The sequence below is a fragment of the Triticum aestivum genome, chromosome 3B (assembly GCF_018294505.1).
Source record: "Triticum aestivum cultivar Chinese Spring chromosome 3B, IWGSC CS RefSeq v2.1, whole genome shotgun sequence".
Classification (NCBI taxonomy): Eukaryota; Viridiplantae; Streptophyta; class Magnoliopsida; order Poales; family Poaceae; genus Triticum; species Triticum aestivum.
The window spans coordinates 738323546-738394780 of NC_057801.1; the positions used below are offsets into that span (position 1 = coordinate 738323546).

Consider the following 71235-nt stretch of genomic DNA (forward strand, 5'->3'; position numbering starts at 1 on the left):
ATTTGAGCCTTTATAATTAATGTAACCAACTATGGAAAAAGCTGTAAATGTGAAACTTGCAATTTAACTATTTGAAGACTAAATAAAATAGTTTAGAGAACCAACCATTGTTTGATAGGTTAGTAGAGCGGTTTCGAACCAAGTTGTGAATGTCTCTGAGTAGTTGACAAATTGTCTATATGGTTGTATTCTAAACACATGTTGGTTTTTCCCCATGATATGTAAATATAAAATCTATATTTTCGTTAATGACATGCTTACTTGTTATACATAGTGTACAAATTGAATATTTGTATGATCAGCCCGGTTGAGATATCTATATTGGTATCATATTCGTACTTTTAGCATGCTGCGTTGACTTGAGAAGTAATATAACTCGACACATTTTCTAAAATAGCACTATGTGTATGTAAATTTTAATATTATTGGAGAAGCAAATGTAGGTGACCAGTGGAATATTAGTTTGTGACCTGATCATTAAGATTCAAATAGTAGGTGATTTTCAAGCAATATTTTTCCAAATTGTTGTTGATCTAGACAATTTATTAATGGATTATTGTTGGTAATAAAACTTCTTCGTCGTTTTTGGGATTGGGACATGCATCGACAATGTTGGTCGCCCTACCGTCATGCATATCCAAGAGTTTCAATACTAAATTTATAGTACTAATTTCCAAAGAAACGTGTTTTTAAGTAGAAAATAATTGAATAGGAAAAGGAGGGTTTGTTGCATTCTAGGAGTAGGGTTTTTTGGTGACAGGGCTCCATGGTGGCCGAAACTTTTGAAAACAAATCAAATTTCATACTTGACTGTTTAAAAACAATACTGAAAAAACATGCATGTATATAAGGATGAAATGTATGTGTGTGTAAAAATTTATTAAGAAATACCTTGAATTGCATCCTGTACAAAAAAAATGAACTTTGGGGGTGAATAGTATCATGTGCTGAAAAACCACATATTTGTTTTTTCTTTTGCATAGCCCTTCTTTCAACGTATTTCATTATGAAATTGTACACAGATGTGCATTATGCCTCCATGTATACCTGTATTTTTTCAGAAATTTTTGAAACATAAAAATATGTATTTTGAATATAAAAAAGGCTTCCATGGAGCTCGGCCTCCAAAAGCAATTTTTTGCTATTCTAGTACATATAAAGTATATAGATACATGAATGCAGAGACACTACAGGCTTACTATATAATAAGCGTAAAATATGCGATACTAAAGAATATCGATGTTCCTGATAGTATCACAATGATTATCAATCCGTAACTTTTATCCAATATAGAAATTATAAGATACCATAAGCTTATCAAACCGCATACTAAAGTGAGCAAATGTGTCTAATTTTTACTGTTTACATTAAATTTCCGTACAATAGTATAGTGGACCATACTCATCCTGCTATATAGTTCATATGAATCTTGTTAGTATGTACTCCCTCCGTCCCAAAATTCTTGTCTTAGATTCGTCTAGATACGGATATATCTAATACTAAAACGTGACTTGATACATCTGTATTTAGACAAATTTAAGACAAGAATTTTGGGACGGAGGGAGTATTAGTTTGTAGTCTTAATTTGAAGACATTCTTCTGAACAAACAAAGTTTCCATGTATGTATGCTTATCTAAAAGGCCAGAAACTTTATCTTCTGAAACATAATACAAAACGTGTTCAGTTGTGTTTCTACCTGAAGAAAATTTCTTTATAGACTACTGCCTTGGCCACATCCTCATTTTTTCTATCTTTGTCGTTTATCTTTACCCACAGTCTATCCCTTTTTGTGACTCTTCAGAGTACTACGAAAACTTTTCATATGTGAAAAAAACTGTTTTTGTGGACATAGCCCGACCTTGTTCAGATATTATCCCTGCCTTACACTGAGATAGGATACTGTCTCCCATTCAGAAGGATTATCCACATATATTCAGTTAGTGACACTGATTCTTGGAATATATACCCATTCTCCAACATCTAGCCCTGCGACCCCTTTACTGTTTCCTAACCCGGCACTTTGGATGATATCAGGTAGGAGCATCATGGCTAGGCTTTCTTTCTGTTTTAGCTTGGCTCTGCTCTCATTGTTGAGGCAAAACATACACATTATATTTGTTTTCATCATGTGAAAATATTGAAACGATACCAATAGTCGAACAACACCCATCATGAGTGTTTAAAAAACAACTACTTTATAGAGATTGTGGTATAGTAATTATTACATCTACGAAGATAATTTTTAAGACAGATTAAGCAATATACTAATAGAAGAATGTAAGTTTGTTGGATGAGCAGGTAATGAAAAGGAAAACACACTATGTACATGCGGGAGATAACGCCATTGGCTGCCGATTTCTTGCCGGCAGAAAACGTGGCTCTTCACCTAATAAGCTAGTAAAGCATGCAGATTGATTGATATCTTTGGGAAGCTAGTACATACCAAGAAGTTAGCTGATCAATTCCTCCACCGGCAGAAACGCATGCAGGAAATGCAGATTCGTCTTGATTTCTTGGGGAGGCTAGTACGTACGGAGAAGCCTGCTAATCAATTCTTTTGCTGGTCGGAAACATGGAGAAAAAGCAGATCGACGCACATATATAGGAAGCCACAGACGCACACTTCAGAACGCACGCAGGAAACACATATCCATCTTGATTTCTTGGGGCAGCTAGTACGTATGGAGAAGCCCCCTAATCAATTCTTCTGCTGGTCGGAACACGCGCAATATAACACAGATCGCCACACATAAAGACGCGGATACAAGCCTCAGATTGGTAATGAACATGACTCTTGTTTTAGATTGACAATGAAAGGGTAGCACTGTAGGTGATTTTAAGGATGGGATTGGTGGGTAATTCTACAACTCTAAAGTAGATCTAACGGTTGTGTTTTTTAGATGTACCAAATTAAAGGTTAGATGTCTCTATTTTTTGTGGTGATTTTAGCATATTTTTCTTTTTTTGGTTAACCCTTGAAGCACTTTTTATATATAATATATTAATTTTTGTTTTCTGAATAATAGTGAATATTCTTACCATTAGTTGCTTAAAGAACAATGTACTGCCGTAGGTTCAGTCTAATTACAGAGAGTTACACTCTCTGCAAGTTTGGTTACTGTACATATCAATAGTATTAAGAAGCATGAATACACTGAAGGTTAACCTTCTGGCTACATTGATTATTCCAATAGCTACTATTTTAGGACGTATATAGATAAGTCAGTTATATTCCATAAAACTGATGCTTCGTACAGTATGATATATCTTTCTTACATGTTGCCATATACACACATCCATGATATGTACCCACCGCTTCTTTTATATAGTGGATGTTGATAAATTTTTGTAGAGAATTCATGTTATATTTTACATGAATAAATAAAGCAGTATAATAGACATACCTGGCATGTGTGTATCTGTACCTAGCTTCTAACTATGTGCATGAGGCATGTTTTACGATCAATTCTTGCACCTATATGTGCATCATAACTGGCATCGTTGCAACAACTCGTTCAAGTATTCACATGTCTTGAGCCGCGCATGTACGAAGCAATTGATTCCAGCAGCCGGTCATGCAGCCAGGGGCGGAGCTATGTAGGGGCAGACCTGGGCCATGGCCCGCCCAGGAATTTGACAAAAAAATATTTTACTACTAATCGTCTTAGCCCAGCCCACTAAGCCCAGCACGCACAGGCTATCCCCCATCGGCCGTCGTCTCCTCGACTCACGCACGCTGCACGCACAGGCTCACGCATGGCTTCCCCAATTGCTCATGCCCTCAGTCTCATACTCATGTAGCCACGCCGCCGTCGTGGACAGGGAACACGGTCCACCGGAGCGCGCCGCCCTCCGTCTCTCGGAGCAACCTCCGCGGCGACGCCCGCCTGGATCTCGCCTCGCCCCTGCCCTGCTCCCTTCCGCCGCCCATGATCCGCCGGAATCCAGCGTGCCGTGCGTGCTGCCGGCGATCCATTCCTGCAGTTGTTCTCCTCCATCTCCAAGTCTCCAAGTCTGGGGCATGACCTGGGCCAGCCCCTTCTCTTTCTATATTCTATCGCTAGCGCCCCCATGATTTGGCCCCTTGCCACACGTACACTTCACAGGTAAAAAAGTTCCCCCAAATTCTAAATTTGATAAGCAATGGCCTTATTTTTCTCATTTGTGTACACCCAGTGATTAGTCCTGCTAGTGATAAATAATAGCCTAATGATTTGATCTTATGCAAATTTCAACATAGGTAGTCATGGGGAAGGAAAATCAGACTTAAAAAGAATTGATTTAGTTCTTAAAAGAAAAGGAGATTACATAACTGAAGTTGAGGATCATTAAGACAAGATTGTGCAATAAGATGGAAGATGAGAACCTGGCTAATAACTTGTTAGTTCACATAGAGGGTGGAATTTTAGAGAACTACAGCCCACGAAGATGTCATTGCAGATTTTATTGCAAGAATGATTGGAGAGTTGATTTCTATATGAGCAAGTCCATGTCTAATGTCTCGGCACTTTTGTATTAGCTAATTCAATAGTGACTCATGGTTGAACTGTACTTTGGTACATATATATTATATATGTACATATCTGCTAGCTTAATCTTATGACATGGGTCTTTGTAATATGTCCTTATGAGTCAGAATTTGGAAAAAAATGTGCTCTTCTTAAGTTTGGCCCGCCCAACTTTTTCATTCAAGCTCCGCCACTGCATGCAGCGATGGCCAAACCTCCGTACTGGAACTTCCAGTCCGTTCTTCTCTCGCTTTTGACTGCCGTCAGCGACAAGAGACATGGCACAAGTGTGGGCGGCCGAGCTCGTCCATGTGCATGCTTCCAACCTGTCCAACGTGCGCATCTACGCTAGGCCATATATGCATTGCGTCCTGATAATTTCATTATATTTTTGTTTTCATACCTAGTTCCATGACGGGAAGATGCATGCACATGTACGCTCGCCCATATCTTCCGATCTCACAATTGGCTTCATCATGGATGGATGTGCATGCGTGAAGTACGTATGAAACAGGATGCCCCTGTGCATGTGCGTCGCTGCGCCCGGCCGGTCTTCCGAGGCAGCCGAGGTGAAGCGGCTGATGCGGTGATCGGGAGATAGGAGTTCAACAGCGAGGGCCATGTACAACAGGTAGTACCCATGCTGCCCGCCTTCAACTTGTGGGAGTCCGACCTCCTCATCTTTTTTCTTAACCTAGTTTGATTATAATAATTGTTGGACAAAAATATCTATTGATGAGAGCAAGGAATTTTATTGATGGCATTGGTGGGTAAAAAGTGATAGATGTTGAAAAGTTATCTTTATGTAATGGCAATGGTGGGTAATTTTTACTGTTTTATGTTGTAAAAAATATTGTCTCCATCCATCGGTTATGTTTTCTTTTTATACAAATTAAGCGGCCAAATCTTTCTAATTATTGTGGGATTTTTTAAAATATTCTCTTTTTTCCAGTGATCCCATCAAATACTTTTTATATATAATAGATTTGTTTGTATGCACCTTGAATAATAAACATCCAGCTTTAATCTTTTTGGGGTACATAGCGTGTTCAATCTACATAGCATCCAGATGACAAAACAATTTTGGCAAGGTCCAACTCAAACTGCTGCTGCCTGGATCAAGACAGAGGAAAAGAAGAGAGAATAACTTTGCTTCTCGGATGTCTGCTTGATGGAGTGCATCTAGGAGAGGAATGACTTAAAGGCTTGATGAGGAAAAGTAGACACTAGAAACATACAAAGGAATCATTGAATTTAAGATCCGAACCAGTATGTGTTATGGCGCTGCTAGAAGAAGGGCGTGAGAGGGCCGGCCGGGGGCCTTTTGCCCACGACCGGGCAAGAGGGAAGGAATTTCCTTCTTAATTCTTGCTTGCTTAGATTGATACATCTCCTCTTTTTATATAGAGAGGTTTACTTGACTCCCAAGCAAGGCTTACTTGACCCCTAAGCAAATGACCTTTATCTCTAATTAACCCTAAGACTAACGGGCCCATTAGGCTCATTATGTACTCTAACACTACACCCCACCTGGACATGCAGCTTGTCCTCGAGCTGCAGCCTAACCAACTTATAACCATGACTCGACGCAACACAAACCTAACACCTAAAAACAAGCCTTTTACATCTCGGCTTGTTTTATTATTCCCAACCTGAAATGGACTGGGACGCTTTATTTTGAACCCCTTAACAAAAGGTGGACACCATCCGCACGTCGGACGTGCACGTGTACAGCCACCTGGATCCCATGGACACCACCTGGACAAAAGGAGTGCATGTGTATGGCCACCTGGAAGTGATCACAAGAGTGACCAGCAGAGGCGCCCTCGCGGTGGCCGGTGGTGGAATGCAGTGGCGCTACGCGGTGCGCTCCTGTCGGTGACATCATGCCTTCTCCCTGTCGGACGGCTGTTGGTCTGCACCGCACAGGGAAGAGTCGAGGGCTTGCGATGGAGAATGGCGAGGAGGGATGCGCCCCCCCCCCCCCCCCCCCGCCAACCGCCGATGTCGCAGACTTTGAGGTCACTGCCCACGGGGAAAACAGCATGCCCGCCGCCTGTGAGGGAAACTGCATGCCCAAAATCCCCGACGCAGTGGACGAGATCGAGGTCCTTTGCGCAGCGAAGGGCAACTTGGAGGAGCGGCAGCTGCAGACCACGCATCTCCCCCACATGTCGACGCGCTAGGAGGCCGCGTGCAGCAGCCTGCAGCCTCACCGCCGCCGACACGTGGCGGGTAACGATCCAAGACAGAAGCGGTGACGACGACGGCGGGGACTTGATCTGTTGGATGTGGACGCCCTGGGATGGCGGCGGCGCTAATGGGAACAAGGTCGTCGTAGTCACGTCGTAGGGCATCCCATACTGGGCGGCGGAGCTAACCGGCGGTGGCTGCTGCGGTGGAGCGCCGGGCGTGGCGGAGGCCGCCAGGAGCGGCGGCTGCCACTGCAGCCAGGGCTGGGCGGTGGTGGCGATGGATGGCAGATGCAGCGGCCCAGCAAGCGCCGCGAAGGCCACCTGGTGCGGCGGTTGCCACGGCAGCCACGGCGACGCGGGGGTGGCGATGGGCGGCGCAACCGAGTGCGGCCCGTAGGACCCAGCCAAGAATAGGTGGATCTCCTGGATCGCCTGGGTTAGGTCCCGCAGCACCCCGGACACCTCCTCCGGGGTGAGGATGGCGGGGGCGGGCGCGACGGAGGATCCCGGCGCGGGCAGGAGCGGGACGACGGTTGTGGTGGTCGCCGAAGGCGACGAGGTGACCGGCAGCGGAAGAGACGGGCTTGGCGACGATGAAGACATGATCGAACCGAAGCTAGCTGATACCAAATTGTTATAGCGCTGCTAGAAGGAGGGCGCGAGAGGGCCGGCCGGGGGCCTTTTGCCCACGACCGGGCAAGAGGGTAGGGATTTCCTTCTTAATTCTTGCTTGATTAGATTGATAGCAAGGTTTACTTGACCCCTAAGCAAACGACCCTTATCTCTAATTAACCCTAAGACTAATGGACCCATTAGGCCCATTACGTACTCTAACAGTATGCTATTTCAATGGTTCTTCTTCCCCGTACAGCATGTGGATGTGTTGCGGCTGTGTGAAGAGCTGCTCCTGTACGGGATCAAAATCCAACAGATCTGGATAGAGATTCGAACCTGTATGCTTTTTCAATGATTCTTCTACCCCATACAACATGTGGATGTGCCGCGGCTGTGTGAAGACCTGCTCCTTTACGGGATCAAAATCCAACAGACGAGGATAGAAATCGAGATCAAGATCAAGAGAGAGCCTGTAGATACGGGAAGGCGGCCTCGTCCATCCGTCATCACACTTGAGGAAGACGGCCAGCGGGAAGCCATAGCGGCGGAGGAACACCTCGTTGTGGCTGGTTGAAGTAGACGTCGAATTGTGTGGCGCCGCCTGGTGGGGAAGGGAAACGACGGGTTCCCAAGGAAGGTCGTGCCCCTCGGTTACAAACTGTTGCAGCTCTTCACTGCTGAAACGAAAAGCATGGGAACTGGAGTGATTTTCTCCAAAATACTAACGTTTTCCTAAGCGAGCAAGAAACTATCCTTTTATTACGAAGAGAGGTTGAGCTTTGATCGGCCATTACGTTTGGATACAGACCTGCTGGGAATTAGATGTAACTACATGGAAAACAAAGGAAGTGATGCGTTGATAAAAAACCTTCGAGGGGAAGAAAAAAATACCGAAGAAATGAAGTGACGTGGCTGGAATTTGCTGAGGTGGCTAGACGATGATATGGACGGGCTGCATGTTACGAGAATAGGTAGTAGTGGGAACAACTTATTAAGAATGTAAGATTAGATCTGGATCTCGATCTGAAGCCTACTAACAACATCAAGACACACTAGATTCATGCAACCTCTAAGTAAGGGCTAAATCTCGCTGATGGCATCAACCAAGGTATTGGACGAAGCTGGTCTCAATGAATTGAACCTAGCTAATCGTATCAACAAATGTATTAGATGAAGTTGATCTCAATGAATTGAACCTAGGCAGAGTAATTTCTCAACATCTGAAGAATCAATCTAATATGAGGGATCTTTTTTTTGGGCTGTGTGCATCCATAATGTCTTTACAACATTTCGTTGTTATAGAGGCTGGGTGTAATTGATATCTCCGTGATATTAATATATTTCATTCATCAAAAAAGCCTTCCTTTAGCTTGGTGGAACATCATCACGCTTAAACTTGGGCATTGACCAGCCCGGGCCGGGTATTACGCTAGGCATTGCATAGCCGATCCCAAAATCCCAAGCCCGCGCCTTAGCAGACCCAGCTTATGACTCAAACATTATCTACTTATCGTATTAAAAAATAATAAAGAAATATACTTTTAGGATTATATAATGTTATAATAAACCTATTTAAAAAATATGCCTAAAAGCATGGTTCCCGGTCCTTTTCCAGGTTTTGGGCTAGGTTGCTGGCCAGAAACCAGGCTGTCGGGCCGAGCCACCCATTCCCATGTTTAATCCCACCACACGTCAATGCACACGATCGCCCCTCGAGAGCTCCTCCTTAGCACTCAATGCGCCACATAGCGAAGCAGTGCTCACGCGCATGCTCGCGTAGGCCGGCCCGACAGCGCGAGGTCGCTCGTTCGGTTGCCCCTCGCTTGCTCAGTAGTTCGTCCTGATCGAGTGACAACTAATTGCTCACTAGTGGAAGATGTTGACTTCTCTAAAAAAAACTGGAGAGGTTGATTGATGGACCAATTGATAGCTCAACCTTTCGTAAACAGGTTCATGAATTCATAAAAAAGAAAAAAAGGAAGGTCAAAAAATTCCAAAAGCCCACAAGATTTTTTTACTAATTTAAAAGAATTTCATGAATTCGTTAAAAATTCAAGAATTTGATACATGTTCGCGAAAGCGAGAAATTATCACGAATTCAAAAAATGTTCATGAAATTCAGGAAAAAAAAAAGATCATGAAAAAATTGATTTTATTTTGCAAACTCGAGTTTGAAAAAGGTTTACCAATTTGAAAAGTTAGCAGTTGAAAAATAGTTCTCAGATTTGAAAGAAATACATAAATTTTAAAAAGTTCAACAATTTTAGAAAAATCATGGATTTTAAGAACGTTTGTGCTTTGAAAATAGTTCATGGATTTGAAAATTTTCATAAATTTGAAAAAAATGCGGTTTCAGAAATGAATGTGAATTTAAAATGTTCGCAGATTTCAAAAGGTTCGCAGATTTTTATAAAACCATGGATTTGAAAATGTTCACATTTTGAAAAAAAAGGTTCATGAGTTTGAAAAAAAAATACGGCCCAAAAAACATTCATGAATTTGAAAAGTTCCAGTTTGAAAATTTTCATTAATTTGGGAAAATGTTCACGGACTTATAAAACTTTCACGACTCTTTTTTTAAAATTGCATCTTGGGAAAGTTCATGAATTTGAAAAAAAAAATTAGAAAAAGGAATTTGAAATAATCAATTTTGAAAAAAAATCCATGAATTTGGAAAAAGCTCACAAATATGGAAAAGTTTAGGAACTCTATAGTTTTCCATGAATATTAAAAATTCTCAAGCATTGATATAAACTTTATGGATTTGAAAAATGTTCAAGGTTTCAAAACAAGTTCAGGGATTTATAAAAAAGAAAATAAAAATAAAAATAAAGAGAAAAACAAACAATAATACCAAAGAAAACCGGCCAAACAAAGCCAAAAAAACATATAGGGAAGGTGCCTATTTTTTTAGAGTTACATTTGCACAACAAGTGGAAATATAACTAAGTAGGCATATGAGGTAATCTGTCCCGGTGGTTGAACTATTGGAACTGAACCACGGGTTCTGACTTAGAATATGGGGGGGGGGGGGGGGGGGGTGCGCCGGTTTATAGAAATGCCCTAAAGGCGCCAATATGTTGGGTCACCCCTAATTATAACATGAACACAATGCTCCCAACAAATGTAAACATGACCCATGGCCCAACTATCTATGCCTATATCTTGCCTCCTCCAAGCTAGGCGCTCACCCAAGCCCCATGGGATTGGTTGGCCCACTATATATAGATAGTTTTGTCATTTGGAGTAGTCTACGTTTGTTTTTCCTATATAATCAAATACAAAAATAAAAAATATTTTACTAACTTTATGAAATGATTATCATGTATTAAAAGAAGCTCAAATTATATTTCAAAAACACAGTTTTGTTAAAAAACTGAAATTTATTTGGCGTGTATTTGAAAAATCATTCGTTTGTATTTCAATGATAGCAATTCAAAAAAAAACTTCCTCTGTTAAAAATGGTTCATTATCTATTTAAAAGATATTCACAGTGTAGTTAAAAAAGTTCACCCCGTGTTTAAAATTGTTGATCCTCTGTTTGGGAAATGTTCATACTATAGTGTAAAATAATTGTTCATCAGATGTTTAAATTGTAATCATCTATTTGAAAAGGTTCATAGTGTACGTCAAAGAAAATAGTCGTTGTCTATTTAAATTATGCATAGTGTTTAAAAAATACATACATTGTCTTTTAGAAAATGTTCATTGCACTTTGAAAAAACATTCACTGTGAATTAAAGAATTATCCATTGTGTATTCAGAAAATGATAACACTTTATAGTTGAAAAATCTTTAATGTGTATTAAAAATCATTCACCGCATTTCATGTATTTGTAAAATAAAATTGATGCAATTTTTTAAAAACATGTACAATTGTTTTAATAATGGGTTCAGTCATTTTAAATAAGTTCATACAGTATTTAGTAAACAAACCTAAAAAGAAAAGGAAGAAAGGGAAAAGGAATCCACAAAAACAAAAACAAAAACAAAAAAGGAAGAGATCAGGAATATTCTATTCAGTACTTAAAGCGCTGAATACTTGTGTTTAGTACGCATCGCTCACAAGCTTTTCAACATGTGTGTTTCGTGGGTGGTCCATTTAAGCTTCCAACCAGTCCCGATGTTGGAAGGCTTTTTGATGCTTCCGGTACAATTGTTTTGGTGTTTTCTGCTGGGGTCTTCGCTTTTTGTTACTTGTTTTTGAATTTTTGGTACATTCAAAAACATCATTTTTCCTGTTTCCTTTTAAAAAACCAGAATCTTTAAAATAATTATTGGAAATTCATGCATATTTCAAATTAGTGTACATTTTTCAAATTTGTGAACTTTACATATGTGTGAATAAGTTTTTTTAAAAATTCTTCAATTTTTCTAGTCCATGATTTTTAAAAATATGGTATATATTTAAATTCATGGGTGTCAATAGATGTCATAAATTTTTTTGGTTCGTGAGCTTTTTTTAATTCGTTAAAATTTTGAATGGAGGATTTTCCTTTTCACTAGTGAGCTAGAAAAGGAAACACACAGCGGAAAACTAAGTGTGATCACTATTGGGCCCCTGCCCATTTCGTATGTGTACTATTCGACGCCTGAAGCACCAAATAGGCTCCCCACAAAACCAAAGTTTAACACCAATGGACTGGCAGACCCTATTCTGCGTGTGAAACTCAGAATAATAGGTAATGAAGCACCCGCCCGAGCGCTGCACTGTTATAGGGCTGACACATTTTGCGGTATGCTTTCCAGTGGTTATTTCTTTTGTTAAGTACTTGGTTTTGCTATCTTTTTCTAAATTTTATTTCTTTGTTTATTGTTTTATTTTCCTTTTTTATTCATTTTTTCAAATTCGTGAACTTTTTTTTAATTCACCAGCATTTTTTGAATGCCATAGAGCTAGTTCTTCAAACACATTTCAAATGCTTCCTACAGAATAGTAATTTTCTTATAACAATGCCCCACAGTATGTGCAAGAAAGCCTTTGTAGACTAATTAGCTACCCTACAGAACATGCAATAAATCATGACATGGTTTAGCTAATCAATGTTTTCCTTGCAAAGAAGGCTAAGGATTTATATTAAAAACTTCCAATGATACAAGCATCGAAAAAAAGGAAATTTCAACCAAGTTATCACAAAGCCAAACAAACTCAATCTTCACCATGAGTCGAAGGCGTACCGGTACCGCCATTGCCGCTCAATTATCGGAGTCGGCCCAACATTGTATCTCGGCGTCGAGAAGTCGTCGCCCTAAGGTCCAGCTAGACCAACACCCTAGAGAAGAAGTCGCCATCAAAGAAGACTTGCATAAATTGAAGATCGGAACCAAACCATCTCATGAACAAAACTTCCCTCGGCATCACAACGATAGAGAGAGAACCGCTATGACGGAGTGTGAGAACAAACCATCGGAGAGTGATTTCTCGCATTATAAGGACACACATGGGATAAAAAGAGGGCACACCCTCGTCTCTTTCACAAAACCGGTCAGGGAACATCACCCCGATCTCCAAGGGTCGGTCGTCCGCTATCGTGGTCGTTACCTCAACACCAACAAGACACATGAAGGTCCCTCCCAGACCTAAAGGACGCGAGACGATGTAGAAACCTCCTCCTAGATCCATCACTGATAGTTGAGAGAACCACTGCTTCAGTGAGGGATCCGAGGGAAACTTATTCGATGTCGTTATCGCCATGGATGGAGCCAGAGTCATGGATAGTGAAGGACCTAACAAAGACACCTGACTACCGAAGACACGAAAACAAAGTAGCGGTGTTCCCCTCCCACTGCCACTAGACCAGTCGATGGAGGTGAGGGGACCCTAGTAACACGTAGTTTGGGGCGCATGTTCCTTGTTGTGGCGGCTAGGCCATGACCTAGGAGAAATAATAATTCAGTTTGTTGACGAACTTCATTAGTTAATCAATAGTTATTGGTTTAAAATTTTGTAGTGGGTTATCTGACTTTGTAGATTACTTACTGTCCTCAAGAAAACCCTAGGTCTAGCCTTCGGTGGTTGTACCTGGCAATGGTTGCTCCCTAGTCGTTTTTCTTGTTGAAGACATTGTTTGAGAGCTTCTCACGGGTGAAAAATTAGGATCTGACCATGCTGGTTAGACCGGACGACAACGCTGTTTGTGCACTGTTACCTTTATGAAGGCGTCGTTTTGGAGAACCTTCTTTGAAGTCTAGGCGTCATCCCCACTAGTCATGCTCTTGCTGCTGTGAATCTCTATTTTCTTTGGTTGTGTGCATCCTTGATGTTTAGACCTGGGTGTATTTGGTACTAAAAAAATCTAAGCAGTGTTGTTGCACAACCTGGGTGTATTTTTTTTAGAAATGGAGAAGGACCCCCGGCCTCTGTATCTGTACGATGCATGCGACCACTTTATTAATTATTCTCACAAGACCTTACAAAGTCATACAACAGTAAGACTAAAGCCACCGTCTAGGCAACATCTGTCGCTACTCCTATCCAGTTGATGAAATGATGTTGATAGTCTGGGCCTAATACCAAACAGACCTCGCAGCCAAATCTAAACATCTAAGACCTGAGGTCCCAACCAGGACGCCTGCCGGGTATGGGGAACCTATCAGTCCGGCGCATTCCTCAACCAGGACGCCTGCCGGGTATGAGGCCGCCACAACCACCTGCCACCAATCCATCTTCAGAGCTGTACTGTTGCATCTACCGTGCCAGGTCTCTCTGCCATCGACGCCACCACGACGCCAGACAACGTCGTCCTCCTGCGCAAGTTCATCCTCGCACATCGAACGCCGAATCTGCACCGCGCCACGCCGTTAAGATCCGTCGCCATCAATGTGTAGGATGAAGCACCACTCCACGAAAGAAGCCGCCCGCTGGTCCCGCGAGAATGAGTGCACCTCCAAGAATGCCGCCCCCAAAGGGGTAATGACACATGATTGCCGCCAACATCCGATCAGCTGATCTAGGGTTTCCCCCGGAGGTATTGAGTGGAGCTGGGAGCTTCACCTCGATGATGCCTTCATGAAGGAAAAGATGATAAGGGCATCGTCATCACCGGCTCCAGCCATCGATCGAAGACCAGGTTTTCACCCGTTTCCGTCCCAAGTAGTCCACCTGACAACCTGTGCATCGTCTCGACCGCCTTCAAAGCCCCAGATCTAGCTGCCTAGATCCGGCGACCAACCGGAATAGCAGTGCCACCGTAGGAGCCCTGGCGCACCGGCCACTGCCTGAGTGTGCCACCATTGAAGCCTAGGAGGAGGGCTCCCACCCTGCCTCGCCAAGCCGCGAGAGCCGCTGAGATGGATCCCGCGTGCTCATCACCGTCTCTGATCCGAACCAATCCGTAGATCAGATCACCGTCATGCCGCCGAGAGCCGCCTTGGACAGGGACTGCACCACGCCATGCCATGGCGGGAAGCCCTAGTTTCACCGGCCGCCACCATCCAGGGCCGCCGCCCCGGGATCCAGACCAACTCCGACGAAGAAGAAGGCCACCACCACCAAGCCTAGGGCCGGCGCCCCAGACATCATCGTGTTGCAGATCAAGTCTAGGAGCAGTGCACCGCTGACGGTGATTGAGATCGGTATCACAGCTAATTAGCCCGACTGAGTCAAGGCCAGATCCGCCGTTGCTGGTGCCGTCCTCCACCGCCGCCGCCGCACCACATCCATGTCGCCGCCGATCTGCGCCACCGTCGCCGATCTGACCGGAAAGGAGCGCCGCCTCCCAACTAGATCAAGATCCGAGGAGAAAACCGCCGCCGCCGCCACGCCACAAGGGCTTTGCCCTGTGACGCCTCGGGCGACGACGGCGGAGGGGAGCGGAGGTGAGGCGCTGCTGTAGGAGGAGGGCGGGGGCTCCCCGGTGCGGGGCGGCGCCGCCGCACGGGGGAGGAGGAGGGGGCGGCGGAGGGGGGCGGAGGTGAGGCCTAACGGCGGAGGGGAGCGGAGCACCTGAGTGTATTTGGTATCATCTGATATTAATATATTAATTTTATCAAAAAGAAAAGAATAACAGGAGTGCAGATCGGGTTATCCCAGCCAAGCTAGGGGGAGTCATTCATGGAGATGCAAAAAAAGTGGGGTCGATCGACTTTGCGTCGCCCCTTCAAGTTGGTTGTAATGGGAAGTATCATATACTAGTATCATGCATATGATACTAGTCTATGATACTACACATGTAATGCATAGTATCATATGTTGGTATCATAGAGGACTATATTTATTGTCATGCATGACACAAAGTAGCACATCATTTAATATGATACGGTATCATGATATGATACTCAAGCCTCTCTTTTCTCATTTAATTCTATGTCACCTCATCAAAACTGCTTAGTTGGCATGCATGATACTATCTATGATACTCCCATTACGGGCAGCCTCATGGTAACCATTACCGAGGCAATTGAACAGTATCTAATTTTTATTTAAAAATATATATACACTGTCTTTGTTGGTCGTATATTCTTGAGGAAGTCTTGGCGCCAAATATTATGGGCAGGGAAAGTCCTGGCCCAAAAAATTGGGTAGACATTTGATGGAGAAAACTTTGGGTCCAGAATAAACACACCCCACACCAGAGCTATCGCGATTGCTGAGTGCTGACTAATGGAAGAGAAAAAACGCAAGAAAACAAATTAAGCCCACGAGAGGACAAGCCGGAGAAACGAAGATTCCCTGCACTGCACACCTCTCGCTCCCAATATCCCACCACGGGTCTCCCTCCGATAACATCTAGTCAAGCTCGTGCACACCACTACTATTCGCCTCCTTCCCTATCCCACTCCGCTACTATTTGAGTTGAGATCTTTCTCCCCTCCGGCCTCCAAGCGGTGCTCACTCACCTTGCCAGTAGGTCGCATCCCAGCCCGCCTCTCGTTGAAGAGGGAGATCGATGGCGAGCAGCGTGGGAGGAGGAGGGGACGCAGGGGAAGGGGAGTGGCTCAAGGTGGCCGAGCTCAAGGCCATGGCGGAAGCCCAGGACCCGCATGTCAAGGTACACACGCAGCCGGTAGCTCTTTGACAGATGAATCGTCGGTTAACTGTTAATTCTTCTTCTTTGTTGCTCTGCTTTACGAGAGGATTTCTCTGCTTTCTTAGTTTACTGGCGATGATGTGCAATTAACCGTAGTTGCTAAAAAAAATGTGCAATTGATCTAGTGGTTTGCTTTCCCCGCCCGGCCTCGTCGATCTGTTCCTAGTGACCGGTCAGTTTCATGTTTCCTCTGTCTAGGGTACAGCTACAGTGCTACATACAGAAGTAGTATTAATTAGTTAGTTTAGAGCGGCAACTTGCCCCCCTTCTACAGCAACATATACCGCTGATATGAAGGGACATCTATTAATACTAATACGATACCAAGTACACTTGGACTTTACCTATGAGACATGCACTGCTAATATGTTGGTGTGCCTAGTACTCAATTTTTAAATATAAGTCTTAATAAAGATTTTAATGTGGATTACATACGAATCAAAATGAGTGAATCTACACTCTAAAATAAGTCTATATACATCCGTATATAATCTTTATTGAAATCTCTAAAAAAACTTATATTTAAAAATGAAGAAATTAACATTTTTTTAAGAATAGTAAAGAGATCTCAACCACCCCCGTTGAGGTCTCTGGGATCATGGGATGGATCCGATAACTGCCACATGTGTGGTGTATCGGGTAGTTATGCCACACGTCTCGTGTGGCATGGACAGCAATCAGCCCATACACCTACGTGTGGGCAAAACAACTAATGCCCACACACCTCTTTTTTTCCCTCCCGAACCCTCTCACACGCGTGCGTGTGGGCGAAGTTGATAACGCCCACACGCCCGTATGTCAGGCCTCGTACCATCTTGGTCCCGCACGCCACGCGTGACGCCCACCGCGCGTCCGCAGTTGCCATGGTCCAGACCCTCGTCCATGTTCGTTTAACTGCAGTTGCCATGTCGCTGAACTACAGTTGCCATGTCGGACAACTGCAGTTGCCATGGTTGCTCAACTGCAGTTGCCATGTATGGTCTGATCTAATGTAGTTGCCATGATTTCATAACTTTAGGAGTTGCCACATACTAACACTAGGCAGTTGAGAGAGTTGACATGCTAGGGCAGTTGCCATGTAAAAAGGAAGAGTTGCCATCTGCTTACGTGCACGTTAGGGCAGTTGCCATGTACGTGCACGTTGGGGCAGTTGCCATGTACCATGCAAAAACACATGGCAACTCGGTAAAATAGAGTTGCCATCTGCTTACGTGCACACTAGGCAGTTGTCTTGTACCCTGCAAAAACACATGGCAACTCGGGTAAAAAAAAAGAGTTGTCACCTGCTTATAAAGCACACTAGGGGCAGTTGCCATGTGCGTGGCAAAAACACATGGCAACTAGCAGCTTGGGTGTGGAAGAGAAGACGGGCGTATGGGCAAAATGGCAAACGCCCACACACCAGCCCTTGTGCGTGCGTGAAAACTGATGTGTGGGTGAACTGCTAAACGCCCACACATCGGCCCCTCCGTATGGTAAATCGGATGTGTGGCGAACTATGTCACACACCACACACACGCTTTGTCCTACGTGGCGTAGAAAAACGATCGAATTGTGCCAAGATTCATGCATAAAATACCTAACGGTCATCGTTGCGTGTGGTTAGCTGATGGGCTTCATCTTAACAAACTGATCAATATCGTTGACTAATCATATACTACTGGTAAAATAAAAGATATGAGCATGCTGTGTACCACTTCACATCTACCAGGCCACGTGAAGCATGGCCCTTGTGGTTTTCTATCACAAAGGAATATGCTCGATCACGAAAAAAAGGTAAACAAGCCTTTATCGATCGGACCAAGTGACCACGGTTGATTTAGCTAAAATAAACCATGATACATTAGCGGGGCTGAGCTGAGATGCTTCAAGGATTTGTGCATTAGGTCTTGTACAATGCTAAATGCTTAGTGGATGCTTAAAAAAAAAATCGGATTTTTCTGAAGCACCAGTATCTATTTCTATAGAAAAGGCGCCTAGTTAAGCGTACCCAGTACAAATAAACACCGGTGCTAAAAAAAGTCCGGTTTGTTTCTCTAAACACCTCTCTTAAGCATCTTGTATTGTACAAGGCCTTAATCACTCGATGCAGAGGTCGAAAGTGTCCCACGCGCAACACTGTTAATTAAATATCTTACAGTATCATGAAAGGCCGACCTGAGATTTATGAGGACCAGTACTTGCGGCACTGAAACTTCTCGGTTGACTGGGAATTTTTTTTTTCCACGTCAATGATTTTAACCTTCTGAATCTATATCCAACATCAGTCTCGAGCAAAATTACCACATTTTCCAAATTACATGCATTTTCAGTTGAGAGGAATCCATACTACAACACCTGACTCTTTCATTTGTCCAAGATTCAACCCTAAACTATCAAATTGGCTGGGAATCAACCCTCCCCTCTACTCAATCTGGTTTTCATTGAGTAGGAATTGTTTTGACCGTTGACCGGCCACTTCCCTTTAAATTAAATTTTGTTAAAAAAAGAGAATGTGTCCAGATTTTTATTAAACAAAATCTGTAAAAATCAGCACAAATATTGTGATCATTCTAGGAAGTTTTCATATTTTTTCAAACATATATAAAAATATAATTAAATTACATTTTCAGAATTTTTTTGGTCACATTTTCACCAAAAAATAAAAAGTGTCCAGCAAAAATTAAATCTTTTTTCTAAAATCAACGCTAATATGGTGATCATTTTGGAATTTTCACATATTTTTTCCAAACAAAATTTATAATACACTTAAATTATATTTTCAGCCCCTTTTCGGTCAGATTTTGACCACAAAAAGTGTCCAAAAAGAATTGAAAAACTCCCGCGGAATCACCATCATATAGTGATCATTCTGGAAAAAATTCACACTTCTCTTATATATCTACACTTCTTTAAAAGTACACTTAAATTACATTTTAAGCCCCCTTTTGGTAAATGTTTGACTAAAAAATGAAAGTCTCAATACAAAATTGAAAAAATATTATAAAATCAACACAAATATAGTGATCATTCTGGAAACTTTCAAACATTTTTGGTGAACAGAATTAAGAATTCCCGTAAAATTTGACCAAAAAGAAACTGAAAATGTAATGTAAGTGTTTTCTCAAAACTGTTTGGCAAAAATGTACTAGTGCTATATTTAAAAAAAAAGATACTGTAAACCCAACACTAATATATTGATCATTCTGAGAAGTTTTTTGAACATTTTTTCCTAACAGAATTAAGAATGCCCTCAAAATTTGAACAAAAAAGGGAGCGAAAATGTATTTTCAAATCTGATTGGAAAAATGTGTGAAACTTCCCCAGAATGATCATAAAATTAGTATTGATTTTACAGGATTTTTTTTTAAAAAAAATGGACTATTTCAATTTTTTGGTCTAAAAAAATGGGCCGAAAATATAAATTTAGTGGTTTTGCTTATGTGGCTGCTGACTGGGATGCCGACTGGTCGGTCGATCTGCCCAAAACCAGGGCTACTTAGAGAAAATCAGTTTGAGGAAAGGTGGGGTGGGGGGGGGGGGGGGGGGGGGAGGGATTTATAGCTTCTTTTGACAGTTCAGGGTTGAATCTTAGATGAATGGAAGAGTTAAAGATTGCAATATAAACTTCTCTTCTTTAGATTCAGAAAACGGTCTGCTAATGTAGGCCTGACAGCTGCTTTAGAATGGCAAACCCGTGGAAGTAAGTAATTTTGGTTCTGAACTGTAGGAGGTGGACAAGGCGCTCATGGTCTGATGGCTGCTTTAGAATAGTTCATTCAAGGCTGTAATATGAACTTCTCATTTTTAGTTTCAGAAACGTGCAGCTAATGTAGGTCTGATCTCTGATGGCTGCTTTAGAACGGCAAACCCGTGGAAGCAAGTAATTTTGGTGCTCAACTGCAGGAGGTGGACAACATGACGCTGCGGAGGTTCCTGCGCGCGCGCGACCACGACGTAGGCAAGGCCTCGGCGATGCTGCTCAAGTACGTGGCGTGGAGGCGGGAGGCCGTGCCGGGCGGCGTCGGCGGCGTGATGCCGACCGATCTGGTGCGGACGGAGCTGTCGCAGGACAAGGCCCGCATGGGCGGCGTCGACCGCGCCGGCCGCCCCGTCCTGCTCGTCTTCCCCGCCAGGCACTTCTCCGCTGACCGCGACATGGCGGAGCACAAGCGTGCGTGCATGCACATGCTCCAGATGATCCCAATTCCCAAGTACTATCTGCTAATGTAATGAAACTTGATCACCATGCATTGTCGTCTCTTCTTTGCAGGACTTGTCGTGTACCTGCTGGACAGGATCAGCGCCAGGATCCCGCGGGGGCAGGACAAGTTCATGTGCATCGTGGACCTCAAGGGGTGGGGGTACGCCAACTCCGACGTGCGCGCGTACATCGCGGCCATCGAGATCATGCAGAGCTACTACCCGGAGCGTCTGGGCAAAGCGCTCATGGTCCACGTGCCCTACATCTTCATGAAGGCCTGGAAGATGGTGTACCCCTTCATCGACACCAACACCCGGGACAAGGTGCGTGCGTTATCTCTACAACTGAGAACCGATTGTTCAAAATGAAGATGTCAGTGTTGCTCTGCTTGGTTAACTGTTTGCGCGCGCATGCAGTTCGTGTTCGTGGACGACAATAACTTGGAGGAGACTCTGCAGCGGGAGATGGACGAGAGCCAGGTGCCGGAGATGTACGGCGGGAAGCTGCCCACTGTCCCCCTCACCGACGACTAGCTAGCTACTCCCTCCGTTCCGAATTACTTGTCTTGGATTTGTCTAGATACGGAGGTATCTAGACTCATTTTAGTGCTAGATACCTCCGTATCTAGACAAATCCAAGACAAGTAATTCGGAACGAAGGGAGTACAACGTACGATCGATCCATGTACCTAGTACCGAGACAAACAAGGGCTCCTGTGGATGTAATTGGGGGAGAGATGCGCTGCTAGCTCGCACCGTCACTGTCTGTTTTGTAGGATAATTTATGATCAAATTCGGTATTTTAGAATGAAGGCTCGAGACGAAGCGCTTTCGAATTAACGAAGTCATTGACCGTTCGAACAGGCTCTCGCCCCGTTTTTTATGTAAAGCAAAAACACTACGGATACATGACCGAACGATACAATGCAGTGAGGAAGTCCTCTGAGAGAGCAGGTCCCTAGATAATAACAGGCCAACATAAACGCATGCGACTTTGCCGCCGACACACTAGCACAGGACTACCCAATTACAAAGCCATGATACGACCTAGGACACCTAGCCTCCACGAGAACGCCCTCAAGAGGGGAACGCGAGCACCGCCACTGCCAAGCCCGAGGTGGACAAAGTCATTGACCGTCCATGGAGTAAATTATAGAAAACTACCACATTTATGGACCCTAAATCAAAAACCACCGGATAATGTCTTTCTTTCCAGAAACCCGCCAGTATTGTGCTGACAATTTGCCAAAAACACTTAACGCTTGATTAGCACCTATTGACGCCAAATCTGATCGGTGGGTCCCGTCGATGGTGCCATGTAGGCAACATTTGGTTCCATGAATTGTGAGGCTAAGGAACCTAGATGAAATTGACCAAACAAATCGAAAATATGACAAAACACTACGTCATGGATGTGGCCTACTTCCATGACGGTCGGACATTCATCAAGGATGGTGCTGAAATTGTCATAGAAGTGCCCACACATGGCCCACTTAACTTATATGACAGAGTTGGTTGCAGTTCTATGTCGGTTTTTCTGGTTCCGTCATAGATTGTGTCAATCTCTCCTAGAAGTGCACATATACATGCCTGGGTTTTTTCCTCGTCAAGTCATTTTGTCATAGATATCACCATATGTTGTAGTGATGATTGATGAAATTCATTCAAAAGCAATTGGTCTCTCTCTAAATCAAAAATAAAAATATGCCGTGCACCTCATTGATAACAACGAGACAATATTACTACTTAGAACAAAATAAAAATCATGTAAGAAGTTCAAAACACACAAGGACGCTATTAAAGAGTTATTTGTGGTTTGTCCTTGCTCCTTTGATAATACTTAAAAATTTATACAAGTTTCGCGACAGTTATGTTATGTTCAAATTACTACACTACATAAAATAGCAGATTACTACACTACACAAATAGCTAGTTAATGCATAATAGTATTGTTAGTGTGAACATCTCAACATGGGCTTGAGTGAACTCAAACAAAGAAACCATATGCAAACAAGAAATATGCTTGTCTTTTATTTCCAATTAAAACTAGTACATGTCAGGTTCGCACACGGTAGTGCATGACACTTTATTTGTCGTCGCTACATCAATCGAACCATCGACTAAGCAACGGCAAACAATCGATCTATCTAGAATTATAGCTCTTGTTCAGTTACCAAAGAAGCCGCCAAATGAGCCGGTGGTGGTGGAGCAGTATTGTGAGACATACGCACCGCACGCCGTTGGTAGTGTTTGCAAGACAAACGTCCTTATTGCCTAAAATGGAGGTTGGATGGAGCCCTGGCCCGATGGGTATTGTTGTTGAGGTAGCTTGAACGTGCCCACGCCCCATGAGTATTGTTGTTGTTGCTGATGTTGCTGTTGCTCATGCAAAATAATGGCATGCGCGACACTATTGATGGCCAGGCATCGTGATTGCTCAGGGACCTGCCTGAACTGCTCACAACACTCTTTCCGCATCACCGCACAAACATTTTCCTGCAATATTTGTGACTTGAAGGACGGTACCAGTATGTTGCACTGCATCAACAGGACATCCCTGCATGAGATCAATTGTTGTTCAAAAAAGGACTGAACGGTTTTCTGTTGTGGTTGCTGTGGAAATGATTGTTGTGGTTGATCACTACGTAGAATATCGGAGTTGGCGGGTTCAATGGTCGCCACAACGACAAGGAGGGCAAGGACGAGGAAGGTCTTCATGGTGGATTTGTGTTGGCTACTGCTCGATTGGCTTTGTTGGTGTGCTCTTGCTATGTGAAGGATGAATGATGGTCATCTTGAGGCATGCCTATTTATAGATGCCATGGAATGTTCTCTTTCACTCTTTGCATTTGCTTTTATTAAAAGTGTTTGGATGCTTCCCGAACTGATAGTTTCGTATTGTTTGTGTTTGGTGGCACTACTTATTACATGTGTATTCTTGGATGTTCATTAATCGACTATTAGGAAAGCTTGATAACCAACATGCCTCATCTTAATCACTTTACATGTCAAACACTCATCTAGATTGTATAACTTTCTGAAATTAGTTTGTAATGTTCTGCAGGTTGTTACGCGTAAACCAGATAGGCATGGCTTGCACCGAACTAACTTTGTAATTTTGTGTGGCATGTTAAGATAGATGGGACTAGTAATGTAACTTGCTTTGGTAGAGCATGACTCATAAAATTGCTTTTACACATCAAGGATTGTAATGTTGTGCATGTTATGATATATAGAGCTGGTATGATGGCCTATTACCAAATCCAATCCTTTTTTCATGACTTTCCATGTCATATCACGATAACATAGGGTAGCCACGACAAAGGTGGAGAAGGTACTAGAAGCCACGTAACTCGAAAACGAAGATATACAAAAGGAGGGTACAATCGCCATACGATTCCATGAGAATTATTGATCCGCCGCTTCATCTCATCGTTTGGGAGTCGAGGCAGCGGGGTGATCTCTCTATTGTGACAGTTGACGGGTATTTGCTCAATGATGTGGTGACAAAGAGCTAGGTCCCGATGCTATCTGAGCTAACTACCTACTTTTTGTCGCCAGTGTAGCTCGAGATCATCTCTGCTAAGAAAGAGATGCATCGGAAGTCAATGAGGGGAGTGCATGATGAGGCGTTTATGTTTGCGTCACACCAGATGTCATGGATGTTAGAGAGATGACAGGCAATTCAGCTCGACGAAGAACGAAAAACAAGCAGGAGACACGAAATTTAACGTGGAAAACCCCTCCGGCACAAAGGGGAAAAAACCACGGGCGCCGGCCAGCCAAACTTCACTATATCGGGGAAGGTTACAAACGCCGGGGGTTTACAACTGATCAACATATCCCGTGCGGCGGCTTACAAGTGGTATATATAACATGTGACCTTGGTCAATATTGAATTTGGAGCATATAACATAACAATGGAAGCCGGCGTAGTCGGTGATATTGTACATACGTTTACGTCCGTGTCACACCGCTAATATGCTTGAAGATGTTTCACAAAGTTTAGTGAGTATATGTTGTCTATCTCGTGTTATGTACAGTACATCTACGATCTACGAAACGTATTACTGCTTATATGTGTGTAACTAAATATCGAATACTCGGTCTCGGTACACAACGTGAGGTAATGAAGTATGCGGTATGCCCGGGCTTCGACGAAGTGCTACCTTCGCCACTAGTTATGTGAGGTAAATAATTTTAAAATTTTGAATTTAGCAAGTATTTCCTCCGTAAACTAATATAAAAATGTTTAGGATATTAAAGTAGTAATCTAAACGCTCTTATATTAGTTTACAGAGGGAGATGAAAGTTCTCCGGCCGGAGACAAGACCAATGGCAGCCGGCTTACGAGAAGTCAAACTTGCATCCGTGCTAGTACAAAGATTTCCCGGAGAATGGAACACGGGGAAACAAGCAGAGGAACGGAGAATCACTGCACACTCTCCTCTCGCTTATATTCAACCGGTCTCGCAGCGTGGCCTAATAAGTCAAACACGTGTGCATACTAGTAGTGCCACCAAACACAAACTATACAAAACTATCGATTTTCCCTTTCTATCCTGCATTCCTCCTCCTCTGCAGCCAGAGACCAGACAGGCACAGACTCCCCGCTCTACAAGTGCTCACCGTACCAGCAGTAAGGACAGGAGCGGGGAGGAGAGGAGATCAATGGCGAGCAGCGTGGTGGGAGATGCTGGGGAAGGGGAGTGGCTCAAGGTCGCCGAGCTGAGGGCCATGGCGGGAGCCCAGGACCCGCATGTCAAGGTACGTTCCTTCGTTCATCTTCGTCGCTGTCGTACGTCTTCCTTTTGAGAGATGAACTGTGGGTGCGTATGCACGCTCGACGGTTCTGCTATTATCACTTTGTCACCGGCGGTCGATATGCAACTAACCAGAAATCCTCGGCCGCGTTCTTTGTTTCGTTTGCATGCTTAGTTTTAGCAGATTGCAAGCAGAACGCAATTGTGTCAAAAACGCCGATACGTGTCAAAAACGCTACATGCAGGACTAACTGATTTTCTTTTTTTATACCGGGAAACGTATCAGTAGAATATATGAGTACGTTATACGGCCGGTAACCTGTCACTTTAATTGGTCAATAAGGCATACAGGGCATCTCGGTAGCAGTTAGTTGTATGGACACGGGGGATTCCTCTTAACAAATTGATCCTCGACTGAACAACCAGATGCTCCAGGACAAGTGATGGGAACAGGCGTATCGTACTCGTAGCTCACCTCTAGCTAGCAGAACCATGTGGCCACGTGAAGCATGGGCGCCGCGCCGGCCCAACTATTTTTCGAGTAAATATCCAAAAACTATCACAGTTGAGACAACCTTTTTCTGAGAACTACCACTTCACTTTTCTTTTGCCAAAACTTACTAATTTTGTGCTATTTTTTTCTAAAAACTATCGAATTTTGTTGATGACCGATTGACCTAAAACTAAGGGTGGTTATGACAACCCGCAAAAAAAGTGGTTATGACATATATGGCCCATCCGTCAGGGCCGACGTGTTACAAAGTCAACCCCATTAAGCTGCATTGCTATGTTGACCGTTATGACATGTGGGACCCACACGTCATTTCCAGTAAAAACGGCTCGCACACACGCATTGGGCGAAGCACTTTCCTGTTCGTGCGTTCGGTCAAATCAGCCGCTCACAAGTGCAGGAGGCGAGGCTAGGTTTAGCGTCGCCGCCGGCCGCCTCTAGCCCCGGACACGTGGCGTGCGCTCTGCTTCGCCCAGTGGCCGTCCCTCGCAGGCCAGCACGGACTCGTCTCCGCAGTGCCACCGCGCCGGCTCTTCGCGGACGCTTCCCCTTTCCTGGGCCAGAAGTCGGGGAGCTCGGCGCCAACGACATCCCTGTGAAGATCGTCTCCGCGGTGGACGTGTATTACAGGGGCACCCTCGTGTTGTCCCGTGTAATGGAGATGCCCGTGTCGCCACCATGGTTCCTTAGCTCACAGGCCCGCGTCGAGGTCTTGGATTACAAGAAGTCAGCGCCGGTGGCGGCGGCGTTCTCACTGATGGAGCTTGAGCTGAGCTAGTTGGTCGTCAACCCCGCCCACGGCCGAGCGATGAAGGTGTCTAGCAGGCGAGCGGCCGCCTTGGGCCGACACTGGTACACCGGCGAGATCCTGGTACGGTTCACGATGGTGTTGGGCGGGTGCAACTTCGAGATCACCATGACCTGATCCGATGAGTCCAGACACGTCAGGGATGTCAGCCTGGTAGTGGAGAACGCCCATGGCGCAGTCGTCTACAAGCTGCTCGAGGAAATATCCCCATAGATACTTAAAGAGAGAAAATGGTTGATGCCGACGTGTGGGTCCCACCTATAGTATTGGCAACATGACGTTCAAAGTTAATGGAGTTGATATTTTATGACACGTTAGCCCTAGCAGGTGGGGCCACCATGTTATAAATGATTTTAAAACGCCCAAACCGATACCTAACTCGAATGGGTATTTTTTTTAGCCAAAAGTTAGCGCAAAATTGGCAGGCTTTGACAAAGAATTGTAAAGTGATAGTTCTAGAAATTGCCCCAATCATGATAGTTTTTGGCTATTTACTCCTATTTTTTTAAGGAGTACCTAGAACTCATCTAGACGAGATATAGTTTGGTCTCATTCACATTAAAAACAAGAACAGATACAACCCACATCACCACACACGTATCTTATAGCATCACATCCAATGGCTATAAAAGGTGAATGAGACCACTAGCAAAACTGATTTTTCTATCATCACAATAACTATTCAAGCAAGCATACAATGGACCGAATAAGCTCGACTCACCGAGACACATGGCACTGGCACAGAGTAATACTACATCTATAAAAGTTTACTTAAAAAAGTTACATCTAAACTGATGTGGATGATTGTGATTGGTAATAGAGGGATGAGGGGGTCAACGCCACTTAAATTCAATTCAAGGGGAGAGATAATTAGTTTGGAAGCTTAAGTAAACCTTTGTAGATTCTTTGGGGCTCTACGCATGCAGCTAGAAGAATTGAGTACACTGTTAATTTAGTTAATTCCATTCAGTATACTGACGCGTACGTGCAGGAGGTGGACAACCTGACGCTCCGGAGGTTCCTGCGCGCGCGGGGCCACGACGTGGGCAAGGCCTCGGCGATGCTGCTCAAGTTCGTGGCGTGGAGGCGGGAGTCCGTGCCAGGGGGCGTCGGCGCCGTCATGCCGGCGGAGCTGGTGCGGGCGGAGCCGTCGCGCGAGTTGGCTTCCATGGGCGGCGTCGACCGCGCAGGCCACCCCGTCCTGCTCGCCTTCCCGGCCAAGCACTTCTCCGCCAACCGGGACATGGCCGGCTTCAAGCGTACGCATATCGACCCCACCTTCACCCCCACGGCCTCTGATCTTCGCTTGCTAATGATCGACGATGGAGTTCGATGATCTTGGTTACCTTCACCCGGTGCAGGGCTTGTTGTGTACCTGCTGGACAGGGTCTGCGCGAGGATCCCACGGGGGCAGGACAAGTTCATCGTCGTGGTGGATCTCAAGGGGTGGGGGTATGCCAACTGCGACGTGCGCGCGTACGTGGCGGCCATCGAGATCATGCAGAGCTACTACCCGGAGCGGCTGGGCAAGGCGCTCATGGTCCATGTGCCCTACCTGTTTATGAAGGCGTGGAAGGTGGTGTACCCCTTCATCGACGCCAACACTAGGGACAAGTTCGTGTTCGTGGACAACAAGAGCCTGGAGGGGGCGCTGCGGCGGGAGATGGATGAGACCCAGCTGCCGGAGATGTACGGCGGGAAGCTGCCCATTGCCCCACTCACCGACGACTAGGTAGCTACGACGTACGATCGGTCGATGTATGTAGCACCGAAACAAAGAGGACAGGGTCTCTTGTATGTAGATGTAATTGGGGGAGAGAGCTCGCATTGCACTGTCACCGTCTGTATGTAGGGTATTTTCTTTTTTTCGATAAAGGACATTTCATTGAATAGATATATCAAGGTGATACAATCGCATCGAAAGAAAGCCCGACCTCTACATAGCTAGATGCACACAGCCAAAAAAGTCCAGAGTACCCTAAAAGCAAAAAATATTTCGATACAATGCCAATCAAAAAAACATGTCCAGCCTAAGGAGTGGCAGATCCTATCCGTAGGTCACACCGCCATCCATGGGGTAGAAAACCTCCCTGACCGTACGCTCCAGCCGTGTAGACGCCATCATAAAAAGGTCTCTGTTCTCCGGCCTCTGCAGGATAGACCAAGTATGGAGCCATTGTGTACACACATGAATAACCTGTATAGGAGATGAGACACATTTGTTATTAAAAATCACATCATTCCTGGTAAGCCACAGTGCCCAGCATAAGGCCGCCGCTCCCACAAGAATATGTGCAGAAAATTGTTTATCAATACCCCGCAACCAGTTGCCGAACATGTTCCGTGCACTACGTGGTGGGTATAGATTCGAAGCTACTTGAACTATGGCCCAAACTGCCCGAGCGAACTTGCACTCAAAAAATAAGTGTTTAATAGACTCGTCATGTTGGCAAAAGACACATGTCTTGGAACCATGCCAGTTTCATCGTGCCAGATTGTCTCTAGTTAGGATGACTCCTCTGTTAAGAAACCAGAGGAAAATCTTCACTCTTAGAGGGATTTTGAGCTTCCACAATTTCCTGTTATCAACTGGAACATCACAATGAACCATTGCATCATACATGGATTTGACTGAAAATTTGCCATTCTGATGCAAGTTCCATCGAAAAATGTCCGGCTCACCTGACAGTTGAATGTCCTCCAGGCGAGTGAGTAATTCATTCCATGCTGCCAGGCGAGGGCCAAAAAGGTCCCTACGGAAAGAAATATCAGGGTTTTCTTGTCCTAAAACTTGTTTGATTGTGACGAATTTATGTCTAACAATCCTGTACAAGCTCGGATATTGCACCATTAGTGGGTTATTCCCTAGCCAGATATCTTCCCAGAATCGAACCTGAGAACCGTCCCTAACTGAGAAGGTCCCAAATTGGAAAAAGAATTCCTTGGCCTTCATCACACCACTCCAGAAATGCGAATCCCCAGGTTTCCAATGAACTTGAGAAATGGCATTGGATCCCACATACTTGTTGTGAATGATTTCCTACCATACTCCATTCTCAGTGAGTAGTTTGTAAACCCACTTGCTGAGAAGAGCAATGTTTTTAATCTCAAGGTCTTGGATTCCCAGCCCCCCTTGACTTTTAGGTCTGCATAATACGCTCCACCTAGCCAGTCGATATTTCTTGGATTCGTTATCGCATTGCCAAAAAAACTGGATCTAAAGTAGTCTAGTCGCTGGAGAACCCCTTTCGGTAGGTGGAAGAATGACAACATATATAAAACCATGTTGCTTAGAACTGAATTGGTCAAGATCAATCGTCCCCCGTAAGACAAGAGCTTGGCCTTCCAACTGGCTAAGCGTTTCTCAAGTCTCTCTTCCGCATGCTTCCACTCAGTGATAGTTAAGCGCCGATAGTGTATGGGAATACCCAGATATCGAATCGGAAACTGCCCGAGCTGGCATCCAAAAATCTCAGCGTACTCAGGTGCTGATTCTGCAGCATCGCCAAAGCAAAAAAGTTCGCTCTTATGAAAATTAATTTTGAGACCAGAAAGTTCCTCAAAAGCACATAAGAGCAACTTGAGATTTCTTGCCTTATCTAGATCATGATCCATGAATAGAATAGTGTCATCCGCATATTGTAGAATAGATAGGCCATCTTCTACCAAGTGTGGAATGACACCACTAATTTGACCGTCCAGTTTAGCCCGCTCAACAAGGGTAGCTAGCATGTCGGCCACAATGTTAAACAAAATAGGAGAAGCGGGGTCCCCTTGGCGAAGCCCCTTCCTTGTCTGAAAATAGTTGCCAACGTCATCATTAACTTTTATGGTCACACTGCCTCCAAAGACAAAGCTCTCTACCCAACGACATCATTTTTGTGAAAACCCCTTCATGCTCAAAGTTTGCAACAGAAAGGGCCACTTAACCTTATCGTAGGCTTTTTCAAAATCTATTTTAAGAATGACACCATTCAACTTTTTTCGGTGAAGCTCATGTACAGTTTCGTGCAAGACGACCACTCCATCTAATATGTTGCGGCCTTGCATAAATGCTGTTTGAGTGGGTTTTACGACATGGTCAGCCACCCCGTTCAACCGATTAGTTGCGACCTTCATAAAGATTTTAAAACTTACATTCAGAAGGCAAATCGGACAATATTGTTGAATACGACTAGCCTCCTTCATCTTAGGCAATAGGATAATTTCCCCAAAGTTTAAACGAGAAATGTCAAGGTCTTCAGCATGCAGTTGGTTAAACAACTGAACCAAGTCTGCCTTAATGACGTCCCAAAAACATTGATAGAACTCTGCGGGAAAGCCATCCGGACCCGGAGCCTTGTTGTGTTCCATTTGAAACACCGCGGTTCGAATTTCCTCCTCAGAGAACGGGGAGGTTAGGAATTCATTTTCTGCTTCCGTAACTTGAGGAATGTCATGAGTAATGGATTCATCCAGCTGAAAATTTGATTCAGCTGAAGGTCCAAAAAGCTCTTTGTAATACTTAGTAATAAAAGTTCTAAGTGGTACGTCCCCCTCAATTCGGCCTTCCTCCTGGTCAAGGGCGAATATGCGTTTCTTTCTATGTCTGCCATTGGCAAGCATTTGAAAGTATTTCGTATTATCATCACCTTGCACAAGTGAATCCGCCTTGCAACGTTGGTACCATTTAATCTCTTCCTCGTGTAGTAGGCGGGCTATCTGCTCATTTAGATTGCTTTTTTGCTCAATCTCAACTGCAGACAGAGGCCTCACCTCCGCTATTTTATCAAGGGAATCAATTAAGGTAGATAGTCCCAGTTTTTATTTTTTGTAGATGCCAACAGTATGCTTGGCCCATCCACGAAGCAATCGACGCAATGCGCGAATTCAATTATTCCATCGTTGAATGGGTGTGTTACCGCGAGGCTGGCGTGCCCACACTTTCTTAACCAGGTCATGAAATCCCTCTCTAGTGAGCCATCCCAATTCAAATTTAAATTGGTGACGGTCAGAGCTTGGGATTGGTTGTCCAAAATCGGTGAGCAATGGAGCGTGATCCGATAAGGCCTCAATTCTTTCTAATGCCCGAACCGAGGCTAGGGGATATTTATATTCCCAGTCGGTGGTAACTAGCACCCGATCAAGTTTTTCAAAGGTTGGCACCGATCGGTTATTGGCCCAGGTATACTGGCGACCAAACATCGTGATCTCCCTCAGATCCAGACTGTCGATAACAGCATTAAAGAGGAAAGGCCACCTTGTATCAAACCGGTCATTGTTTTTTTCCTGCTGATATCGAAGGATATTAAAATCCCCCCCGATTAACATGGGGTGGGGATTGTCTCGACAGGTATTAACAAGTTCTTTTAGAAATGCAGACTTAAACTCCTCTTGAGCGGCGCCATATACAGCTACCAGGCTCCAAAGGAAATTGTCAGACTTGTTTCGAAGGTGGAATTTGATATGATACTCCCCCTTTGACATGGACAATAGTTGCAAGTACGTAGAGTTAATACCTAGCAATATTCCACCAGACCTCCCGGTCGGCGGTAAGACGTGCCATTCGTAGTCCAAACCACATGAGAAGTGGTCCAGATCACGTGTTGGAAAGTCACGTTTGCCCGCCTCAGTGATAGCCACGAAGTCCAACGCATGATCCTTTACACAATCGGCAATGTGTTTGTGTTTAGCCAAGTCACCTAGACCTCTGCTATTCCAAAACATGCCTCTCATGCTGAACCAATTTTTTGTTTAGAGACCTTTGCCTTCTTAGAAGAGCGCCCTCTTTTCTTTCCTGAGTTAGACTTATTTTTATGCACCAACGCGACAAGCTCACAAAGCGTAGTGTCGCGTACAGTATCGTCAAGGTCTACTTCAGTCGTGTCTTTAACCAAATGAGAGAGAAGCTTGCCTTCATGATTGGCATCAGCATCCTCATCCTCCTCATCTGACACGAGAGGGTCAACAAAGCTCGACAACTTAGGAGCAACCATAAGCCGGTCGAACTCCACTTGTTTAAGGGCCCTAACCGAAAAGTCTATCTCTTTCTTATTACGTCCTAGTGACACTCCAAGTCTAGTGATATTTGAAGATACTTTGGATTTATCAAAAGACATAAAAGATTTGCGAGAGGGTGTACCTTCGAAGTCGAGGTTGCGCGCAGCCGTCCTACGCATGGCCTTCACCATAGAGTCCTCGTCAGTGGCTGCTGAACTGTCAGTCCCGACGTAATGACGCCCGCTGCGCCTCAATGGCGACGGAGTAATATCGGCCGCTGAGCCTGTCCCGACGACTCCGAGAGGCGGAGTAGACTGTTGTGGTGGTGAAGAAGAAGATCGCAGGGGCTGCTCCTCAGCCTCCTCGGGACCGGAAGCCGACGCCCCCCTGGTGACGGAGGTGTAGATGATAACACGCGGAGCTCCGCCCTGGCAGACTCCTGGCAAGCACGAATGGACGGGGAGAAGATTACTCCCCGTCGAGTCAGAGAGACAGGTGTAGGCGATGGTGGTGGCGATGGAGCGCTCGCATTCACCACAGTGGTTGCCATCCCCTCCGGTATGGGACGCATGTGACCCCCATCGTCGAGGTGCGGCCGCGCCAACCAGTGAGTCGGTGAAGGCGGCGTCGAGGATCGGGGCGCCAGCGTCGTCGGAGAAGCAATGTTAGAGGAAGTAGCCGGCACCGGCGAAGAAGACCCCATGAGTGACGAAGAAGCAGCTGTGGCAGGTAAGCCTCGATGAGGGTTCGACGGTGTGACGGCAATGGCCATCTGCATGGGTACCACTCCGCCCGAGGTAGGAGGGGCCGAGGTGTTGTTGGATGATGAAGAAGTGGGTTTGGGCCTTTTACTGGTATCATTGCCCCCCACTGTGTCATCCCTCTCATGTCCCTTATCGCCTCCTGAATCATCCCCATGCTCCCATACTCGAGGCACAAAATCAGCATCAACACGAAAGTCCTCTTTTTCCAGGCTGTACCGGAACTCATAACCCTTCCTCTGAATGACCACGTCAGAAGAAAGAGAATCAATTGTGCTTCTCTTGAAAGCATCAAGGTTCAGCACCGCTACCTGAATACGAACAATTCCTCTGCGACGCAAACATAGAAGATCGACATCCAGAGTAGCTCCAATAACCGAGCCGACCGCCCAAAGACCCAAGAAATGACGAAGAGCGTGAGGCACACCGTGCACATGTACCCAAATAGAAATAAGCTCGAAACGATGTGGTATCGCCTCTGACTTCCAAGGCTTGAACTCGATGGTGACATTGTGAGACTTGAGGAAAACTGCAAAACCGGTCACCCTCTGCAAAACCTCCTCACTAGGAAACGACATCAGAAATGCATCCTCACCATGTGGCACCGTCTCCCAATTCCACTCATGCTGAACCCGAGCAATCTTAGCCACCTCCAACTCCACAATATTGGCAGAAAGTGAACCACCAGAAATCGAAACCAAAGCTATCCGTGAGTCTTGTTGTGAGAGATCCTCCCTACAAACATTATCAGGCATCTGAAAAAACGCCATGGTTTCAGTTCCATAACCACATAGCATCGCCGCCGGCTTTGGTAGCTTTAAGGCAGGGCACCGTCTCATGGTCATAGGGTGATTGGTCTTGTTATAGATGAAGCAATATTGCTGCGTCTCGCAGTCGTCCGCCTTGTGTCCAGCAGATTGGCATTTGAAACACCAAAGCTTTTTGGGTACTGATGCCTCTTGGACAGCACCTGTAGACTGAATATGCTGGGCGTCCAAAGGTAAAGTTGCAAACTGCATCTGCGTTGCTGTCACAGCGGGCAAACTGGGCATCTGAGCCAAGGATTGCACCGGTTGGGCAGAAGCAAAAATAGGAGCAGCGGTGACCACTTGCGGGAGAGCAGGATGTTGAGTAGCCGCACCTTGACGGGGCTTGATGCGGCCGCCCTTACCACCCTTCTGCTTGCGCGGCCGGGCTGCAGCAGGAACCCCGGCGACTGCATTGCCGTAGACAGGCGGACCGGCGGCGAGGTGTTGAAACTGCTGTTGCGTCACATCAGGCAATGCATGGTACCGTGGAGGAGCCGACATGTGTTTTTGTTGCTGCACATACCCGCCTCCAGCATGAAGGAGGAACTGCGGTTGTTGAGGATGGTAACCAGCAAACTGATGTGGCTGCGTGGCCTGGACGACCTGCGACGACGGCAGCTGCACCGGTGCGGGATGCGACGGCGTAAGCACGGCCTGAGGCGCGGCCGTTTGGACAGCCTGAATTGGCTGGTACACGCCTGGTGCGAGACCGGGAGCCCCACCCGAGGGAGAGCGGGCGATCGGCGGCGGCGCAGAGCTCGGAGGTTGGCGGCCGGCGGCGGCCCCCGACAGCGCGGAGGAGGCGTCCCGACGCGACATCACAGGAGAGCGAACAACGGCCGCGAACGAACGAGTGGGATTAGGGTTTTCTTCTGGCTGCACCCGTTTCCACATGTGGCCTAGCCAACGCCCGAGATTGGCCATCCGTAATGGACGTCCAAGATGCATCGGGCCGCGAGCCAGACTTGGAGCTGCCGAAGAAGTCGGATCGAAGGTTTGAACCGCGGTCGGCTCGGCGGGCTGCACGGCCAAGCCCGACGTGAGCGGCGCAGCTGTAGACTGCGACGAGGACGCCCCAACAGCGAGCCACTCCGGCGGCAGAAGATGGCCCAGTGTCCTCGTTGGCGACATCCGAGGAGGCGGGATGGGTCCGACCCACGGCTTGACGAGAGGCCTAGTCAAGCTAGCCACCCTGTGGACGCCGCGAGTTGCCGGAGTATGAGACCTTAGACTATTCACCTCGCCGAGCGCCGTCTTGTCTGCATCCGGGACGGGAAGCACGACGCCCTCTGCCTCCTCCGGCGATGAGACTGCAACCGCGTCCGACCTACACACAGAGAGCACCTCACCTGTATGTCGAGAATGCGGTTTCTCCCACACCCTAGACGCGGGCGTTGGGTATCCTATATCCACCCAAAACTCTTTAGCCAGCTCGTCGTCAGTCTTCCTCCGACGAGCCACGCCAGACTGCATGGGATGGACGTCGGTGGACATGTCCTCGGCCAACGGTGCAGCCTCCTCCGCTCCCGCTTCAGCCAGGCAGGAAAAACGAGATCCCAAGCCACCCAACGGGGGCGCCGGCGACCAGCACGGCGCCAGGGTCAGGCGTCGCCTTGAGGCGATCCGCATTACGCGGAGGTTGGCTGTCCTCCTTAAGTTGTGGTGGCAAGCAGATGCGTAGGGTATTTTCTGACAGAAAGCATTCCTGCATTCTGCGGAGTGATATGGTAAGGGATTAATGGCATTTAAACACGACAGAATTTGGACCCGAGTCCTGCTGCTAGGGTGTTGGTAGTATTATTTTAAGAAAACAAACTTATCAAAACACCGCCTTGAGGACACTGAGCTTAAATGTGGGAGTGAAATGTGTCACTAGTCAATTAACTTAAGAGAAGGTGCAGACTGAAATGGGTTGCCGATTTTATGCATACTGAGTTACTGACGGTTCATGGAACATCACACTCCTTTGACAACATTTCTTTCCGGTCGACGTTGATGAAATACTGAAAATCAAACCCTCTAGTAGAATGGAAAAGGACTGCGTTGCCTGACAGCCAGATAAGCATGGAATGTTCACTGTCAGATCAGCATATAGGATGGCTCAGGATCGTCTCATGGCAACACAGGAGATTGGCGAGTCGAGTGGACGTCCAGATGGGTCAAGACCAGCTTGGAAGTTGATGTGGAGCTGCGGCGCCCCATGTAAAGTATGGGTGTTTGCGTGGAAGGCTGCGAGAGGGGCCTTGGCTACCAGAGAAAATATGTTGCGCCCCATCACCTTGATCATGATGTGATCTGTACCATTTGTGGGCAAGAGACTTGTCCAATGCCAACATGCACGTAATCTCTGGACTGTGATGAGATTAGTTTGGGACCTTCCAGCTGATGACTCACTCAAAGGTATGGAACCGGAATGGCTCCTTCTTTGCCTCCAGCAATTACATGAGACCCAGCGTATGCTCCCGCTCATGCTACTATGGCGTGTATGGCATGTTCGAAACGAACTTACAAACCACTGATCCCGGTCGAGGCATCAAAGAAATTTCTCTGTAGCTATGTTGATTCCTTGCTACTTATCAAACAGGGGCCAGAGGTGGACATCCTCAAGGGGAAGCAACCAGCTCTTTTATCCAACAATGGTGCTCAACATAAGCTGGAGCCTAGCGTACAACCTAGTTGGATTCCTCCCCCATGTGGTGTTGCAAAGCTCAATTTTGACGGTTCGTTTGTACAGGCAGCCAGTGCCGGTATGATCCTACGTGATCACACAGATGCGGTTATCTACGCGGCATGCAGATGGATCCGGAACTGCCCGGGCGCACTGGAGGCAGAGCTATCGGCGTGTGAGGAGGGCATGAAGCTGGCGTTGCACTGGACTCCCTTGCCTATCCAGGTCGAGACAGACTGTGCGGAGATCTTGAAGCTCCTTGAATTAGGTTCAAAGGGAAGATCAAGGAATATGTTTCAGGTGGCGGCCGTCTCAGAGATGTTGCAAGAAAGATCAATGCAAGTCACAAAAATAGGTAGATCACAGAATAAGGCTGCACATGCCATGGCAGCAATGGGTCGTGGTCAGCAGCATACGGCTTGTTGGTTAGCAAATTCCCCCTAGGAGATTAGCATTGTCATTTCAAATGATTGTACTCTCACTATTGATTAAATGAAATGAAATGCTTTCCCCCCGCAAAAAAAAACTTAAGAGAAATGTTATCTACTAGCTGACGTTAGTTTTTTGACGATTCCCAGTGAAGGGCTTGCTCGCTGTCGGATGGCCAACACGAATCCCAAAGTGATGGAGCGGCATCAGGTCAGCCGAAGCCATCTTTTGACCTCTTTAGTACTACGACCTTGTCCTCTTAGCCGCCATACACCGCAGCTCCACTACCCATTTCTCTCTATTAGAGATATATTTGGTAGTTAGAAATTTGTCACGTGTTTCAGGAACAAAATTCCTAAACTTTGCCGTGTGTCCATGGCAAATTCTTAAATTTGCCGTCTGTTCAAAGAAAAAAAATCCCCAACTCTGCCATGTGCCCATTACAAAATTCCAAAAGTTGCCATGTTTTTAAAAAGAAATTTCTTAAATTAGCCATGTTCAATTTTTTTTATAGATAGCATGACAATTATACTTTTTTAGACCATGAAAATTTATTAATTAGACCATGGTAGTTTTTTTGTTATTAGCATGGCAATTTCATTATTAAGACCATGGGAAAGTAATTATTTTGAACCATGGCAAATTTATTGTTTGTGCCATAGAAAATTTTATAGTTGGACCATGGTAAATTTTTAGGTCGACCTTTCGGGCCGTAAACCAATTAGTGACACCCGAGCAAAAAGGCAAAGACGGTGTAGCTCCTGAGGGCACTAGTTGGGCTCCGATTTCAGCCAGAACCAAGTTTTTCTTAACATAGTACAAACGCATGCGCTCATACATGCATACACTCACCCCCTATGAACGCTCGCATGCACACCCTATTTTTATGAGTACTGCCGAGAGATTTATGGTATCTCGCACGTCGGGTCACTAGCTGGTTTCCATCCATGGAGAGAATTGAATACCACCAACACTTGTTATTAGCTCACCAACTGTGGTATTCCTGCCTCTCGGGTGAATATTGTGTGATTTATAGCCCTTCACGACCTTCTTGCAAATCACAAAGGTAGCGCACTCAAGAAGTTTCCACTTATAACGTTTTGTCCAGACAAAGACAAAGTCAAAGACAAGCAACAGTTAGATCATGAAGGACCCCGGGGGCAACTGACGTCTGACGAGAACATGGCCCCTGCAAGAGTTGTTGATGTGCCCCTATAGCTGGTGGACTCCGAGTCCGAGTCATCGGTTCGGCCCGTCCTATGGATGTTGGGTCGAGTTCATCCTTCTTGGCTATGCCGAGGGGCATGGCATCATCAATCTTGAAGGCCTGTCTCAAAAAAATCAATCTTCAAGGTGAAAAAACAAGATCCCGTCTTTAGTGGTTAGATCTGCGACAAGCGGCGCTTCCTTTCTGAAGGCGTTGTTGTTGAGGAGCATTTTGCATTGCTCTTATGTTGTCTAGAGATGGTTGGTACCAATGGTCATTCTCATATTTCGTCAATCATTTTTTTTACCCTTCAATTTTTTTCTTATAGAGGTTGGACGTGTGCTTTCAATGCTTATTTGAGCCGATAAAATTCATCCTTCATCGAAAAAGACGCTACAACGAGATGAAAGTTTTGTGAACACCAGTCCGTCCAATAGCAGCCGGCCTACCGAAAGTCAAAACTTGCATACGTGCTACATAGATCTCCCGGAAAAGGGAACGCAGTCAAATGCGGCCCACGCCACGACGAGCAGAAGGAACGAAGAACCATTGCACACTCCCATCTCCCGCCTCTCGCTTATATTCCACCCGGCCAAACAATAAGTAACACCTAGTCAATCACGTGGCGTCTATACAGCTAGCTTCCCTGCAGCCAGTCAGACCAGACAGGCAGAGACTCCCCCGCGCTCTACGAGTACTCACAGAGTCAGAGTACCGGTAAGAAGGACAGGAGCGGGGAGGAGAGGAGAGGAGATCGATGGCGAGCAGCGTGGGGGGAGATGCTGGGGAAGGGGAGTGGCTCAAGGTCGCCGAGCTGAGGGCCATGGCGGAAGCCCAGGACCCGCATGTCCAGGTACGCTCCTTCATCTTCGGTAGCTCCTTCGTCGTCTTCCTTTCGAGGGTTGATCTGTCGATGCATATACCTGCTTTGACGGATTTCTGCCATCTCACAGTGGTCGATCTGATTCTGCAACCAACCGAAAATCCCCGTCCCCGGCCGTGTTCTTGTTGTTTCTTTTGCCCGGTCGATCCAACACAACTGTTCTTCATGACCACTGGGATGGATGCTTCCGTTTTCTTGCTATTCCTAGTCTGCCACTCTGGCCTTCTCCTGGCCTTTGGGAGCAGAACACAAACAACAGACTGTATTACTGTAGTATTTTATGGCCGGTAACATGTCACTTTAATTGCCCAGTAGTGCGTACAGTGCTATTGACGTTGTCACCAGTCACCGGTTAACATCTTGTTAGTAGTTGGTTGTATGGAAAAATCAATTGATTAAGCCAGCTGATGGGGATTCTTCCTAACAAACTGATCGTTGACCGAATAAGCAAATGCTGCAGCACAAGTGATGGGAACGGGTGTGCCGCCCGCTTCACCTCTCTCTAGCTAGCAAACGCAAAGTCGTGGCCACGTGAAGCATGGCCACGATAATTATTCAAGCAAAGATATACTAGTATACAACGGACCGAATATGCCCGAATCATCAGCGCACATGGCGCGTGAAGCTAGAACATTTCAGCAGTAATTTTTTTGATTCAGTTCAGTAAATTCAATGATCCAACGGACCGAACGTACTGATCACGACGCGTGCAGGAGGTGGACAACCTGACGCTCCGGCGGTTCCTGCGGGCGCGTGGCCATGCCGTCGGCAAGGCCTCGGCGATGCTCCTCAAGTTCGTGGCGTGGAGGCGGGAGGCCGTGCCCGGTGGCGTCGTGCCGGCGGAGCTGGTGCGGACGGAGCTGTCGCACGAGATGGCCTACATGGGCGGAGCCGACCGCGCCGGCCGCCCCGTCATGCTCGCCTTCCCCGCCAAGCACTTCTCTGCCACCCGCGACATGGCCGGCTTCAAGCGTACGTTCACACATCTCACCTTCACTCTCATGATTTCTTGCTGGCTAAATGGAATGGAATTTGAAGATGCATGTTTTGGAGAGGAACCTCTGGGGCTGGTTAGTAAATATTCCGTATCTCCGAATCACAACCGTTACGCAGTCGTCTCACGTAACCACAGTCCAAGGGTTGTACCTTGTCAACACTTTTTTTTAGGGGGCCTTGTCAACACTTGCATGTGGGCTGAATCAACTGGTCAAAACAGACTCTATTACTATGAGGCCCAAGTGCTTCCTCCAATCCAAAGTCAAACTTCCGGATGTTTGACAAAATTTATGTTAAAAAATGTGTTGATACCTATAACATTCAATAAGTATAAAAACATAGTTTATGATGGAACTAATGGAAATAATGTAATGTTGTAGACACTGATATATATTTCAATAAACTTGATCAAAGTTGAGAAAAGCTTAACTTAGGACAAAGCTAAAACTTCAGTTAGTTTGGAATAGATGGACTAGTGATTATTTGGATGAAAAATCATAAAGGTGTGACTTCGAAATATTTACCCTTTTTGAAGAAATGAAACCATCACATGATATATACAACACAAAAACATTTGGAGCGGCCATTGATACCATTTTCTTCTCCTTTCTGCAGGCTATATTGTCTACTTGTTCGACGCCATGTGTGCCAGGTAGCGCGTTACCACACCCACATGTCTGTCGATCAGCATGATTTGTGGTAGAGCTTAGCATGACACTGAAATCGGATTGTTGTAGGATCCCTCGAGGGCAGGAGAAGTTTCTGTGCGTCGTGGATCTAAAGGGGTGGGGGTACGCCAACTGCGACGTCCGCGCCTACATCGCGGCCATAGAGATCCTGCAAAACTACTACCCGGAGAGGCTGGGCAAGGCGCTCATGATCCATGTGCCCTACCTGTTCATGAAGGCGTGGAAGCTGGTCCAGCCCTTCATCGACGCCAACACCAGGGACAAGGTAGTTAACCTCGCTGGCCAAGAACATTATAACGGTTCATGTTTCTCGTCTCTGTTGTCGATTCTTTTTCTTGTGTTTTCGAGCATGTTTTTACCAGTTAAGCTGGCTGATAAATGTTTATTGAGAAGTCAAATCCTGGCTAATTGCGTCGTCTCGATTGACCGGTGCAGTTCGTGTTCGTGGACGACAAGAGCTTGGAGGAGACGCTGCGGCGGGAGATGGAGGACGGCCAGCTCCCGGAGATGTACGGCGGGAAGATGCCCATTGTTCCCCTCGAGTAGAGTGAGGAGGTGCACGGAAGAGGAATCGATGTACCCGAAATAAATTAGCTATGAAAGGTGAATGAGACCAAATTATATCTCATCTAGATGAGTTCTAGCAAAACTGAACAAAATTAACCACGTGCGATGTGGATGTAACCAGGGGAGTGAGACGAGCGCAGCTTGCTCTCACACTCTTGCAGCGTTGTGACTGCTTCGTACGTGTGGCCAGCCCAGCCGGTGCTAACGTCGACGGATCAATAATACGGAAGAACTCTATGGTACTTAGTGGTAGGTATATCGGAGTATGTCTGATCACGTGAAGATACCACCTTTTGTTGTATCACATATCTGTGGGTCTCTGTTTCTCTCGTGTAGTTGTGGTCGACGAATGGGAAACTACTGTACCTTCATAAAATATATGGAATAATTTGTGTCGCATTAGCCGTCCTAGCTCAGTGGTAGAGCGCGTGGCTTTTAACCACGTGGCCGTGGGTTCGATCCCCACGGACGGCGATTTGATGTTTTGTAGCCCGCATACATTTTACGGAAGTAGCACCATCTTTTTGGCCCGCACCACGTGGCCGTGAGTACTAGACCTTTTTTTTGGTGTTGACTATCTAGGAAAAAAAAACTAAACCGTTTGTCCCCTTACTAGGCAATTCCCCATGTCCTGACCTTCAAAACTCAAGCCCTAAACAATTAGCAATCTTACATAGTCAAGAAGGAGCCGAAGAGGCAGTGAGTAAACTGCATGGTGGTTGAGGATGCATGTCGTTGGCCTCGTGGCCAGGGCAGCCGCCAACCTCTGTCACCAAGTCCTTGGGTTCAGCACCTCGCTCGCAACTGATCGCAACTCCCTACGTCGCGCATCTTTGAGAAACGAAGAGACGAGGAGCGGCAGCGATGGACTGGTCATATTTCCTCTCGTCCACAAAAGTTGTTTTGGTCGTAAGTTAACTGGGTTGGGCTATGAGCATGTAACTGCTGAAGGAGACTCACAGTTTTGCTCGGATAGAGCACGATACAAAGCAAGTTTAGCCCATTGTGACAGGGTTGTCCTTATTGTTGTCGAGCTAGCGAGCCCGAGCAAGTGCCTAGGTCATTGGTTCAAGGGACCCTCGCTTCCGCCCTTACGACCGCAGACTGTCTATGAACTCGTCGTGATTTCAAACTCCTTTTGCGACCATACCATTTCAATCATCGGGAGGGAACCAGAAATCGGGTTATTGTCAAGACACAATAAGAAGTAGAAGGGGGTAAAATAAATTGTATGATGTGTAATAACATAGTCAAGAAGGAGACTCACAGTTTTGCTCGGGTAGAGCACGATACAAAGCAAGTTTAGCCCATTGTGACAGGGTTGTCCTTATTGTTGTCGAGCTAGCGAGCCCGAGCAAGTGCCTAGGTCATTGGTTCAAGGGACCCTCGCTTCCGCCCTTACGACCGCAGACTGTCTATGAACTCGTCGTGATTTCAAACTCCTTTTGCGACCATACCATTTCAATCATCGGGAGGGAACCAGAAATCGGGTTATTGTCAAGACAAAATAAGACGTAGAAGGGGATAAAATAAATTGTATGATGTGTAATAACATAGTCAAGAAGAAGACTCACAGTTTTGCTCGGGTAGAGCACGATACAAAGCAAGTTTAGCCCATTGTGACAGGGTTGTCCTTATTGTTGTCGAGCTAGCGAGCCCGAGCAAGTGCCTAGGTCATTGGTTCAAGGGACCCTCGCTTCCGCCCTTACGACCGCAGACTGTCTATGAACTCGTCGTGATTTCAAACTCCTTTTGCGACCATACCATTTCAATCATCGGGAGGGAACCAGAAATCGGGTTATTGTCAAGACACAATAAGAAGTAGAAGGGGATAAAATAAATTGTATGATGTGTAATAACATGTTCAATGGGCCAAACAACGAACCTGGTCTTTTGGAACATTCTCAAAAAAAAGATTGGTTAATATGATTATGACATTGATGAGCATTTTCTGATAATTCAGGTTATGCCACCAACCATCTCTATAAGCAGAGTGTACTGCAACCATTCATCCAAAAAGCTTCAGCCTCAATGAAAAATTTATTAGGATGTAAATGTCTCTACATATAGGATCGACTGGAAATGTATGAAGATGTAAATCTATATATAGGCTCAACCAGGCTCTATGTAATTTAGCCAAATGTAGGACATGTCTATTACCTTGGTTAGCCAAGAAAACCAAAGGGCGTATGAACTTGGCCAGCCACCCATGTGCCTCACAATTCATAAAAGTGGTTGGTCCCCTATATGCGTTTAGCTCTTGATTACTTTAAGGGCGCTCATGCAAGAATGCTTTTGGCAGAGATTGCATGCTCCATCCATACCACCTTCCATACTTTTTTACTTCTATTTTTTAATCTATTGCATTGTTTGAACATAACGTTCAACTTATGTACCATTTGCATATTCGTGTTCCTTTCAACGAGGACTTTGAAACAATACGACTCTTAAATGCATTTTCACAAGTTTTAGCATTTAATCAAGTTTCAAATATTAAAACTTGATAATTATATTATTATTATTTTTACCAAGTTCCATTTTGCTCTTAGGGTTTATTGTTTAGGGCTTAGGACTTAGGGTCTAAGTTTTAATATGTGAAACTTGGTGAATGTGTTCTTCGTTCTTAATCAAGTTTTAATGGTTGAAACTTGGTGAAAATTTTAAAACTTGTCAAAACATATTCAAAGTGGTCTTGTTTCAAAGCCCTCGTCACAAGGAACATGAATATGCATGTGAGACATAATTTGGACATTCAGTTCAAAAGATATAGTAGATTCAAACATGGAAGTCATAAGAAAAAACATGGGAGGTGGGGTGGGTGGAGCATGCAATCTCATCCAAAAGCATGCATGCATGGCCCCTACGGGACCAGCCGAATTTTCGAATCACAAAGCACATGGGGGGTCCACAATTAGCACTCGTTCAAAGGAAGTTGAGATTCAAGATGCTCCCATAAGCTAGTAAGTCAATCAAAGCTATAACTCTATTTGTTAGTTTCAGGAGACTGGTGCATATTTCTAAAATATATCTGTATTATTATTTGGCGTTTACCAGTTTTAGACTAACCATAAATTCATTTGGAAAGAAAAGGGGAATCCCCTGAAATAAAGGATTTTTACTATGTTACCCTAAAAATAAGAGGCATTTGTATTAAAAGGATCTCAACCGAGTGTGAAACAAATCATGCAAAATGACAGGAATTGATGGCAAATTAAAAGCATTGTTTAGTAAAATCCACACGAGCCTCACAATAGAACATGTGAAAATTAGATGGCTTATGCTTTCATTGTACAAAATACACATGTTTTGTCCCGTGCCACATCTGCTTAGATAGGTTATGTCTAGTCAAATGTTAACCAAAGGAAAACCTTAATTTCAAAGGGAATCTTGACTTTCCACAAAACATTGTGTGGGAAGCCAACGGTGTTTGAAATCCAATTTTATACAAATACATAATGGTAAATACACCATCAACATTAGGCAACCATCTTGTAGGATCCTTCCTACCCAAATAATGACATCACCATAAAGTGTTTTTAATGATATCCGAGAGCCCTAAAGAACCCCCCCCCCCCCCAACACACACACACACACATGGTTCTTATGAACTTAATATTGCTAAAACCACTAGAGAAGACATTATCTACTAAGATATCATGATCAAAGAGGATGGTATATTGCCTCGGGAAGCGAAGATTTAGAGGTCTGGAGCCCACCCATTTGCCCCCCCCCCCCAAAACATAGTATTACACCTTTCTTGAATGGAATCCAAAATTACGATTTTTCGAGTCTAGTGAATAAATGGATATTCACAACTATCTTTTCGCAATGCTGATGAAAAATGTCTTTCACGGTCATGAGACTTGACCAGAATTGAGAGTTGTCGCCATGTCTACTCCTATTACAAACAAGAGACAAATTCTTAACATATCCATTCAGTATGAAAGATTGCCACATTCCTTGCTTGTTTCCCAATATCCAAAGCCATTTAGCTAGGAGGGCTTTATTCATGATGTCCAAATTAACTGTACCTATGTGCCATTGGTCTTTCGATAGACAAATTATTGTTTAGTTAACTAGGTGGTATTTCTTCACCCCCTTGCCAAGCAGACCTAGCCCTAAAATGGTCACTCCTCTTCCTAACTCTAACAAAAATAGGATAAAAATACATCATTTACAAGCGAATATTAATTATACGGCCTAAAAAGGGTTAACCTATCAACAGTGTTTGTTAACTTGCTCTCCGAACAAGAACATTTATTCTCCATCTTTTTCTCGACACCCCTCGAGTGTTTGTTTCCGATTCTGTGGTTACAAATGTGAATCTCTACATATTTCAAAGGCATGACACCAAGTTAACAAGTAGGAATCTCTTGGTATAAATCATACTTGCTCCTAGCCTGCCCAAAAAGGAACAATTAACTCTTATGGAAATTAATGGTGAGGCATGACATTTTCTCGATAGCATGTAAAATAAATTTCAATCCTTTTCACTCTCCTCACCGACTCTCACCAAAAAATGATGTCATCAGCATATTGCAAAATATTAATACATTTTTCAGTTATCTCTCCAAAATCCATTTTACCACACCATCGCGTGTAGTCCTATTCCATGATAATGCCTAAAGCATATGTTGTTAGGTCAAATAGAAGAGACAAAGATCCCCACTGCCTAAGAACTTTATAAGAACTAAAAAGGGGCCCAATCTCTTCATTAAACCTCACCTCCATGTCATATTGTTTTTAACCATTTTTGCTACGAACACCATTAATGTAGAAAACCATACATGTCGCAACCATTATCGTGTCTAGGGAGTATCTGTGTTATTTTTTCCTGGCTATGTGTATTGTCTGGTTAGATTTCAGTGAGTGTTGGAATGCGTATTCATTGTTATAGTGCGATCTTGTCTTGTAATTGCAGTTCATATTTTTGCGCTAGCTCATGATTATTCAACCGTACATGTATGCTCATGCCACGACACGTCTAGTAATATATAACCGACCGACCCGGTTATTTATGCTACCCTCCATTCATGGATTCTTGAAGCACGCACCTATTTTTTAATTTTCTTTACAATAGCATTATAATAATACATAGATCTTTCCACACAACACTGTTTTTTACACAAAAAGGAGTGAGGCACACAGATGGAGAGAAGAGCCAGAGCACCGTTCAAATTTCAAAAGTTCAAAGCACCCGAAGTATATGCGCTTTAGCGAGATTAGTTGTAAAATACATTTGAAATACTTATTTGTTTCTTATGGTACATGCCTTCCTTATAATTATAGTTAATGTTGTCACACCAGCTTGTGACAGTATAATCGCACATGTACGTCGATGCCAGGACACGTAGACTAATCTACGTCTTGCTGGCCCGGTTATTAGTGGCTTGAAATATTGAATATAACAAAACTATTTTTAACCATGTTTTGCTGCAAATACCATTAATTTCAAAACAGAAAGTGCTAGTTATTCACTTGATGGGGTGAATGGGAGATTTTTATGGAAGTCTTTGAAACAGACAATATCTTCGAAGACGCGGGAGCAAAACAGAAGTAAAGCTACTCTAAGCATGCAATCAATGAGAAGCTAATGACATTACAACAAGAGAAATCACGAAAACTAGGTAGCAGTAAATATAGAATAGGCGAACATACAAGCAAACAATCTTAAGAACTACAAACTGAAAGACCAAAAAGATTATCATGAGCAATGTCTTCACACAGAGATGAGCAAGCAAAGGCTTCATAATACAAATATGGAAAGTAAAGTAATGAAGATATGGAACCAGTTGCTCGGTGAAGACAAATGATTTGTTTGACCAGTTCATGTTGCTGTGACAACTGTACGTCTGGTTGGAGAGGCTTAGATTTAACTCAGAAGACTAGGTGTTCACCTTACTCTCCTTTGACAACCCACAAGTATAGGGGATCGAAACAGTTTTTGAGGGTAGAGTATTCAAACCAAATTTTTGATTCGACACAAGGGGAGCCAAAGAATATTTGCAAATATTATCAGTTGAGTTGTCAGTAGCACAGTAGTATGATAGTTTGATAGCAGTGGTTACAGTAACAACACTAATAGTAACCGTCGCAGTTTTGTAGTGATTGTAACAGCATCAGCCATGGTAGCAACTTCGCAAAGATCAATATATGAAAAGTATAGGTATTGGATCAGTGATGGATAATTTTGCTGGATGACATTCATCATGTAACAATCACAACCTAGAGCGACATAGAACTATCTCCAATTCATCAATGTAATGTAGGCATGTATTCCACATATAGTCATACGTGCTTATGATAAGAACTTGCATGACATCTTTTGTCCTACCCTCCCGTGGCAGCGGGGTCCATAAGGAAACTAAGGGGTATGAAGGCCTCTTTTTAATAGAGAATCGGAACAAAGCATTAACACATAGTGGATATATGAACTCCTCAAACTACGGTAATCACTGAAAAGAATCCTAACTATTGTCACTTTGGGGATGCGGATTATAACACGTAATAGGTGTGTATAATTTGCAAGATAGGGTCAAGAACTCAAATATATTCATGAAAACATAAAGGGTTTGGATCTGAAATCATGGCACTTGGACCCTAGTGACAAGCATTAAGCATAGCAAAGTCATAGCAACATTAATTTTGAACATGGTGGATACTAGGGATCAAGCCCTAACAAATTGACTTGATTACATGACAAATCTCATCCAACCCCATCACTGTCCAGCAAGTCTACAAAGGAATTACTCACTCCCGGTGGTGAGCATCATGAAATTGGTGAAGAAGGGTTGGAGATGATGATGGCGACAAATCCCCCTATCCGAAGCCCTAAACGGACTCCAGATCTAGCCTCCTGATGAAGAACAAGAGGTGGCAGTGGCTACGTATCGTAAAACGCGATGAAATTTCTTCTCTTATTTTTTTCTCAGGAAATAGGAATTTATAGGCTTGCGATTAGGTTCGGCGGAGCCACATGGTCCCCACAAAGTACAAGGGCATGCCCAGGAGGGGTGGTCGCGCCCAAGTGCCTTGTGGGCCACGGGTGGGTCCCCTCCTGTGGATCTTCGCTCTAGTATTTTTTATATATTCCATAATAATCTCCAAAAAAATTCGTCCAATTTCGGGAACTTTTGTTTCTGCACAAAAACAACATCATGGTAGTTCTACTGAAAACAATGTCAGTCTGGGTTAGTTTCGTTTAAATCATGCAAATTAGAGTCCAAAATAAGAGCAAAAGTGTTTGGAAAAGTAGATACGATGGAGACGTATCATCCTTGAGCTAAGATCACTTAGACCTCACCCAGTCACTCATGTAGGTCTTCAAGGTAGACTTCTGAAACCTTCACAAACTCGTTCACTTGCAATCCATAAATGACTCTTAGATGCTCAAAACATGATGCCTAACCGTCTAGAAGATCACAGCCTTCAAAGTGTAACAAGTCTTCGGTTCACTCAAAATAAAATGTATTTGGTAATGCTCGATTACTTTGAGCTCTAGGTGTATGAGTTTTTCCTTGCATAAAATTTCTCTCAAAAGCTTCGGAGGTGGGTTGATCTACAATGAAAGAAGTCGTGTAATAACTCAGAGCAGCGACCAACTTATGGTGGAAGGGGGCTGCTATTTATAGCCAAGGGCAAACCGGCATGATATGGCTGAAACAACCCTAGGTCAATGGCCAACCGACACGTGTACCAACCATTGGATTTAAAATAGACGCGCCAGCCTTCCTTGGGCTACAAGCAAGGTTGAGTCAATCAACAGTGGAAGAGATTTTCCCTCAAAGTCTCCACTATAAGACATGGGATTTTAGGTTGAGCACCGCGTTAGTTTCTGACTTCATATCACCTTGACCCCACTTAATTGTGTGATGGTTCCTATGACTCACGAAAGAAGAAAATGAAACTACCAAAATACTAAGTCTTCGTGTCTCATTTCTTCAAGCGAAATTATTTGCGTACCACTGTTGTCTTCAATGTCTCCAGGCATTTTTAGAGGTCGTCTTTGACAATTGAGCCAAATCTCCAGGGACTTCTATCCGTGTTATCCTGTTGAGGGAGCTATGGATTAAGGGGTCCTCAGGGCGTCGGCCCATCGAATATGGGCCGAACTGGTGAAGCCGCATAATGACAGAAGATCTATGAAGCTGCGGTGTGACCTCCAAGTCAAGGATAGGCAAGATCTCTTTACCCCTTATTTGTGATCTATCTTAGGTAACCCTAACCCTACCTGTGTCTATATAAAATGAGGGTTGTAGTATTTAGAGGTAGAGCTACATCCATCACCTCATCACCTTAGGGCTTAGCTCATACTGATCTCGAGGTAGACCTACTCTATAATTGTACTATACATCTAATACAATCAAGCAGTACCTAGGGTATTACCTCTTCGAGAGGGCCCAACCCTAGGTAAATACTGTGTTCATCATCCCTTGTTCCCCATCAATCTCAGATCCACAACTTGGGACCCCTACCCCGAGGTCTGCCAGTTTTGACACCGACATTGGTGCTTTCGTTGAGAGTTTCACTATGGGGTCGCCCAAAGGATCGATGGCTCACCTGGTCATAGGAGAAGGCATCGGATCCAGGGACTTCTTCATCCCCAGTCAACTCTTCGCGTTCAGCAGCATCGTGCTACACGCCGACCCGACTGGTCGTTTGGATTGGATCGACAACTTCGCTCCGAAACACCGAATTCAATTCGGTAATTTGGAATATGTTGTGGATGCATGCAACGATCTGATCTTCGTCGGATTCACTGCCCCCTCCCGCACCCTCACATGCCTCGTCATGCCCGCCCTGGAGTCCCCCTCCAATTCGATCTACAGATCAGTCCCAGCACTCCGAACAACTTTGAGCTAGGAGGGCTCCGCTTCAAGCGGTGGCCAGGCTCCATGTTCAGCCGGATCCATCATGTCTGCGGAGGACCTATCCTCGACCTTCGAGGCAGAATAAGGAGGCGGAAGCCAAGAGTCAATCTCGGCCGAACCTGCTTTCCGTCACAATGCTCCTCTGGCCTTGAGCCCTTACGACGAACCGACAACTGATGACCCACAAGTGTAGGGGATCTATCATAGTCCTTTCAATAAGTAAGAGTGTCGAACCCAACGAGGAGCAGAAGGAAATGACAAGCGGTTTTCAGTAAGGTATTCTCTGCAACCACTGAAATTGTAGGTAATAGATAGTTTTGTGATAAGATAATTTGTAATGGTAACAAGCAATGAAAGTAAATAAGGTGCAGCAAGGTGGCCCAATCCTTTTTGTAGCAAAGCACAAGCCTGGACAAGTTCTTATAATGAGAAAAGCGCTCCCGAGGACACATGGGAATTATTGTCAAGCTAGTTTCATCACGCTCATATGATTCACGTTCATTACTTTGATAATTTGATATGTGGGTGGACCGGTGCTTGGGTACTAACCTTTCTTGGACAAGCATCCCACTTATGATTAACCCCTATTGCAAGATTCTGCAACTACAAAAGAAGTATTAAGGTAAACCTAACCATAGCATGAAACAAGTGGATCCAAATCAGCCCCTTACGAAGCAACTCATAAACTAGGGTTTAAGCTTTTGTCACTCTAGCAACCCATCATCTACTTATTACTTCACAATGCCTTCCTTTAGGCCCAAATAATGGTGAGGTGTCATGTAGTCAACGTTCACATAACACCACTAGAGGAGAGACAACATACATCTCATCAAAATATCGAACAAATACCAAATTCACATGACTACTAATAGCAAGACTTCACCCATGTCCTCAGGAACAAATGTAACTACTCACAAAGCATATTCATGTTCATAATCAGAGGGGTATTAATATGCATTAAGGATCTGAACATATGATATACCACCAAATAAACCAACTAGCATCAACTACAAGGAGTAATCAACACTACTAGCAACCCACAGGTACCAATCTGAGGTTTTGTTACAAAGATTGGATACAAAAGATAAACTAGGGATTGAGAGGAGATGGTGCTGGTGAAGATGTTGATGGATATTGACCCCCTCTCGATGAGAGGATCGATGGTGATGACGATGGTGATGATTTCCCCCTCCCGGAGGGAAGTTTCCCCGGCAGAACAGCTCCGCCGGAGCCCTAGATTGGTTCCGCCAAGGTTTCGCCTCGTGGCGGCGGAGTTTCGTCCCGTAAGCTTGCTTATGATTTTTCTAGGGTAAAAGACCTCATATAGCAGAAGATGGGCACCGGAGGGCTGCCAGGTGGCCCATGAGGCAGGGGGCGCGCCCAGGGGGGTAGGGCACGCCCCCACCCTCGTGGGTGGTGGGTGGCCCCCCTAAGGTATTTCTTCCGCTGAATATTTTTTATTAATTCCCAAAATGACTTTCGTGGAGTTTCAGGACTTTTGGAGCTGTGCAGAATTGTCTTTAATATTTGCTCCTTTTCCAGCCCAGAATCCCAGTTGCCGACATTCTCCCTCTTCATGTAAACCTTGTAAAACAAGAGATAATAGCCATAAGTATTGTGACATAACGTGAAATAACAGCCCATAATGCAATAAATATCGATATAAAAGCATGATGCAAAATGGACGTATCAACAACCAATGGCTAGGGGTCACCCCCAGCCCGAAGCGGCTTGATCTCGAATCCCGGTGTGGAAACTACACGCGAAAATCAAAGCCCGTACTTAGTCTCCAGTGACAATCCGGACCCCCTCAAGGATCTGGCACTGTACCCTGAGCTTAGCTCGACCTGTTATGACGGAATTTGGCCTAGAGCCCTCGAATTCGGTGACCTTCACTATGTTAAATGAGGCACTAGAGCGAATCCAGAAAATGACCATCCAGGAGGACCTGCCCTCAGCCCACAATCATCAACCCTTCGAGGCGTACCATAGGGAATTTTACATCCCAACCACCACCCACTTGGTAGCCACTGTCGATTGATACGTCTCCAATGTATCTACTTTTTCAAACACATTTGCCCTTGTTTTGGACTCTAACTTGTATGATTTGAATGGAAACTAACCCGGACTGACGCTGTTTTCAGTAGAACTACCATGGTGTTATTTTTGTGCAGAAAAAAAGTTCTCGGAATGACCTGAAAATCCATGAAGATTACTTTTGGAAAAATAAAAAATACTGGCGAAAGAATCAAGGCCAGGGGGCCCACACCCTGTCCACGAGGGTGGGGACGCGCCCCCTCCCCCTGGGTGCGCCCCCTGCCTCATGGGCCTCCTGGATGTCCACCGACCTCAACTCCAACTCTCTATATTTGCTTTCGCGGAGAAAAAAAATCAGAGGGAAAGTTTCATCATGTTTTACGATACGGAGCCGCCGCCAAGCCCTAATCTCTCTCGGGAGGGCTGATCTGGAGTCCGTTCGGGGCTCCGGAGAGGGGGATTCATCGCCGTCGTCATCATCAACCATCCTCCATCACCAATTTCATGATGCTCATCCCCGTGCGTGAGTAATTCCATCGTAGGCTTGCTGGACGGTGATGGGTTGGATGAGATTTACCATGTAATCGAGTTAGTTTTGTTAGGGTTTGATCCCTAGTATCCACTAAGTTCTGAGATTGATGTTGCTATGACTTTGCTATGCTTAATGCTTGTCACTAGGGCCCGAGTGCCATGATTTCAGATCTGAACCTATTATGTTTTCATGAATATATGTGAGTTCTTGATCCTATCTGGCAAGTCTATAGTCACCTATTATGTGTTATGATCCAACAACCTCGAAGTGACAATAATCGGGATACTTCTCAGTGATGACCGTAGTTTGAGGAGTTCATGTATTCACTATGTGTTAATGCTTTGGCCCGGTACTCTATTAAAAGGAGGCCTTAATATCCCTTAGTTTCCATTAGGACCCTGCTGCCACGGGAGGGTAGGAGGTTGGAAAAAGCGGTAGGCGTAAGCGAGGCGGTTGGCCTTCGCCTAGTGCCTAGGCGGTGCCTAAGCACCCTAGGCGCAGCCTAGGCGGTAATATAGTTTTTACTCGTAGTGTATTTGTTATTATTATATGGGAGTTGATATTAGTTTATGGCATATAGATAAGTTAATTGCTGTCTACTGCCATTGGAATATAACCAGTTTCGCATACCAGTGCAGTATGTGGCATGATTTCTTGCTTGGGTAGGAAATTCCTTGCTTGCCCTGCCTAGACCTCCATTTATGCCCTAGGCGAGGCGTTTGGCCATTGCCTAGTGCCTAGGCGTGCCTAAGCGCCTCCTAGGCACTGCCTTTTCCAACAGAGGGTAGTACCAAAAATGTCATGTAAGTTCTTTTCCATAAGCACGTATGACTATATTCGAAATACATGCCTACATTACCTTGATGAACTGGAGCTAGTTCTGTGTCACCCTATGTTATAACTATTACATGAGGAATCACATCCGACATAATTATCCATCACTGATCCAATGCATACGAGCTTTTCACATATTGTGCTTTGCTTATTTACTTTACCGTTGCTACTATTATAGTTACTACAAAACCGCTATCGTTACTTTTATTACTGTTACCATTACTATCATACTACTTTGCTACTAAATACTTTGCTGCATATACTAAGTTATCCAGGTGTGGTTGAATTGTCAACTCAACTTCTAATACTTGAGAATATTCTTTGGCTCCCCTTGTGTCGAATCAATAAATTTGGGTTGAATACTCTACCCTCGAAAACTGTTGCAATCCCCTATACTTGTGGGTTATCAAGACTATTTTCTGGCACCGTTGCCGGGGAGCATAGCTTTATTCTTTGAGTCACTTGGGATTTATATCTGTTGATCACCATGAGGAACTTGAAAGATGAAAGAACTAAGATTTTTCCCTCAACTACGAGGGGAGGTAAGGAAGTGCCATCTTGCTCTACACTAGATTCTCCTTCCGTTTTGAGTAAGCTTGCGACACCTAAACCTGCTACTGCTATGAATTCTGATATGTCGCATGTTATTGATGATGCCACTTCTGCTATGCATGATACTTATGATGAAACTACTTCTATGCTTGATACTACTTTGCCATTAGGTGAATTTCTAGATGAACAACTTGCTAGGGTTAGAGAGAATGAAACTATAGATGATGAAATTATTGAAGATAGTGATGATGAAGGTTCTCCCCCTAAGTATGAATTGCCTGTTGTTCCAGAGGGTTATGTTATGGATGGAGAAACTGCTAGAGATCTTTTTGCTTGCAATGATAGATCTGATCTTAAGAAGTTACTAGCTAAACTTAAATAGAATTCTCTAAATTCTAGAATGAAATATGACCCTGCTTTTGCTACTTCACCTATCTTTGTTACTGATAAGGATTATGAATTCTCTGTCGATCCTGAGATAATTACTTTGGTTGAATCTGATCCTTTTTATGGCTATGAATTTGAAACTGTTGTGGCACATCTTACTAAGTTAAATGATATAGCCACCCTGTTCACTAATGATGAGAAGTCCTGCTACTATTATATCCTTAAGATATTTCCATTCTCATTAAAGGGTGATGCTAAAACTTGGTTTAATTCTCTTGATCCTGGTTGTGTGCATAGTCCACAGGATATGATTTATTACTTCTCTACTAAATATTTCCCTGCTCATAAGAAGCAAGCTGCCTTGAGGGAAATATATAATTTTGTGCAAATCAAAGAAGAGAGTCTCCCACAAGCTTGGGGAGGCTTCTCCGATTGCTTAATGCTTTGCCTGATCATCCTCTTAAGAAAAATGAAATACTTGATATCTTTTATAATGGACTAACTGATGCTTCCAAGGTCCACTTGGATAGTTGTGCTGGTTGTGTTTTCAGGGAAAGAACAGTCGACCAAGTTGAATTGTTATTGAATAATATGTTGACTAATGAAAATAATTGGAATCTTCCTGAGGCAATTCCTAAGCCAATTGAGCCAACTCCTGAGCCTATTCCTAAACCAACTCCGAAGAAGAGAGGTGTTCTATTTCTCAGTACTGAAGATATGCAAGAGGCAAAGAAATCAATGAAAGAAAAAGGTATTAAAGCTGAAGATGTTAATAATTTACCTCCTATTGAAGAAATACATGGTCTTAATATACCACCTGTCGAAGAAGTACATGGTCTTGATAACCCGACACAGGTAGTAAAGGTAAATTCTCTCTGTAGATATGATAAAGTTGAAATCCCGTCTACTAAATTACCTAGCCAATGTTTAGATGAATTTGATGATTTTATGGCTAGGCAAGAAAGTTTTAATGCTTATATTGGTAGAGAATTGAAGAGTAATGCTTACATGATTGGACGCTTGAGTGATTATATGGCTAGAGTTAAAGGTGAACTTAAACTCATTAGCAAATATGCTTCTATGGTCACCACTCAAACAGAACAAGTACTTAAGGCTCAAAGTGATTTGCTCGATGAATTAAATAATAAACATGATTTTGCTGTTAGAGTGGCTACTAGAAATGGTAGAATGACTCAGGAACCTATGTATCCTGCAGGCCACCCTAAGAGAATTGAGCAAGATTCTCAGAGAAATAATTTAGATGCATCTAGTCCTTCTAAAAAGAAGAAAAAGAAAAATGATAGGACTTTGCATGCTTCTAGTGAACCTGTTGTAGACACACCTGAGAATCCTAATGATATTTCTATTTCTGATGCTGAAACACAATCTGGTGATGAACATGAACCTAGTGATAATGTTAATGATAATGTTCATGTTGATGCTCAACCTAGCAATAATAATGATGTAGAGATTGAACCAGCTGTTGATCTTGATAACCCACAATCAAAGAATCAACGTTATGATAAGAGGGACTTTGTTGCTAGGAATCACGGTAAAGAAAGAGAACCATGGGTTCAGAAACCCATGCCTTTTCCTCCTAAGCCATCCAAGAAAAAGGATGATGAGGATTTTGAGCGCTTTGCTGAAATGATTAGACCTATCTTCTTACGTATACACTTAATTGATATGCTTAAAGTAAATCCTTATGCTAAATACATGAAGGATATTATTACAAATAAAATAAAGATACCGGAAGCTGAAATTTCTACCATGCTTGCTAATTATACTTTTAAAGGTGGAATACCAAAGAAACTTGGAGATCCAGGGGTACCAACTATACCATGCTCCATTAAAAGAAACTATGTTAAAACTGCTTTATGTGATCTTGGAGCTGGTGTTAGTGTTATATCTCTCTCTTTATATCGTAGACTTGAATTGAATAAGTTGACACCTACTGAAATATCTTTGCAAATGGCTGACAAATCAACTGCTATACCTATCAGTATTTGTGAGGATGTGCCTGTTGTGGTTGCAAATGTCACTATCTTAACGAACTTTGTTATTCTTGATATTCTCGAGGACGATAGTATGCCGACTATCCTTGGTAGACCCTTTTTGAATACTGCAGGGGTTGTTATTGATTGCAACAAAGGCAATGTCACTTTTCATGTTAATGGTAATGAGCATACGGTACACTTTCCGAGGAAACAATCTCAAGTTCATAGCATCAATTCTATTGGAAAAATTCCAACTATTATTATTGGAGGTTTTGAATTTCCTCTTCCTACTGTCAAGAAAAAATATGATATTCTAATTATTGGGGATGTTCATATCCCCATTGAGGTAACCTAGTGTTATTCGAAATTTCTCCGGTTCCATGCTATTCGGAATGAGTTTGTTAACAAGACTTGATCAACCTTGTTAGTGGATTCCTTTTTGATGATCATGAGATGGATGAAACTAGAAGGCACAACCTACTGTACCCTCCTTTTACTTTCTGTTATTTTGAATAAATAAAGCAAAAATAGTATTATCTGTCTGTTTTCTGAATTATCCATGCAATAAAAAATATCTCGCAAAAAAAAGTTCTCCAAATGCCCTGCAAATTTAGTATGATTTTTTATGGAATATTTGAGGATTTTAGGCATTGAGAACACAGCAGGGGGGCAAGCACCTGGCCACGAGGGTCCAGGGCGTGCCCACCCTTACTGGGTGCCCCCCTGCCCCATGGGACCACAGTGGGCCCCCTCCACTTATTCCTGCACCCACACACTCCATCTTCCTCCCCAAAAAATCCCCATCCAGCTCAAGCACGAGTTCTAGCTCATTTTGCCTCAATTTTCGATCTCCTTGCTCAAAGCTCCATTCACAAAACTGCTTTGGGAGATTGTTCCTTGGTATGTGACACCTCCAATGGTCCAATTAGTTTTTGTTCTAGTGCTTTATTCATTGCAAATTTTTGCTGCCTAGGTGACCCTGTTCTTGAGCTTGCATGTCAAATTTATGAGGTCTGAAGTAATTCTAATGCATGATATCGGCTCTAGGCACTTGTAGGAGTAGTTGCTACCAGTTTTATTGAGTTTGATTCACTTTTATTGTGAGTTATTAAAAATTTCAGAAATTTTTCAGAGGAAGAAATATGTCTAGGAAAATGTATCAAGGTGGTGCCTCAACAAAGAAAGGACCCAGGCGCGCAATGCGTGAGCAAGACGATGAACCACTGAGGGAAGCTGATGTGCGGCCTTGTGAATGGCCATCAGAAGAATTTATGGTCAATGCAGGCATCAAGGATGAATTTGATGCGTATGTGCGTAATGCCGATCTTGAGGACTTCATGCAAGATAAGTGTCCTCAGTACTACTATTTGACTGATTCATTTGTGAGAAGGTTTAAATTTACATCCTCGCGTAATTCTCAAAATGTCCTGTTTGATATTTATGATCAATCATATACCATGGACTTAGAAGATTTTACTACTGCTTGCAAACTTCCACAGTGGGGTAATGTTAATGAACCCCGTAAATCTGAATATAAAGACTTTCTTGCTAGTATCACTGTGGGAGAATCTAGAGATATAGCTCAAGCTACCATAGGGAGCATTCATTTTCCTGCTATACATTATTTTGCTCTCTTCATTGGTAGATGCATTAACAGTAAGGATGAAGCATGTCACATGTGTGTCCCTGATCTTTGTGTTCTCAAGAGTGCCGTGTTAGGTAATAAAGATTACAACTTTGGGGCAATTGTTGCACGTAGGTTGCATAATAATGGTTTAGTTGGAGATTTGTTTGGAGGGATTTATGCGACCCGTGTTGCTAATTATCTTGGTATACCTCCACATGAGGGTGATAGGGAGTTGCCTCCCGCTTCTTTAGATTATGACGCTATGGTCAGTCATCATTTTCTTGTGAGGAATGAACAATTCCTCCAGTATCGACTAATCTTGACAGACGTCGCGCTATCCATGTTACTCTCCCTGCTCCTTCCCTTTTTGATTACTAGGCAAAACGAAGGTATGTTGTCACCAAGGAGGAGGCAAATGAATACGAGAGGAGAGCGGAGGCAGCTCGCCACCATGCCGCAACTCAGGAGGTAATGGCTGCTGCATCTCAGTACGACCCCAGTTACAACTTCGGATATCAGTCAGGCTATCCATGGCCATAGACCAACTTAGGCCAAAAGCCTAAGCTTGGAGGAGTATGTATTTCTCACCGACATTACATTGATGTTCAGACACTTATTCTAGTTGTCGGTGCTCATACTTTTTCATTGTACTATCCATGCTAGTTTAATTTCTTTTTCTAGCTTTCTTCTTGTGTGTTTGATAAACCTTAAGAAAAACCAAAAAAATTTAGTTAGTTTAATCTCCATGCTTGTAGCAGTAATTAAAATGAAAACCCAAAAATATTTCTCGTTCTTCTTTTGCTTGTTGGGAGCTTTCCTGTGTAAATAGTTTTATTTCTTTTCGTACCTTTGGGGGTCGAGAGTAGAAGACTATAATGAAAATGTTTAGTGGCTCTCATATGCATGATTGTTGATTTAATTTAGAGCCCATTACTTTGTCTTCTCTCTTGAATTGAATGCTTATAGATTCCAACTTAGTCCAATGCACGTGCACTATTATTATTATACACACCATTCAGTCGTGCAAGTGAAAGGCAATAATGACGATATATGACGAACTGATTGAGACGAGAGAAGCTGGTATGAACTCGACCTCTCTTGTTTTTGTAAACAAGATGAGTTCATCATTCCTGATTCAGCCTATTATGAATAAACATATTTGCAATGACAATTAGAGATTGTAGTTGCTTATGCCATGCTTAATTAGCTAGGAGCTTATAATAGTTTACCTTGCGTGCGAACATGCTATTAAAATGGTTGTGATGTAGTATGATAGGGTGGTATCCTCCTTTGAAGGATTCGAGTGACTTGACTTGGCACATGTTCACGCATGTGGTTGAAAACAAAATCAACATAGCCTTCACGATAGTTATGTTCATGGTGGATTATATCCTACTCATGCTTACACTCAGTGTTGATTAATTTTAATGCATGTTCATGACTGTTGTCGCTCTCTCAATTGGTCACTTCCCAGTCTTTTTCTAGCCTTCACCTGTACTAAGCAGGAATATTGCTTGTTTATCCAAACTCCATAAACCCCAAATTTATTCCATATGAGTCCACCATACCTTCCTATATGCGGTATTTACCTACCGTTCCAAGTAAATTTGTATGTGCCAAACTCCAAACCTTCAAATGAAATTCTGTTTTGTATGCTTGAGCGGCTCATATATCAACTAGGGCTATCTGTATCTTCCATGCTAGGTAGGTTATTCTCAAGAGGAGTGGACTCCGCTCCTCATTCACGAGAAAATGGCTGGTAACCGGGATGCCCAGTCCCATGATCGAAAAGATCAAAGCAAATCAAAATAATTAAAACAAAACTCCCCCGGGACTGTTGCTAGTTGGAGGCACTCGTTGTTTCGAGCAAGCCATGGATTGATGCTTGTTGGTGGTGGTGGAGTATAAACTTTACCATTCTGTTTGGGAACCGCCTATAATGTGTGTAGCATGGAAGATATCGAGATCTCATAGTTGTTGCATTGACAGTGAAAGTATACCGCTCAAAATGTGATTCATCTATATTTTAAAATCGAGCTCTGGCACCTCTACAGATCCCTGCTTCCCTCTGTGAAGGGCCTATCTATTTACTTTTATGTTGAGTCATCACCTTCTTATTAAAAGAACCCACTGGAGAGCACATTGTCATTTGTGTGCATTACTATTAGTTTATATTGGGTATGACTTGACTGGATCTCTTTTACCATGAATTACAATGTTTAGTCAGTCCTTGATCTTTAAAGGTGCTCTGCATTTATGTTTTGCGGTCTCAGAAAGGGCTAGCGAGATACCATCTTGTTATATCTTATTATGATTGTTTTGAGAAAGGGTTGTCATCCGAGATTTATTATTATTGCTCGCTTGTTGATTATGCCATTGATATGAGTAAACGTGAGACCTAAGTGTTATTGTGAATATGGTTAGTTCATAATCTTTGCTGAAAACTTGAATGTTGGCTTTACATATTTAAAACAACAAGAGCAAACAGAGTTTGTAAAAGTTTTTCTTTATCACTTTCAGTTTCTCAACTGAATTTCTTGAGGACAAGCAAAGGTTTAAGCTTGGGGGATTTGATACGTCTCCAACGTATCTACTTTTCCAAACACTTTTGCCCTTGTTTTGGGCTCTAACTTGTATGATTTGAATGGAAACTAACCCGGACTGACGTTGTTTTCAGCAGAACTGCCATGGTGTTATTTTTGTGTAGAAACAAAAGTTCTCGGGATGACCTAAAAATCCATGGAGATTACTTTTGGAAAATATAAAAAATACTGGCGAAAGAATCAAGGCCAGGGGCCCACACCCTGTCCACGAGGGTGGGGGGCGCACCCCCTCCCCCTGGGAGCGCCCCCTGCCTCCTGGGCCCCCTGGATGTCCACCGACCTCAACTCCAACTCTATATATTTGCTTTCACGGAGAAAAAAATTAGAGAGAAAGTTTCATCACGTTTTACGATACGGAGCCGCCGCCAAGCCCTAATCTCTCTCGGGAGGGCTGATCTGGAGTCTGTTCGGGGCTCCGGAGAGGGGGATTCGTCGTTGTCGTCATCATCAACCATCCTCCATCACCAATTTCATGATGCTCACCGCCGTGCGTGAGTAATTCCATCACAGGCTTGCTGGACGGTGATGGGTTGGATGAGATTTACCATGTAATCGAGTTAGTTTTGTTAGGGTTTGATCCCTAGTATCCACTATGTTCTGAGATTGATATTTCTATGACTTTGCTATGCTTAATGCTTGTCACTAGGGCCCGAGTGCCATGATTTCAGATCTGAACCTATTATGTTTTCATGAATATATGTGAGTTCTTGATCCTATCTTGTAATTCCATAGTCACCTATTATGTGTTATGATCCGACAAGCCCGAAGTGACAATAATCGGGATACTTCTCAGTGATGACCATAGTTTGAGGAGATCATGTATTCACTATGTGTTAATGCTTTGGTCCGGTACTCTATTAAAAGGAGGCCTTAATATCCCTTAGTTTCCATTAGGACCCCGCTGCCACGGGAGGGTAGGACAAAATATATCATGCAAGTTCTTTTCCATAAGCACGTATGACTATATTCGGAATACATGCCTACATTACATTGATGAACTGGGGCTAGTTCTGTGTCACCCTATGTTATAACTATTACATGAGGAATCACATCCGACATAATTATCCATCACTGATCCAATGCCTACGAGCTTTTCACATATTGTTCTTTGCTTATTTACTTTGCCGTTGCTACTGTTATAGTTACTACAAAATCGCTATCGTTACTTTTATTACTGTTACCATTACTATCATACTACTTTGCTACTAAATACTTTGCTGCAGATACTAAGTTATCCAGGTGTGGTTGAATTGACAACTCAACTGCTAATACTTGAGAATATTCTTTGGCTCCCCTTGTGTCGAATCAATAAATTTGGGTTGAATACTCTACCCTCGAAAACTGTTGCGATCCCCTATACTTGTGGGTTATCATCGATGATTTAACCGATATGCTAGATTATAATTCAAAAAGCACCTAATACATGGACGAGGATAGCGGAGCCACGGCTAGTACCGATGCCCCCCTGTCACCGGCCGCTGGTTAGCCACGTCCACCTATGATATTTACATGGTGGATACCCCCGAGGATGGCGATGGCAGTCCCAATCAGGACCGAGACAAGCCCGGAGATGAGCCGCCTAAACGCCAAAAAACAGCGCCGTCGATCGAAGCCACGTCGAAGCCATGCAAGCAATGTGGACTCTACAGAGAATGACACCCCAAATAATACGGATGACCTCGCCGGAGCTGCAGCCAGCGAAAATCATCAGGATGACCCTACGGGGCAGGAGGACCCGCTCAACCCGGAAAAACCCGATGGCTCCGAAGACAACAACTACCTCCCACCCTCTGAGGAGGAGGCCAGTCTAGGGGATGACAATTTCATCGTCCCCGAAGACCTGCTCGAGCAGGAACGGTTCAAACGGAGGCTTCTAGCCACCGCCCGCAGCCTGAAGAAACAAAAGCGCAGAATCAAGGCCTAACAGGACACCCTAAATGATCAATGGATCAAAGTCCTTGCCGCTGAAGAAGGGTACGACCGCGAATAACCAATCAAAAGCTATCCCAAGCGAAGATTGTTGCTGCAATTCGACGATGAGGCCGTAGAGCCAGCACGTCTGACATATACACGCACCAAACAGCCGGACCACCCCCCGGGAGGGGAAGTATAGAGAATCTAACGAGGAAAAGCACCTCACCGCCCCACCTCGCCGTTACGGCAAGGATCAAGTGCGGCACGTCTATGAATACAACCTCCGCCACGACCTAGACGCTCGAGGAGGCCGTACCAAGTCCATCTGCGGACCCAGAGAAAACCCGCCCACTCACTGCGAAGGATATTACAATTGGCTGAACCAAAACGATAGAGTCCGGGAACAGCAGTGGACTCGGATGGCCGAAGACCTCCGATGCAATGTAACCCGAGTTCGGGGCGCCTCACACCCCCTGTGCTTCACAGAGAGGGTAGTGCAACACCAATTCCCAAAAGGCTTCAAGCTTATGAACATCGAACCATACGACGAAACCACAGACCAGCTGTATGGGTAGAGGATTTCCTCCTCCATTCACATGGTGCGAGGAGATGACCTCCACGCCATCAAATATCTGCCACTAAAGCTTAAAGGACCAGCTCGACATTGGTTGAACAGCCTTCTCGAAGACTCTATAGGTTGTTGGGATGAGCTTGAGGAGGCTTTTCGAGCGAACTTTCAAGGCACCTATGTCTAGTCTTTAGACATTGATGACCTAAATTGCATCACACAACAGCCCGAACAATCTGCCCAACAACTTTGGAACCGATTCCTGACCAAGAAGAACCAGATTGTCGACTGTCCGGATGCCGAAGCCCTGGCCGCTTTCAAGCATAATGTCAAGGACGAATGGCTCGTAAGGCAACTCGGCCATGACAACCATGAACTATGGCAGCCCTTACTTCTCTCATACCTCGCTTTTGCGCGGGCGAAGACAGTTGGCTCGCTCGCAAAACACCAACCCCGACACACCCGGTACCTCCGAGGTTCGGGATGGAAATGGAAAGCCGTGATGCAGCAAGAGTAAACGTCGCCACAATGACGGCGAAGGCGAGGATACGACAGTAAATGCTGGATTTCAAAATCTGAATTCCGGATCACGAAAGAAGGCCCCTAAGGGCAACGGCAACGACCCATCCAGACTAGACACAATTCTAGACAGGCCTTGCCAGATCCAAGGCACATCAGAGAAGCCCTCCAACCACTCCAACTGTAATTGTTGGGTGATCAAACAGGCCGGCAAGCTCACAACCGAAGACTCGGGCAAAAGCCCACGAAGCAAGGACGATGATGAGGCCCACAGGCCAAATAATGGAGGCCAGAAACCCTTCCCTTCCGAGGTTAAGACGATGAACATGATCTATGCAACCCACATACCGAAGAAGGAGAGGAGGCAAGCACTTCAATACATATGTGCCGTCGAGCCTGTAGCACCAAAGTTCAATCCATGGTCATCCTGCCCGATCACTTTCGATCACAGGGACCACCCGACCAGCATACGCCATGGAGGGTCTGCAACCTTAGTTCTCGACCCCATCATCGATGGATTCCACCTCACTAGACTCCTAATGGATGGGGGTAGTAGCCTCAATCTGGTATACGAAGACACAGTGAGGAAGATGGGGATCAATCCATCAAGGATCAAACCCAGTAACAACACCTTCAAGGGGGTTATGTTGGGGAACGTAGCATGCAATTTCAAAAAAAAAATCCTACGCTCACGCAAGATCTAACTAGGAGATGCATAGCAACGAGGGGGAGAGAGTGTGTCTACATACCCTCATAGACCGTAAGCGGAAGCGTTTGACAACGCGATTGATGTAGTCGAACTTCTTCTAGCTCCGACCGATCAAGCACCAAATGTATGACACCTCCGAGTTCTGCACATGTTCAGCTCAGTGACGTCCCTCACATTCTTGATCCAGCAAGGTGTTGAGGTAGTAGATCAATTCCGTCATAATGGCATGGTAACAGTGATGGTGAAATGATCCTTGCAGGGCTTCGCCTAAGCACCACGAGAATATGACCAGGGGTGTAAACTGTAGAGGGGGGCGCCGCCCACAGCTAGCAATTGATATTGTATGTTCTAGGCGCCCCCACCCATGTATATATAGGTGTGGGGGGAGGCAGGCATGGGGCACCCCAAGTAGCCTAAATCCTACTTGGCGTCCTCCCCAATTCGGCCTCCGCCCTTCCATAAATGCCGGAGGGGGAAGGAAAGAGGAGGGAGGAGGGACGGAAGGGGGAGGTTGAATCCCCCCTTTCCTTTCTCCCTTCCCCTCTTTCCTTCTCCTCTGGTTCGTCCCATATGGGGGGCGCACCAGCCCCTGGTGGCTGGTCCGTTTCCCCTCTTGGCCCAATAGGCCCATATCTTTTGCTGGGGGAGCCCGGAACCCCTTCCAGTGACCTGATATGTACCTGATACCCTCCGGAACACTTCTGGTGTCCGAATACCATCATCCTATATATCAATCTTTACCTATCGACCATTTCGAAACTTCTCACCATGTCCGTGATCTCATCCGGGACTCCGAAAAACATTCGGTCACCAAATCACATAACTCATATAATACAATATCGTCATCGAGCGTTTGATAGCACACAAGGCATTCCTTCGGTATCTGGGAGTTGCATAATCTCATAGTTGAAGGATTATCTATTTGACATGAAGAAAGCAATAGCAATAAAACTGAACGATCATAATGCTAAGCTAACGAATGGGTCTTGTCCATCACATCATTCTCCTAATGATGTGATCCTGTTTATCAAATGACAACACATGTCTATGGTTAGGTAACTTAACCATCTTTGATCAATGAGCTAGTCTAGTAGAGGCTTACTAGGGACATGGTATTTTGTCTATGTATCCACACAGGTATCAAGTTTCTGGTTAATAAAATTCTAGCATGAATAATAAACATTTATCATTAAATAAGGAAATATAAAATAACAACTTTATTATTGCCTTAGGGCATATTTTCTTCAGGTTATTCCAGGAGTGGTGGCCCGTTGCATAGGCACTGTGATGCTTGAAGTAGTGTTTGGCTCTCCGGACAACTTCCGAAGCGAGGACTTGATTTTCGACATTGCACCCTTTCACAACGGCTATCACGCCCTCCTCAGTCGAACATTGTTTGCTAAATTCAATGTCATTCAGCATTACACGTACCTCAAGTTGAAGATACCTAATCCTTCGGGCGGTGCTACCTCTTGAGCACTGTGTTGGTTTTCCCTTGAAGAGGAAAGGGTGATGCAGCAAAGTAGCGTAAGTATTTCCCTTAGTTTTTGAGAACCAAGGTATCAATACAGTAGGAGTCTCCTCACAAGTCCCTCGTACCTACACAAACAGACAAGAACCTCGCAACCAACGGATAAAGGGGTTGGCAATCCCTTCACGGTAACTTGCGAAAGTGAGATCTCATAGAGATAATAAGATAAGATAAATATTTTTGGTATTTTTATGATATAGATTGGAAAGTAAAGATTGCAAAATAAAGTAGATCGGAAACTTATATGATAAAAGATAGACCCGGGGGCCATAGGTTTCACTAGTGGCTTCTCTCAAGATAGCATAAGTATTATGGTGGGTGAGAAAATTACTGTCGAGCAATTGATAGAAAATGTCATAATTATGAGAATATCTAAGCATGATCATGTATATAGGCATCACGTCCGCGACTGACTCCTGCCTGCATCTACTACTATTACTCCACACATCGACTGTTATCCAGCATGCATCTAGAGTATTAAGTTCATAAGAACAGAGTAACGCATTAAGCAAGATGACATGATGTGAGGGACAAAGTCAAGCAATATGATATAAACCCCATATTTTTATCCTCAATGGCAACAATACAATACGTGCCTTGCTGCCCCTGCTGTCACTGGGAAAGGACACCGCAAGATTGAACCCAAAGCTAAGCACTTCTCCCATTGCAAGAAAGATCAATCTAGTAGGACAAACCAAACTGATAATTCGAAGAGACTTGCAAAGATAACCAATCACACATAAAAGAATTTAGAGGAGATTCAGATATTTCTCATAGATAAACTTGATCATAAACCCACAATTCATCGGATCTCGACAAACACACCGCAAAAAGAGTTACGTCGAATAGATCTCCAAGAATATCAAAGAGAACTTTGTATTGAGATGCAAAGAGAGAGAAGAAGCCATCTAGCAAATAACTATGGATCCGAAGGTCTGTGGTAAACTACTCACAACTCATCGAAGAGGCTATGGTGTTGATGTAGAAACCCTTTGTGGTCGATTCCCCCTCTGGAGGAGCATCGACGAAGGCTCCAAGATGGGATCTCGCGGATACGAAAGGTTGCAGCAGTGGAAATAGGTTTTCATGGTGCTCCTGGATATTTTCAGGGTATGGAGGTATATATAGGCGAAGGAGGTCGGTCAGGGGAGCCACGAGGGGCCCACGAGGGTGGGGGCGCGCCTACCCCCCTAGGGCTCACCTTGCACCCACGTGGCCGCCTCGGCTGCTTCTTGACGTTCACTCCAAGTCTCCTGGATTGTGTTTGTTCCAAAAAGATCGCTCCCGAAGGTTTCATTCCGTTTGGACTCCGTTTGATATTCCTTTTCTTGAAAACACTGAAATAGGCAAAAAAAACAACAATTCGGGTTGGGCCTCCGGTTAGTAGGTTAGTCCCAAAAATGATATAAAAGTGTAAGGTAAGGCCCATAAACATCCAAAACAGGTAATATTATAGCATGGAACAATAAAAAATTATAGATACGTTGGAGACGTATCAAGCATCCCCAAGCTTAATTCCTGCTCGTCCTCGAGTAGGCAAATGATAAAAACAGAATTTTTGATGTGGAATGTACCTAGCATATTTCTTAATGTAATTTTCTTTATTGTGGCATGAATGTTCATATCCAAATGATTCAAAATAAAAGTTCATATTGACATAAGAGATAATAATACTTCAAGCATACTAACAAAGCAATCATGTCTTCTCAAAATAACATGGCTAAAGAAAGTTCATCCCTAGAAAATCATATAGTTAGACTATGATTCATTTTCATCACACAAAATACTCCGATCATGTACAACCCCGGTTTCAGCCAAGCAATTGGTTCATACTTTTTTAATGTGCTTCAACTTTTTTCAACTCTCACGCAATACATGAGCGTGAGCCATGGATATAGCACTATGGGTGGAATAGAATATGATGATGGAGGTTGTGTGGAGAAGACAAAAAAGGAGAAAGTCTCACATTGACGAGGCTAATCAACGGGATATGGAGATGCCCATCAATTGATGTCAACATGAGGAGTAGCGATTTCCATGCAACGGATGCACTAGAGCTATAAATGTATGAAAGCTCAACAAAAGAAACTAGTGGGTGTGCATCCAACTTGCTTGCTCATGAAGACCTAGGGCATTTTGAGGAAGCCCATCGTTGGAATATACAAGCCAAGTTCTATAATGAAAAATTCCCACTAGTATATGAAAGTGACAACATAGGAGACTCTCTATATGAAGAACATGGTGCTACTTTGAAGCACAAGTTTGGAAAAAATATAGTAACATTGTCCCCCTTTTTTATATATTTTGGGGCCTTTTTTGGCCTTTCTCTTTTTTATTGGCCTTTCTTTTTTTACTTTGCCTTTCTTTTTTTTGTAAGGGACAATGCTCTAATAATGATGATCATCACACTTCTATTTATTTACAACTCAAGAATTACAACTCGATACTAGAACAAAATATGACTCTATGTGAATGCCTCCGGCGGTGTACCGGGATATGCAATGAATCAAGAGCGACATGTATGAAAAATTATGAAGGTGGCTTTGCCACAAATACGATGTTAACTACATGATCATGCAAAAGCAATATGACAATGATGAAACATGTCATGATGAACGGAATGGTGGAAAGTTGCATGGCAATATATCTCTGAATGGCTATGGAAATGCCATAATAGGTAGGTATGGTGGATGTTTTGAGGAAGATATGATGAGGTTTATGTGTGATAGAGCGTATCGTATCACGGGGTTTGGATGCACCGGTGAAGTTTGCACCAACTCTCAAGGTGAGAAAGGGCAATGCACAGTACCGAAGAGGCTAGCAATGATGGAAGGGTAAGAGTGCGTATAATCCATGGAGTCACATTAGTCATAAAGAACTCACATACTTGTTGCTAAAATTTTATTAGCCCTCGAAGCAAAGTACTACTATGCATTCTCCTAGGGGGGAGGTTGGTAGGAGTTAACCATCGCGCTCCCCTGACCTCCACACATAAGGAAGGCAATCAAAAGAGCACCCCATGCAACAAATTTGTTACACAACTTTTACCATACGTGCATGCTATGGGACTTACCAACTTCAACACAAGTATTCCTTAAATTCACAACTACCCAACTAGCATCACTCTAATATCACCACCTCTATATCTCAAAACAATTATCAAGCATCAAATTGATCATAGCATCCAATTCATTTCCTATGATAGTTTTAGTTATACCCAACTTCGATGCCCATCATTCTAGGATCAAATTTATAACCATAGTAAATACCATGATGTTCTAAAAGACTCTCAAAATAATATAAGTTAAGCATGAGATGTCAACAATTTCTACAAAACAAAACCACCACCGTGCTCTAAAAAGATATAAGTGAAGCACTAGAGCAAAATTATCTAGCTCAAAAGATATAAGTGGAGCACATAGAGTATTCTAATAAATTCCAAATCATGTGTATCTTTCCCAAAGGTGTGTACAGTAAGGATGATTGTGGTAAACTAAAAAGCAAAGTCTCATATCATACAAGACGCTCCAAGCAAAATACATATCATGTGGCGAATAAAAATATAGCTCCAAGTAAAGTTACCGATAGATGAAGATGAAGGAGGGGATGCCTTCCGGGGCATCCCCAAGCTTAGGCTTTTGGTTGTCCTTGGATTATCTTAGGGTTCCATGGGCATCCCCAAGCTTAGGCTCTTGCCACTCCTTATTCCATAATCCATCAAATCTTTACCCAAAACTTGAAAACTTCACAACACAAAACTCAACAGGAAATCTCATAAGCTCCGTTAGTGCAAGAAAGAAAAACCACCACTTAAGGTACTGTAATGAACTCATTATTTATTTATATTGGTGTTAAACCTACTGCATTCCAACTTCTCTATGGTTCATACCCCCCAATACTAGCCATAGATGCATCAAAATAAGCAAACAACACACGAAAAACAGAATCTGTCAAAAACAGAACAGTCTGTAGAATCTGTAACTTTCGGATACTTCTGGAACTCTAAAAATCCTACCAAAATAGGGAGTCCTAGGAAATTTGTCTATTTATCTATGGAAAAAATAATAAACTCAAAATCACGTTTCTGTGATTTATTAAAATTATTCTCGTGCGTGCAAAAGTTTCTATTTTTCAGCAGAATCAAATTAACTATCACCCAAGATGATCCTATAGGTTCTACTTAGCAAAAACACTAATTAAAACATAAAACCACATCTAAACAGATGCTAGATGATTTATTTATTACTAAACAGAAGCAAAAAAGCAAGGAACAAAAATAAAATTGGGTTGCTTCCCAACAAGCGCTATCGTTTAACGCCCCTAGCTAGGCATAAAAGCGAGAATAGATCTAAGTATTGTCATCTTTGGTATTCAAACTCATAAGTGGCTCGCATCATAGATTCATAAGGTAATTTGATTTTCTTTCTAGGAAAGTGTTCCATGCCTTTCCTTAATGGAAACTGGAATCTAATATTTCCTTCCTTCATATCAATAATTGCACCAATCGTTCTAAGGAAAGGTCTACCAAGAATAATAGGACATGAAAAATTGCAATCTATATCAAGAACGATGAAATCTACGGGCACATAATTCCTATTTGCAACAATAAGAACATCATTAATCCTTCCCATAGGTTTCTTAATAGTAGAACTCGCAAGGTGCAAGTTTAAAGAGCAATCATCAAATTCACGAAAACCTAGCACATCACATAAAGTTTTCGGAATCGTGGAAACACTAGCACCCAAATCACACAAAGCATAGCATTCGTGATCTTTAATTTTAATTTTAATAGTAGGTTCCCACTCATCATAAAGTTTTCTAGGGATAGAAACTTCCAATTCAAGTTTTTCCTCATAAGATTGCATCAAAGTATCAACGATATGTTTGGTAAAAGCTTTATTTTGACTATAAGAATGAGGAGAATTCAACACGAATTGCAACAAGGAAATACAATC

General features: G+C 44.1%; 5 protein-coding genes and 1 non-coding gene across 9 annotated transcripts; 4 read left to right on the forward strand and 2 right to left on the reverse strand.

Moving 5' to 3' along the window:
• Positions 1 to 16007: 16007 nt before the first annotated feature.
• On the forward strand, positions 16008 to 21472 carry LOC123072093 (phosphatidylinositol transfer protein PDR16). 3 transcript variants are annotated; one of them, XM_044495650.1, is made up of 5 exons: positions 16008 to 16309; positions 20234 to 20501; positions 20601 to 20854; positions 20948 to 21072; positions 21198 to 21472. In XM_044495650.1, the coding sequence occupies exons 1-4, from the start codon at positions 16208 to 16210 to the stop codon at positions 21062 to 21064; spliced, it is 741 nt and encodes a 246-aa protein (XP_044351585.1). In that variant the 5' UTR covers positions 16008 to 16207; the 3' UTR covers positions 21065 to 21072; positions 21198 to 21472. The 3 variants fall into 3 exon arrangements, with proteins under 3 accessions (XP_044351585.1, XP_044351584.1, XP_044351583.1); XM_044495649.1 differs by having other exon boundaries at positions 20948 to 21069; positions 21195 to 21414; XM_044495648.1 differs by lacking the exon at positions 21198 to 21472 and having other exon boundaries at positions 20948 to 21188.
• Positions 21473 to 22535: 1063 nt separating this feature from the next.
• On the reverse strand, positions 22536 to 23322 carry LOC100415892 (alpha/beta-gliadin clone PW1215-like). The gene is given in 1 exon segment (XM_044495651.1): positions 22536 to 23322. A coding segment is annotated over 1 exon segment (552 nt). The 5' UTR covers positions 23249 to 23322; the 3' UTR covers positions 22536 to 22696.
• Positions 23323 to 24885: 1563 nt separating this feature from the next.
• LOC123072095 (phosphatidylinositol transfer protein 3-like) lies at positions 24886 to 28504 on the forward strand. Its single transcript, XM_044495653.1, has 3 exons — positions 24886 to 25297; positions 27604 to 27871; positions 27974 to 28504. Exons 1-3 carry the CDS (start codon positions 25202 to 25204, stop codon positions 28342 to 28344), a joined length of 735 nt encoding a protein of 244 aa, XP_044351588.1. The 5' UTR covers positions 24886 to 25201; the 3' UTR covers positions 28345 to 28504.
• A 28-nt stretch (positions 28505 to 28532) lies between these two features.
• On the reverse strand, positions 28533 to 35863 carry LOC123072094 (uncharacterized). The gene is made up of 2 exons (XM_044495652.1): positions 32734 to 35863; positions 28533 to 28809 (listed from the first exon to the last, which is right to left on the reverse strand). The coding sequence occupies exon 1, from the start codon at positions 35788 to 35790 to the stop codon at positions 32842 to 32844; it is 2949 nt and encodes a 982-aa protein (XP_044351587.1). The 5' UTR covers positions 35791 to 35863; the 3' UTR covers positions 28533 to 28809; positions 32734 to 32841.
• Positions 35864 to 38955: 3092 nt separating this feature from the next.
• On the forward strand, positions 38956 to 41829 carry LOC123072097 (phosphatidylinositol transfer protein 3). Of its 2 annotated transcripts, XR_006434835.1 has the most exons (6): positions 38956 to 39318; positions 40062 to 40320; positions 40960 to 40996; positions 41082 to 41298; positions 41469 to 41636; positions 41722 to 41829. XR_006434835.1 is itself a non-coding variant. In XM_044495654.1 (5 exons), the coding sequence occupies exons 1-5, from the start codon at positions 39223 to 39225 to the stop codon at positions 41577 to 41579; spliced, it is 720 nt and encodes a 239-aa protein (XP_044351589.1). In that variant the 5' UTR covers positions 38957 to 39222; the 3' UTR covers positions 41580 to 41829. The 2 variants fall into 2 exon arrangements, 1 of the variants encoding a protein (XP_044351589.1); XM_044495654.1 differs by having other exon boundaries at positions 38957 to 39318; positions 41469 to 41829.
• Positions 41830 to 42002: 173 nt separating this feature from the next.
• Positions 42003 to 42074, forward strand: TRNAK-UUU (transfer RNA lysine (anticodon UUU)). Its single transcript has one exon. It is a non-coding gene; the product is annotated as a tRNA-Lys (tRNA).
• The last annotated feature ends 29161 nt before the right edge of the window (positions 42075 to 71235 follow it).

What these genes read in the sequence shown, in the direction of transcription:
- LOC123072093 (XM_044495650.1), top strand. Translation starts at nt 16,208, where the DNA reads ATGGCGAGCAGCGTGGGAGGAGGAGGGGACGCAGGGGAAGGGGAGTGG. An exon ending in CCCAGGACCCGCATGTCAAG is followed by an intron (nt 16,310 to 20,233) that starts GTACACACGCAG and finishes GCTCAACTGCAG; the next exon opens with GAGGTGGACAACATGACGCT. An exon ending in ACACCAACACCCGGGACAAG is followed by an intron (nt 20,855 to 20,947) that starts GTGCGTGCGTTA and finishes GCGCGCATGCAG; the next exon opens with TTCGTGTTCGTGGACGACAA.
- LOC123072095 (XM_044495653.1), top strand. Translation starts at nt 25,202, where the DNA reads ATGGCGAGCAGCGTGGTGGGAGATGCTGGGGAAGGGGAGTGGCTCAAG. An exon ending in CCCAGGACCCGCATGTCAAG is followed by an intron (nt 25,298 to 27,603) that starts GTACGTTCCTTC and finishes GCGTACGTGCAG; the next exon opens with GAGGTGGACAACCTGACGCT. An exon ending in GGACATGGCCGGCTTCAAGC is followed by an intron (nt 27,872 to 27,973) that starts GTACGCATATCG and finishes CACCCGGTGCAG; the next exon opens with GGCTTGTTGTGTACCTGCTG.
- LOC123072094 (XM_044495652.1), bottom strand. Translation starts at nt 35,790, where the DNA reads ATGCGGATCGCCTCAAGGCGACGCCTGACCCTGGCGCCGTGCTGGTCG.
- LOC123072097 (XM_044495654.1), top strand. Translation starts at nt 39,223, where the DNA reads ATGGCGAGCAGCGTGGGGGGAGATGCTGGGGAAGGGGAGTGGCTCAAG. An exon ending in CCCAGGACCCGCATGTCCAG is followed by an intron (nt 39,319 to 40,061) that starts GTACGCTCCTTC and finishes CGACGCGTGCAG; the next exon opens with GAGGTGGACAACCTGACGCT. An exon ending in CGACATGGCCGGCTTCAAGC is followed by an intron (nt 40,321 to 40,959) that starts GTACGTTCACAC and finishes TCCTTTCTGCAG; the next exon opens with GCTATATTGTCTACTTGTTC.